The sequence below is a fragment of the Leptonotus elevatus genome, chromosome 3 (assembly GCF_054856555.1).
Source record: "Leptonotus elevatus isolate MCC_2025b chromosome 3, RoL_Lele_1.0, whole genome shotgun sequence".
NCBI lineage: Eukaryota > Metazoa > Chordata > Actinopteri > Syngnathiformes > Syngnathidae > Leptonotus > Leptonotus elevatus.
In genome coordinates, this window is record NC_141241.1 from 12021440 (window position 1) to 12092429 (window position 70990).

General features: G+C 39.2%; 6 protein-coding genes and 1 long non-coding RNA gene across 10 annotated transcripts in view; 4 read left to right on the forward strand and 3 right to left on the reverse strand.

The window, feature by feature from the left end:
* Positions 1-2607: 2607 nt before the first annotated feature.
* Positions 2608-14537, reverse strand: zfand3 (zinc finger, AN1-type domain 3). 2 transcript variants are annotated; one of them, XM_086071918.1, is made up of 6 exons: positions 14176-14537; positions 11218-11258; positions 10304-10498; positions 8992-9057; positions 6266-6490; positions 2608-4371 (listed from the first exon to the last, which is right to left on the reverse strand). In XM_086071918.1, exons 1-6 carry the CDS (start codon positions 14256-14258, stop codon positions 4217-4219), a joined length of 765 nt encoding a protein of 254 aa, XP_085928044.1. In that variant the 5' UTR covers positions 14259-14537; the 3' UTR covers positions 2608-4216. The 2 variants fall into 2 exon arrangements, with proteins under 2 accessions (XP_085928044.1, XP_085928046.1); XM_086071920.1 differs by lacking the exon at positions 14176-14537 and adding an exon at positions 13871-14141.
* On the forward strand, positions 14071-16266 carry LOC147176953 (uncharacterized). The gene is made up of 2 exons (XR_015094420.1): positions 14071-14293; positions 14411-16266. It is a non-coding gene; the product is annotated as an uncharacterized LOC147176953 (long non-coding RNA).
* An 8243-nt stretch (positions 16267-24509) lies between these two features.
* On the reverse strand, positions 24510-30836 carry slc7a9 (solute carrier family 7 member 9). The gene is made up of 12 exons (XM_086071755.1): positions 30795-30836; positions 30008-30155; positions 27797-28039; positions 27598-27723; positions 27413-27512; positions 27259-27303; positions 26205-26328; positions 25674-25777; positions 25475-25571; positions 25221-25370; positions 24966-25140; positions 24510-24659 (listed from the first exon to the last, which is right to left on the reverse strand). Exons 1-12 carry the CDS (start codon positions 30834-30836, stop codon positions 24598-24600), a joined length of 1416 nt encoding a protein of 471 aa, XP_085927881.1. The 3' UTR covers positions 24510-24597.
* A 1395-nt stretch (positions 30837-32231) lies between these two features.
* nudt19 (nudix (nucleoside diphosphate linked moiety X)-type motif 19) lies at positions 32232-34562 on the forward strand. 2 transcript variants are annotated; one of them, XM_086070894.1, is made up of 3 exons: positions 32232-33098; positions 33651-33885; positions 33958-34562. In XM_086070894.1, the coding sequence occupies exons 1-3, from the start codon at positions 32322-32324 to the stop codon at positions 34155-34157; spliced, it is 1212 nt and encodes a 403-aa protein (XP_085927020.1). In that variant the 5' UTR covers positions 32232-32321; the 3' UTR covers positions 34158-34562. The 2 variants fall into 2 exon arrangements, with proteins under 2 accessions (XP_085927020.1, XP_085927021.1); XM_086070895.1 differs by having other exon boundaries at positions 33678-33885.
* Positions 34563-37214: 2652 nt separating this feature from the next.
* Positions 37215-41030, reverse strand: LOC147176956 (regulator of G protein signaling 9-binding protein). The gene has a single exon (XM_086070898.1). The coding sequence runs from the start codon at positions 40538-40540 to the stop codon at positions 39800-39802; it is 741 nt and encodes a 246-aa protein (XP_085927024.1). The 5' UTR covers positions 40541-41030; the 3' UTR covers positions 37215-39799.
* Positions 41031-53664: 12634 nt separating this feature from the next.
* zdhhc7 (zDHHC palmitoyltransferase 7) lies at positions 53665-63764 on the forward strand. 2 transcript variants are annotated; one of them, XM_086070896.1, is made up of 8 exons: positions 53665-53828; positions 54699-54805; positions 58460-58810; positions 58920-59044; positions 59123-59219; positions 59337-59418; positions 59708-59838; positions 60891-63764. In XM_086070896.1, exons 3-8 carry the CDS (start codon positions 58466-58468, stop codon positions 61071-61073), a joined length of 963 nt encoding a protein of 320 aa, XP_085927022.1. In that variant the 5' UTR covers positions 53665-53828; positions 54699-54805; positions 58460-58465; the 3' UTR covers positions 61074-63764. The 2 variants fall into 2 exon arrangements, with proteins under 2 accessions (XP_085927022.1, XP_085927023.1); XM_086070897.1 differs by lacking the exon at positions 53665-53828 and adding an exon at positions 54202-54391.
* Positions 63765-64017: 253 nt separating this feature from the next.
* terf2 (telomeric repeat binding factor 2) overlaps positions 64018-70990 on the forward strand; it is a 10209-nt gene continuing 3236 nt past the window's right edge. Inside the window, exons 1-7 of the mRNA XM_086070769.1 lie at positions 64018-64479; positions 64739-64834; positions 65850-65977; positions 67335-67418; positions 67608-67748; positions 69799-69881; positions 70426-70920. Coding sequence (XP_085926895.1) covers positions 64341-64479; positions 64739-64834; positions 65850-65977; positions 67335-67418; positions 67608-67748; positions 69799-69881; positions 70426-70920 — 1166 coding nt within the window. The 5' untranslated portion in view covers positions 64018-64340. The remainder of the gene's footprint in view (positions 64480-64738; positions 64835-65849; positions 65978-67334; positions 67419-67607; positions 67749-69798; positions 69882-70425; positions 70921-70990) is intronic.

Sequence of the window (70990 nt, forward strand, 5' to 3'; positions counted from 1 at the left end):
TAAATTTACAATAAAAAATTATAGGTTTTCATAAAAAAATGAAATGAAATGGATTTTTTTTTAAACTAATAAAATAGTTCACATGAAATGTTGACGTCTATAGTCGTCAATGGCAGTGAATGAGTTAAACACCACTGTAGGTTGTGTTTGCTCTGTATTATGGGAAGAAGAAAAAACAGATAGGCATGATGTTTGCTTGGCAGAAGTTGAGCTGCACTGTGTTGGTTTGCAGCAGTTAAAGATCTTGACCCTTACCTAATATGTTCTTTGTGGAAATCCTAACAATCACCCCATCATATTACAGACAGTAATTGCCCCTATATATATATTTTAAGAATATTGTGTGGCAAGCTTTTCACCGATCTGGATTTTGACACCTGAAAGTGAGTCCAAAATATGCATGAGTTACAGTTTGTGCAGAAAACATCACTATATCATTTTCTATAACCCGTCTCCTCTCTTGTACCGATGTGCCGCCAACAAAACAGCAATGTCAGTATTGGATGTTGCCATCCGATCCTGGTAATTTGTTTCAGGCTCAGAAAAACATAGTGACACACCAACAGGAGTGAAGTCACTGACATTGGAAAGAAGCCAGAAGAGAACCGAAGAATATTCACAAAGTACGAAATGAAACACAGCAACAATAATCTGGATGCCAATCGATTGCTCAGTGCTGAATGAGGTGCCCAGTTTTACATACAAGCAAGGTCAGCATCAGAGTTTAAGCTCCTTTTTTACAACTTTAGATTTAATTTGGCATGACTTAACGCAACCTTCTTCATAAGTAGATGCCAACTTCCAGCAGTTCCATCCCTCTTTAGGTAAAGCAGGACTCCGAGTAGCACTGGCACTGGAATTGGTCCAACTCTAGTCTTAAAAGTTGCCATTTGATCAGGTCGACATTTCCTGTTCCCACCCCCCCCCCCCCCCCCACTACATAAATTAATGCAGCTAGTCCCCCCAAGACTCATTGCTGCTGTCAGAAGACTCTTTAGTTTAAATTCTCCATTAGCAAACACGGATGCGGCTGCATATAAACATATTAGTTAAGTAGATGAGAGCGCCTTTATAGCCGCTCCCTTTGTGAGCTGTAAACACATGCTGACATCACTATAATGAATTGGCCAGGATGCGGCAGATGGCGCGCAGCCATAAGACACATGCGGGGGGAAATGTATCAAAAAACTGTAAATGCTGTTCTATGAGCTCATCAGGTATGCTACTGGAAATTAGTTTATAAGAAAATGATTTATTTACCAGTCATAGGCATAACAATCAATCAACTGCAGAAGGTATACTTACCACGTTTATCCAACCTGTTGCCACTCATACAACTTTCTTGAAACGTTGATAAATACTCAGTATACGTTTAGCATTGGAAAAAAAAACGGGGATGGGGTTGTGGACATTTCCATGAATACGGGAAAAAAACAACCTCCACAACAAATATGCCAAACCGCGAGTATGACTGTAGTGGTTGCAAGTGAGATTTTTAATACTGTGTGCCTTCGCTCCCAGTATTTGTTGTACACAAGCTCATTGCAGGGGGTACATGGGAGGAAACACTTGTCATTTCACTAGCACGTCAATAAAATTGTATTTGTCCACAATAACTTGTACAACAGCCACACGCCAGCTCTGGTCTCATTATGACTGATTAAAACAAAGTAAAAGTGCTTATGGGTCTGAATATTACTTCTTTTTTTTTTTTTAAGTATTTTGTTTCTAATAATTAAAAAGTTTAAATGCCTGTTTAATAGGGATGTATTCAAAGAAGCTCCTTTTTTTTTTTTTTTTAGCTCTGCACAACAAAGGCAGGTTTATATTAGATTTCTCTTTTATGTATATTATATTCAAGGCAACATATTAATGTTTGTTTTATTTGAGTTAGAGTGGAGAATTAAGTGTTCAGAGCTCAATTGGAGCCCCTAAAAGTAAAAAGGTTTTTCAACAAATAATCAAATAGATTAAGTTTCGTTAACAGTCTTTTGAATGGCATTGGATTTATACCCAAATGTTAGAACTTAACTCATTCACTGCCATTGACGGCTATAGACGTCAAAAATTCATTTGAACTATTTCTATTAGTTAAACAAAATATTCTACTTTTGTTAACAAGAGTATGAAAACCTAGAAAAAAAATATTGTTCATTAAGAGCAGATATAAAATGTGTGATTAATCATGAGTTAACTATTGAAGTCATGCGATTAATTACAATTTTAAAAAAAATTATCGCCTGACGCGGCTTAAAGATTATTTAAAATTTGGGGCGTCAGGCGATTATTTTTTTTGAATCGTAATTAATCGCATGACTTCACTAGTTAACTCACAATTAATCACAAATTTTATATATGTTCTAAATGTACAATAAAAAAAAACTAGGTTTTCATACTCTTGTTAACAAAAGTAGAAAAAAATGTTTAACTAATAGTAATAACATTTATTTTTGACGTCTATAGCCGTCAATGGCAGTTTATTAATATCAAAGGACTTATAGTTTTGCCCCTTGTTGAAATATCAAATAGTTACAAGCGTGCAAAATACCCCTGTCTCCAACACTATAGACTCCAATATTGTACAAATCAATTAAGTAGTCCAAGAGACACTTTGTCTGATCTTGATTTATTCTCATTAAAAGGGGGGAAAGCAGGAGGAAAGCAAAATGTAAGTCATGGAAAGAAAAATATATATAACAATTTTGTAATATTTTTTAAACCCCCCAAATACCATATTATAAACAAACAAAAACTCTACACTTAGGTGTAAGTCAACTTGAAAAAGCAAAAGAAAAAAAGGGGTTTCATAAGTTTTCTTCATGGTACACAATATTCAATAAATTTTTGTTCAAATCTTCTAAAGTCAACATTACAATTTTTTCTTTTTTTAACAGGAGGATTTATTATTCGCTGCGCCTCATCTAGTAAGAGGGAGGGAGAGGCAGCAGAGAGCAAAAAGGCAAACAAATATCAGAGTATTGTCAACATGATTAGCTGGAAATCAAAACACTGGCCAATGTCGAGAACTGCTTAAGTACCTGAAGGTGGAAGAATGAAAAACCCAATAACCCTGCTAGTGAAGACCTTTAAAAATATGTATAACCAAAAAAAAATGCTCTGAACCACCACCAACACCTCGAAAAGAGGAACTGCCAAGTCGAAACAGCTCAGCTTTAGTCCACGTAGCGCAAAATCAAACGGCAATGTGTGTATTTACAAAAGTGTCAAAACGCTGGAAGAGGATGTACAATGCAGGCTGTCAAGAAACACACCAACATAAACCCGTGCGTGTCGACATAATGGGTAGGTTTTTACTTCAAAGGAAAAGACTGCAAGGTTAAAAACAAATAAAATAAAATAAAATGATGGGGTAGGGAAATTATTATTGCTGTCCAATGAAAAGCATGCATCATCAATTATTTTGATGTTCCCTCCTTTTTGCCACACACAAAAATGATGCATGATTTTTATTGGACAACAACATATGTTAAGTCTTGGTCAGTCCAAAAAAAAATCCAAAGATGACTTAGATAACTAGTTCAGTTTTCCCCTCGGGACAGCCTGGAGGCATTTGAGTCAAACTCAAGAGTTGAAGATTGGATGTCTTTGACAAAAATCCTGTGTGAAAAAGAAAAAAGAGGGAGGAGCTTGGAGGAAAGAAGCTTCCATATCCTGAGGTGGATAATGGCCAGGTTGATAACGATTAGAGGTGGCTAAGACACTGAGTCCCGTGGTTGCATGTCTTGCTTCGGTCAAAGAAGCCGTTGTGAATGACTTCTTGTTGAGGTAACGAGACTAAAAACTCTCATTGTCCTCTTTATCATCATATTTTCTTTTCTTTGAGGTATCGTCATCAACTGGCTTCCTGGACAAACATTTGTATCAAGCGTGCTTGTCCTCTTAATGCTTTTGCTCATTTGTTAGTCCACTCACACGTGTGAAGTCGGGGAGGGAAAAAAAAAAGGGGAAAAAAAGAAAAGAAAAAAGAATTGGAAAGTCCCAAAGTCCTTTTGCTCTCTCTTGTTCTCGTTTGTGAACTGGGGTTGTGTTTAGTAGCAGGGATACAATCAAGCTGACAGAAGCACAAAAAGTCTGGGATGAGTGTGGATAAATGGGATTTAAAGAGAGCGAGCATCCTTTTAAATGGATAGGCTGTACAAAAAAAAAAGAAATCCCTGCTAGGGCTTTTGTGTAGAGATTCTCTCTTGGGCGGCGCTCAGGAGCACTCCTCTCCGATGCGCTGGCAGGAGCGGCCCACCTTGCGGTCCAGCTTGACCATTTTGAGGACGGCTTCTTGGCGCCCGCTGCCCAGGTGGTCAAACAGACAGTCGTGTTGCTCCGGGAGCCGATGCAGCATACAGAAGACATAACCTGCACATGGGAGGAGGAAAACGGTTGAGATCCTTTGTACAAGTGGTACTGACAAGATTCATGGATCAAACGCCCGTTGCGAATTTGGCTACTCAGCATCATTGCTGGAGAACAGCATGTTCTGAAAAAATATATATTGAAAACTGAACAGTGCAGCATTCAAATGTTTTGAGAAGGTCAAATTAAGTTCGCCAAAGAGACATTTTAGGGTTTGACCGATTAAATGGCCGGCCGATTATTATGGAGGACCAAAAACTGCCAAAATTTAAAATAAATAAATAAATGTAAAAATAAAAACAGATATCAAAAATATAATTAAAAAAGGAAATACAAAAAAATTAATTTAATTTTGTAATCGGCAATCTGTATTTTTTCTACCACAAATAAGTATCAGCATCGACCTAAAAAAATATATATATCAATATCGGTTGGGTCCTAGTACATTATGTTAAAAGAAACTAGTCACTGTTGGTCAGTCACTCATGAAAACGACCCGTTGAGAACATTGAACAGCATGCTTCAAAGGTTCTTCTGTATCCTAAAAAATTCAGTTGGACAAACCCAATGAATCATAATTTTTCTCTTTTCAGTCTGTAAATATACAGGCTGTAGAACTTGTAGCCACTGTTGGGAGTCTTGCCACGCATAACACATCTTATTAGTTGTCATCTTCTTTAAATCCATTCATTAATACACATAATAACACTGCTGGCATTCTATGAGCAGTGATTAAAAAGCCCAGTTTGACAGCTGCTGGATATGCAATTAAAAACATTGTGATTGCACAGCGCACCAATGGAGTGGAAGGGAGAACATTATGCAACATTAAAAGCCTCTCAAATGGAATGAATGTGGAATATTTCACCTCGCCAAAAGACTACAAAATTAATGCACGCACTGTAATACTTTGCATCAAAACATTATCATTTATAAAGTAGTTCACCGGAACCTTTAATGTTCGTCATCTCACGTGTGAATGTATCAACTTTCACAAAGTGAACAGAAGTACCAGCAGAACCATTAGCAAAGCAATTACCTCGATGGTCAGAAATCACTCTAATTGCATCTTTTCAAAGTAAACAACAGACTATTAGGGATGGATGTACCATGCACACACAAAAAAAGTGAGTCAATTTGCAATTAAAAAATGACTCCGGGGGTTTAAACAGATGGTCTTTAAAGCAGTTGAAGCACTGTGACATTTTAAGTACGTTCATTTGTATGCAAACAAGATGATTAGCAAGCACGGTTATTGGTTGCAATTGCATTAGTATTCCTTTTAATTGGCTTATGTTTTACTGTATGTTCAAAGTGAAACATTAAGGCCGTCTACACGCCCCCACCCCCGGGTCACGGATGGGTGAGCGATACCAGCCTTATTTCAAGATATTGAATATCCGTGTAGGCTGCTTATGCCAGAAACCGATACCTAAAGGCAAAAAAAGTTGAATCCTCCTCGCCAATTAGTTATCGCAATTGAATGAAGGGTATGTCAAATGTCTCTCAAACCAAGTTCCCTATGCAGTATGAAAAATGATCTTGTGATTAGCATTGCATTAGACTAACATGACGCTCTACAATATTGTTTGCCTCTACATTTTCTCCACAACAGTTGCTTGTATTTTGTTTTCAACTCTAGTTTGACTTGATTAAACTTTAATATATGTGACATTTATTAGTCATTTATTGAGTTTGTATGTATGTGGCCAGGTCTTTAATTGAGTTCTGCTCTCAGTCTAATGCTGAGACAGCTTTCTGGCAAAAGAGGTGCTGTAAAATCTGTAACATTATTTGTGTTTAAAACGGTGAATTCAAACTAGTAGCTTTAAGCATGTCAACTGAGAGGATAGAGTGAATATTCTAAATGTGTGTTCATGCGCTTGTGTTGTCGTACCGCAGCGACAGGAGCCCAGCTCTTGTTGCACCAGCTCCAGTTTGGTTTGGCAGCGATGGCAACGCTTGCGGCTCCGCTGTTTGGGGCCGCCGCGAGATGACGCGGAGGGTGATGACGACGACGCAGAACAAGATGACAATAACGACGATGATGACTCCTCAGCCCCCGGCACTTCACCCACTCTCGCTCGCTTCTCAGGAGAACTGTCGCTTTCTGACTCGGAGGCTGCAGACACATAAAGAACATAAATAAAGGGATAAAAGAGGCACAAACCATAAAGTAAAGCAATTTGAACATGGAGGGCATGTTGCATCATGACATTACAGACCTAAAATAAAGTTATACACAATATGACATCTTTAGTTATAACAAAAGTGTATATATTTTTTAATACTAAAAAAAATTACAAAAAATGCTATCATCAAATAGTAGTATCAGCTCTTTTAGACACCATTCCTCAATTAATTACCTCCATTTAAATAAATACACACACAAAAATCCTTATGTACAGTAAGCACATGCATCTCTGCTGAGCAGACGGTTTTAAGAGAAAGTGCAGCAGCACAGTGTATTCCAAAGTAAAAGCTGCTTAACATTTCACCATTGATCCAAAAAGAATTGCATTTTGAGAGTGTCTTAACGGAGGATAGAAACAGAACGTCAGCGAGGAGTTGAACAGCTTTAAGAGGGGATTTATTCCATGCAGGACAAACACATTTGTGACAATATGATTTGAAAAAATATTGTCCCAAAGCATTACACACTTTTGCTTTTAACTCATTCACTGCCATTGACGGCTATAAACGTCAAAAATTCATTTTAACTATTTCTATTTAGTTTAACATTTTCTCCCAAATTTTGTTAACGAGAGTATGAAAACCTAGACATTTTGTTTTTAATAATCTTTTTTTTTAAGAAGAGAGTATTAAAATTAGGAGCGTCAGTCGATTAAAATGTTTAATTGTAATTAATCGCATGACTTCAATAGTTAACTCACGCTTAATCACAAATTTTAATCTGTTATAATTGTCCAATATTTTTTTCTTTAGGTTTTCATACTCTTGTTAACAAAAATGGGAAAAAATGGGAAACTAATATGAATAGTTCAAATGAATTTTTTACGTCTATAGCCGTCAATGGCAGTGAATGAGTTAATGTTTAAAAAAAATTCCACTTTTGTTAACAAGAGTATGAAAACCTAGAAGAAGAAAAAAAAAGTACATCTAGAACAGATGTATGATTAATCGGGAGTTAACTATTGAAGTAATTAAAATTTTAAAAATGTAATCGCCTAATGCGATTAAAAAAAGAAAAAAAAGATTAATAAAAATTAGGAGCGTCAGGCGATTACATTTTTTTATCGTAATTAATTGCATGACTTCACGAGTTAACTCACGATTAATCACAAATTTTATATCTGTTCTAAAAGTACAATTAAAAAAATTTATGTTTTCATACTCTTGTTAACAAAAGGGTCAAAAAATGTTAAACTAATAGAAATAGTTCAAATGAATTTTTGATGTCTATAGCCGTCAATGGCAGTGAATGAGTTAACATACTTGGAAAAATGTGTAAAACATTGTCATTTTTTTCATGAAAACAAAAGAAAATATTTTTTTCTTCATTGCTATTTTGTTTGTGCTATTCTAAAATACCTTACAATTTAATTTGAATTCCATTTAAAATAAACTAAATGGGTTTTGCCTGATCACTCATCTTACATAGTATTCTGACATGTTATGTAAACTTATGAGCACAACTGCACAAGTGTAGTATGAGATATAATGCCCAAAACAACGCTTTCTTGCACATTAGTGTCCGAGTCAAAAGAGCTTGAGAGGACACAGGAACAGCATGTACCTGCAGCCAGTTTAACCGGTCAGCACGACTTTTCTCATCAATCCTGGAGACTTTTCCTCTGGCCGGGCCGAATGCAGATCAGCGCTCAATAAATCTCTGGGAACTAGGCCAAGCTGAGCTGCCAGATTCTACCGCTCCACACCATCAATATGAGTGTGTGAACATATTCGAGCGCACCAGTGATTGTGTGCACGTGCGTGTGTGTGCATGTCGTTAGCACATGACCGCTTTCCTCCCTGGCTTTCTTTCATCTATCCTGGCAAAACTCGGTGGCAAATTGAAAGCAACTCAAACTCATATGGAGTACAAGAAAAGGACAATGAAGTTTTAAAATCGAGCATTTTAATCCCAATGTTAAATATTTAGAAAGAAGGCTTAAAAAATTTGTAACCATAATAAATAATGGTCTGTGCCTGGGCTCCCCCTACAGTACAGTAGAGGGGAAAAAATCCCTGTCAAATCAAAAGTTGACATCCACTCAACAACTACGTATAATAAGATTCCACCGTTATTAAATTGGGCGTTCTAGTAGGTGAGCCATGGTTGCCATAGCAATGAAGTCACATGTATGTACAAAAATCCACGTCTCATACATTGTATGCATCACATGACTTACAGGTAAAAAGCAAAATAAAAGGGAATTCAGACCAGTCGAATGTTTCTGCTGTCACTTATAGCAGATCATTTGATCATTCTAGAACATTTTAAGCTGAATTTGCTATAGTTTAATGCCAAAACTTAGCATAATGCTACATACACAACTGCTCTCATCAGCAATACTGTTGCCTATAAGTCTGCAAAACTCCCAAAGTCCATAGCTTAAAATGCAGCAGGGTGAGATGTTTTGCAGTCTAGCAGAGACGTACCTGATTCAAAGGAGCGTTTTGTAGGAGTGGTGAGTGAGCTGAAGGCTGTGTCTGTGCTGCATACTTCTGCAACAGAGATGCAGTTCAATAAGACAGGGAAGAGATGCGTGACAATGACTAAATGGTGTTTACTGCCATATAGGGTTCATTCTCACCGACAGACTTTAATAGTGTATTGAATTTTCTTGTAAAAGGCATCAGAATCATAAATAATTCAACAATAAATACTATAAATATCGAGGAGAGCGGAAAGGATACTTCTGCAACATGCTAAAATAAAATGCGTAATATTGACAATAGGACAGAAAGAATAGATCCTAACATATACTGAATATTTATTGTGGCAGATGAGGCCCAGACTCAATGTAAAAAGGCCAAAAACTGGTTAAAGCTTAAAGGTCCCATAGTATGAAAATGCACTTTAGTAGGGTTTTCTATCAATAATATGCACCCCCGGCCTGTCTACATTCCAACCAGGCATGAAAAAAGTCCGTAACATAATCATGCTTCCAAAGACAATTTTTTGTTGTTTTTTTTTTTTTTAATGCTAGAGCATACAGAAGGCTTTGATACAGCCTCTGAACTGAAGAGAATGCTTGAAGCAATGGTAGTTATTACAAAAACGGCCAGCCGAGTAAAAGAGATTACTAGGGCCATGTTGCAAAAAGTTCTTTCCCCACTGTTTTAAACAGATTTGTGAATAATGATGAAACTTAGCAATATACTAATGCTAATTGCTGCAAAACGGAAACAGATAGAAATATACTTCTTTCCTGATTAAAGAAGAGACCCTAATCTTTCTTTTGGTAGGTTCCATGTTTTTATAGCAATACAACACAATATTCTGTGGGCCTTGCAAAATCAGTCAAAATCCAGTTAACCAGCCGGGAGCGAAGGGGGTTGCTTCAGTGAAAATGGCGTAAATTATTACAAGTACCTGGTAGTATAACAAGGAAGTAGGGTAGAGTGGAAATATTTACTGCTTCAAATGTCTTTTTTTTTTATCATCTCATCCTGGACGGGCCTTAGCGAAATAACCTTGCCACCGTACAGCGGTGACGGATGCCCTGGCAATTGCACGTGTCCTCTTCAAGCCCTCACACTGAATAGATAACCCTGAGCTTTCATCTACACTATCAGAGCCATGGAGGACAAATATAGTCTGGGAAACTGCGGCTTTATCGAGCTGTCTTCTACACACACAAAAATCCCTGAACAAAAAGATATTAATTTATATGTGGTCATTATCATTTTTATGGATCCCTTTTATTTACCATGCACAATATACACCATTATCCATCTATTAACTTACCGTCCTGAGCAGGTAGAGAGGTCACTGCTGCATCTCCTGGCAAAGGATCATCTGAGGTGTCTGACATGGCTATGAAGGACTGACTGATGCCTTTATTTGTTTCACTGCAGAATACGTCTGCTTGACTGCTACTGCTGCTACTGCTGGGGCTTGAAGAGGCTTTTGAGGCACCGTCTGGCTGTTTCTTCTGAATGTCTTTGGGAAGGAAAAAGCTTTATGTTAAAGTCAATATCAATATAAAGTCATTATGAGAATGTAGCAGAACTTAAGAATTAAGTCTTATTATAAGTGCTTAAAAAAAACATTTTTAATGTGTTTATTGTCTACAAGTTATTTCATAAAATTATAGTAACTGCATTTGTAGAATATGAAATAAGCACAAAAAATTCCCCATTTTTATCTACTTTAGCGGGCTGATATTTTGCCCCCTGAAAATGACATCACAGTGCCAAAGCTTGTGTACTTCACATGACCAAACCCAGAGAAGGGAGCCATGACGTGGTTAGACTTTATTGTAAAGAAACGTTTTGACTGATCAACAGGGGGTTTTAATGTCTACATAGCAAAAAGTCAGACTGTGTAAAAATCATCAGCAAATTCAACAGTCATTCATTTTCAAGAAAAGTTCAATTTACTTTTAAGTTTTCTGAGCGGGTTAATTTAGTACCTCTCACCATGTTGGAAGAAAAAGGTAGCAACAACAGTATCTGTGGAGCAGTTGTCAGGAGGAATAATGCCAAGTAGTGGTGGGAGACAGCTTAGGTACACAACATTTCTCCCCAAAATAGCACATTCAGCTACTTTCTTTTAAACAGTAGCCAGACTAACTGAAGGGTAAACATAGTTTGGGATAACAGTAAAACGTATTCACAGCAGCGAAGTCTAAACTGAAGATAGAAAAAAGAACAACCAACCTGCAAAACATTTGGAGCACAGATTCATTGTTTTGCTGGACCTGAGAAAAAGAGCAAAAGTTTTCACTAAAATGTCACTTGTTCAATTTTTTTCATATGATAACATCAGGTTGACATGCAAGGGAGAAGACTATCTTCAGGTTTTCAACCATGATCCAAAATCCCAGGCTGAAAATTACTTATTTGGGAACCCTGCACAGACAAAAACATCATTACCTTGACCGTAGAAGCGGATTCATCCCTGTCTGCACTTCAGTAGAAAATGTCTTACTGTTTGTTAACCCTCTCGATTCTTTGATGAAAAGTATGGGTCGCTGAAGCTTTGCTGATTTCAGCGACAACACACACACAACAGTTGATTCTGGCTGTCCACTGAGAGATAACTCATTTCTTGTCCAGCCTCCCTCCTTACCATCAGTGCACCGAGCGTCACGTGACGGTCAGTCACATTCTATATTATTCGGAGCACACCTTTGTATCCGTTTCTGAAGAAGGGGTCAGTTGCGGCAAACCTGAGGTATTTCTGTCATGCTTGCGATTGATATGACACAGAATGGAAGTCTAGGTGGAGATCGGAGAAGCAACCTTATCATTGGGACCACAATATTGAAAAAAGTAAAAACTGCATTATTTTTTCTAGTATGACAAAGCACTTTTCTATTCTGTTCTAAGCAAATTAACAGTTGATCTTCTGTTGACAATGATACTAAGCCAGAATGGATAGCAAAGATCATGGGATCATTAGCACAAAACCACAAGTCGACTGATAAAGTCAAACATAACTGATTCTGGAACAGAACAATTTAAAATTCCACCAGTTAAGTCACACAAAATGTCTGAACTTGAACCGTTGTTATGGTGGACCTGGCATTTGATTTTGATCTTGACTTTTTGTGTACAATGAACCCCTGCTATGCTGCCGCAGTTAGCAAGGAATCTACAATTGGCGCCCACCCAAAATGGTTTCTCCTGCCTATAAAAGCCACAAGATGACAACGAAGCACTATTTTTCTATGAGACAAGGTTGTGGCCTGGAAAAAAATGGAATTGCTCCTCTCACTTCAACATATTGCCTTGGCCCCAAGATAATACGAGTTGGCACAAAAGCAATCAAGTTACATCCTTGTTACAAAAAAATAAAACCCAGATTCAGATACCAAAGCTACTTATTCATTGAATTGTGTACACTAGCTTTTCTGCAACACTACTAGCAAATAAATGCATACATTGTCCAGCTAAAAATTAAAACTCCTTTACTGGTGGAGGTAATCAAATGAGATTTATCACAGTGGCAGGATCAGAAACATAAGCAGGAAGGTAATGACAACATGCTTGTTAAGACAAAGGAAGTTGGAGCACAGCACGACCAATCAGTCCCATAGGTGGTCCACCGCTGCTACTAATGAAAATGATTGGAAGAGACAAGACGGCAAGCTCTACCACCTGCAAAACTGCATTTAATAGGCACAAACAAAATTAGCTGTTAAATTTACTCCCCTGTTTGTGAAGGACTGTACTAGTCTAGAGTAAAAAGTTACAAAGGTTTAACTTTGTTCACAAATGGCGACATATGGCAACATAGTCTTATGGCTTTGATAATGACTTATTAAAGCAAAACCATGAAGCTTTCAGTTTTCATTGATTATGGCAGCACCATAAGGACAATAGCGGTAGTGTTTTTCCTTTAGGAAGACCACATTTCCCATGAGGACCAGCACATAGTGTCTGTCGTCTTTGAGCTCATGCCAGTGAGTAAAAGCCAGACTGTCTCCTTTGTTCCGGAAAGCCTCCCTTTTTCTTTTTTCTTTTTTTGTCTCCTCAGACAAAACTTTTTGGTTGTTTTGCAGCTTCTGCAATGACAGCCGCAATCACACACGTAGATGTTCGAATCGACTTCTGTCTTTGTAACAAATGGAGAAAGGGGGACGTATGACGTAAAGCAGTCCATATTTGTATTTTTTTTTTTAATGTGGCAGCGTTCCTACCACCCTCCTCAAAGTTGCTTAGTGCCAGCAAAAGCGATACAGGCCCCCTTCATGACAAACGTGTAGCTGTAAGACGATATTTCTTTAGCAGTCTTATGAAAATATTTGTTGACGGTTGAAAATGTCCTTTGTATTGCTTCGGCTTTACTGCGGGTACCGTCTTCGCAGCCATTCTTTTAGATAAATGCATCAAGTCTCTGTGTTTGTTTCTCCAATATTTGCATTCATTTCAATTAATGCAACCCACCACTGCTGTAGGTGTATGTTAATATCATATGCAATTAACTTAGCAACATTAAAATCCTATTTCAGTTTTTTTTAATGCAATTGTTCCGTTTTTCTCCCTTTGAAAACGTGCTTGTGAACTAACTGTACATGTCTCTTGAGTCAATAATGTACTTTGTAATTGTGTGTGAAATTGCCACTGTCAAGTCAACACATTCACAATAGGATACAATGTGGTCTATTATTGGTGAAACAAAAAAGACAAATAGTGTACAGATATGTGTCTTAACACAATATGTACTGTATACAAAACTAAACGTGTACATGGCCCATTCAAATACTTCCAAATGTTAGGATGCCGCACTTCCGCGGTGCAGGAAGACAAAACAGTCGGTGAAAGAGGGGGGTTATAACAATAACATGCCTAGAGAAACAAACCTTACCCCAAAGTTTGTTTGTCCGTGTATTTGGACTTATACTACACTGTGTTACGAATCCTGTCACACCTGTGACACGAGCTGGATTATCCATCTTGGTCTCTCGGTGGGAAGTGAACGAGGCCAGCTGGGGTTAGCTCGCAGCTAATGCTACAAAACAATGGGGAAGGGAGGGGAGGAGGAGGAGGGGGCTCATAACAAGCTCATCCCCGCTTGAGCTGCTAGTGCTAATGGCTAAACGGCTAAGCTAACCGTCGACAGTGAAGCTAAAGCGACACAAACAAGATGTTCAAAGAGGTTCCCGGTCTTACCCCCAGAAGCCGCATGGACAGCGCGGCGGCACGACGTTGACGTTACTCGGGGGCTTGCTGCCCTCGCTCCCGGTGTCCCCCATGTCGGTCTTCCGTGTTGAAGCTCTCCGTGTAGCAGGTGAATCCGGGGATGGAGCGAGGGCCTTTCAATTCGTCTATAGATCCCTCCCGTCTGGTTTCGTTCAAAACGCGATGGCCCGACGAGTAATCCCCTTTTTTTTTCAAATTTCCACAGGAGTGGAGCAGTTTGCCGACACGAGCGGCCACAAAGTCCGGTAGATTAAAACAGCCTTAAACGAGAGTAAAACATGGGAGCCGTCAAAGCCGATGACGGACGGAACCACCGGGGATTCCTGGGCCGATCAGCTGGAGAGCGGAACAAACCACTGACACAAAGATAGGGGTGTACCGGCAAACGGGGCAGCAAGATGTTCTACGGGTGGCATTATTCTGGACAGGGAAGCTGGAAGTTTACTCACTAATTAAATTATGCCAACAACATATGTCAATATTCGCAGCATTAAAATGCCGAATGATAAATAATTGTCTGAGGGAGCTCCTGTGTTACAATCGACATGGTAGGTTCCATGAACAACTCATAAGTAGGAAGCTCACGTTGTAAAAGTATTTTCTAGTTCAGAATCAGATCACCATTTCTACTTTGTTTCATTGTTCGTGTCGACTGTACTCCAAAAACGGTATTATTATATATTATTGTGCCAATTTTCAATGTTCTACACCTTTCACATGTATCCACTGATTCAAACCATTCTCACTTACAATAGAATATAAATTTTCCAATAAAATTCCCAAATTTAATTACCTCATTCTTCAAGCAATTACAATGCAAGAATATTCCGCTAGCTCTGGACATTTTAGGAACTATTTATCACATTAACAAAATCCCCAAATTTTCACAATGAAAATCCTAATTTAAGAGATGTTTTGCAAATTTGACTCCTCCTTCCATTTTTTCAATCCAAATCCAATTTAAGGACTCATATTCTGCATTTCAACAATTCAATTTACAGTATTTCACACAAATTCGCAGCATTTAGGGCACTTCAACTTTTGAGCATTTACATGCCATTGCGGAAATTGCATCGTGTAGTTAAGAAATATGTTCATATGTACTGTCCCGTGTGATTCTTAGGAAAACAATGCAATGCAAATTAAGCAACGACATCTTACAGTTGTGTCTATAACACTAAGTTGCTTTGTCTGCAACATTAACTTATGTGCTTGTCGATGTGGGTCAGTCACAATGACACAGCCTGAATTATTACACCAACTTACTGTACTGTACTCTCTTTTTCTTTCTAGAGTCCCAATAGACACTGTATACAGTCACACCCAACCACACTGCATATGTATCACGACCCTTGCCCTATCCTGTTCTGCCTAGTACCCACCATCCTGTCCTTTTGGTTAGTCGTTATGACACTTCCTCATATGGTGTACCTTCCTTCACAGATAAGAACATTTATCCTATGTAATGTTAAAGTAGCTCTATACCATTCACTGCTGTAGTTCTCTCTCTCTTCCCTCAGTCTGTCCCTTCATGAACCTTGTTCTTTCCGGCTGTTCTTCCAATAAATATCACAATATAAACAACCAAGGGGGCATATTTTAAACGAGTTCAAGTTCTAGGATAAAAAGACATACAGACTCACCAGAGCAGAACAATTAAAAAAAAAAAAAGGTGATTTAAAAAGTGACCAACATTTGTTTTCAGTTTTGTGCGTGGGTCCTTGATCATTTTTTAAACATCCTCTTATAATAGACACGTTCACCAAATTCATTTTAACTTATATCTGTGACTAACCCAACCTTTCCCCCCAATTTCCCGGGGTGCGCTATTGTGATTTTAGGGGGTTTGTGCTGATCCATATGCTTTTCAAAACCGATGAGTTTCGAGCCATGTCCAAAAGTTACATCGCTCCTTTTTCTAAATTGTTCTTATTGTTGTCATCCAGATAATCACCCACAAGTTATTACCATTAAAAACAAAATGTTAATGACTGTAAATCTCTGAAGTCTTCGCAAGTCTAAAATTAAATATGACTCTGCAGCAGCAGTTATTTCCCCATCCATGAATGTGATGTTTTTAGTTTTTGTTCACCCTCAACTTTGAGCAAAATTCCCTTTGGAGCCAGAGTGGTTTCATCCAACAGGATAGGCCAGGAAGTTCTTTCTGTCTGCAGGGGAGAACATGTGGGCTGTGGATCTACTTGAAGAGCGATAGATAGCTGCATGTTCGTTTGCTACAAGGAGATACCACAGAGGATTGATTGCACAATCACATTTTCAGTGTCGCTAAGGGCCATAATCCAATACAGCTCCCGACAATGCATGCTAAAGTCCTGTTTGCCTCTCTGATGCCAAACTTTTAAACTCCCCTAAAACTTTTCTGCTTAGCTATTTGTTGTGCTGTCTAAAATAAACAAATGGTAATGGTCAGTTCGTGGAGCACGCAGGGACACAGTTAATTATTACAATCCTCATTTTGGGCCTCTCTGTGGAAAAGTGCTTTACTGCTTTTTCGGCCTCATAGCCTGAGTCCAGCCTGGGGCTCGGTGGTCCTCTAGAGACGTGCTCAACACAACTTCAAAGACAAATTCCCTCTTACATACTGTATACCCCTCTCTCTCTTCCACCACACTAATAAACACTACAACTTTAAGAATTAATTAGACACTGGATGAAACACAGGCTAGACGTCTTGCTCCTTTAAAAAAAAGTTCCAAGTGTTGAAATATCTTCGTATTGATTAATGAATGATTGAAATGTGTAGCTAGCCCCTTTAGTTTCCCTAGTTCAAAAAGCAAGATCCATAATGATTAGGGGGAGTTTAGTTTGAAAGAACTTGGGACCCCAAACACCTATGGTGTGAATTACAACAGTGTATGACAAATACAACTTTGTAAATTCGGCACTGTCCCTCAATTCCCCAGATCGGAATCCAATCGAGCACGTCTGGGATGTCATGTATCCGCATAGCACCGCAGACTACTCTAACTCCCAGGAGACTAAGTGCAATTTCATTACAAGCCTGCCCAGACCTTATAGGGAGTGCATACAGGCATGGCAATACACACTACAGAGCCGGTGTGGGTTCAACATGTGATTGCGATTTTGAGTAGCCTATGATTCTGATTCCAGTCCCCTATGCTATCTTTCAAATTTGTCCACTGTTCTAGAAAAAATGGGGTCTCCATCCTGACAATATCAAAGGTGTTTGCACAGAAAAAAAAACACTATGCAATGTGTATTTTGTACAGTAGCGCATCTCAACCAATGGAGTAAATACTGATTAGCCAGCGACACATGCCTTAGTCCACGTGTCAATAGATAGTGCCGATTCCCGACCGCTAATGTGAGAGGGAGCCACTCAGAAACATGCTCTAAATGGATTGTATGGGAAATCGATGTCAGCACATATGTACATAAATGAGTCTTTGCTATCTTTTAATGCCATCTGCAGATAGGCAGCCCTGCTTGTTATTGACTGGAGGACAAGCCGAGGGTGTTTATCAGAAAAACGGGATTAACTTGATGTCTGATAACTGTGAAAATGCCAGCGTGGGTTTAAACAAGCGCATTCTATGAATGGCAGATGTTTATTATGGATGCGAACCTTTAGGGATTTTTGCAGGCCTTTTCCAAGCAAGGATTCCTATTTGGGTTGTTCAAATGGACCAGGCAGGTTTCATAATAGAACATAGAACCACACATGTGGACGAAATTGATGGTACCCCAAGAAAAACCCACATAAGTCATAGAAATAACTTGAATCTGATAAAAAATAATAATAATAAATTCAGCTGAATAAAAAAAAAAAAAAACGAAGTCATGAAGCGGGCCTGGACAAAAATGATGGTAACCCACGAAAAGAAGGACATGTTCAACCAAGGTGTGTCCTCGAATTAGCATCACATGTGTCTTCAAACTACATCATGCAGCCCATTTAAATTGTGACATGTTGTCACTGTGCTATTTGGTGACATGATGTGTACCACACTAAACATGTCAGAGGAAGCGAAGGAGCGAGGGGGGGAGTGGGGTGTGTGTGTGTGTGGGGGGGGGGGGATTATAGACCAGCACGTTGGAGGTCAAGGCTATAAGACCATCTCTAAGCAGCTAGAATAGATGTTCCTGTGACTACAGTTGCACATACAGTATTATCCTCTACTACCTCTGACTATCAAAGTGAAATGTGCTCACTCAGGAGTTTGGAGGAATACATTATTTTGTATTGTATTTTACTTTATTTACATTTTCGTAGAGTAACATTTGCTTTTTCTTAAAATAGACTATGTGTATTTTCATTAATTGGATCTATTTTAGCTTTATTTTCTTAGCTGCTAAAAGCTGATTGAATGTGGCGAATGATGTGATCAAGACTCCAATATGGAGGTTTACCGCCCAGCAAATGTCGCTTGACAGATGAAGAGGAATGTCTGACAATGAGCTGCGAGATCATAACCAGCCTGTGAAGCGCTGAGGGCTGCAGGCGGTGTTTAGAAGTGCGCACAGATGGGATAAACATCAGAGAAGATGCTGCCAGACACTCACTAAAAGCTGTTTTGCACTCCTCCATTCGAGACAAAATTCCCCCTCGAACAACATTGTTTCCTTTTTGTTCTTTCTTATTTTCCATGATGTATTTTCCATTTACTTCACCTTTGAACACTCTTCTCTCTTTCACTCCCTATACACACACTTACTGTGTGCGGGATGTGTAGGGAAAAGCGCCCGTGCATCAAGCAGCATCTCCAGCCTGCCCACCATCTCGCTATCTGCTGATCAAAGAACAGCTAAACACGCACCAAGTACAGGAGCGGCCACAGCCGAGCAGCCGCTGCAGCACAATTAGCAGGAGAAATGTACAGACATGCTCCCGAATTCCCTCAGATTGCAACACACTCGTACAGCACAGATACGTAAAGGCAAACAGATGTGCCAAAAGGAAACAAATGCTCAGAAATGTTGCAGGACAAAAACGTGAACAATTAACTAAAATAGCGAAACGATTCATTGGACGATTTTGCTCTTTTAAAATCGTTGTTGCTTTATGCATTAACACAAATATAATGACATTCCCAAAAATTATTTAAAAAATTAAATTAAAATAAACAAATCTGCCAATTTTTGCTTTTGTTGCAAATACTATAGGAGAATGTATTGTAAATCAGTAAAATATTCTTACTGTAATTCATATCTTTATTGATGTGAGCATTAAGTAACAAAAAAAGAAGTTATTTAATGCATTATATTTTTGAATTAATTGGCTAGGAGTTATTATGTACTTTAAATTAATTAGCTACCAGAATTTCATTCAGCCAAATATTGGCTTTTTTAACTTAATTTTAATTTAAAACTTAAATATTGGTATCAACCTCAAACAATCAATTTTGGTTGGGCCCTAGTTTTAACAACCTTAAACAGTTGCTGTGCAAATAGAACAGAAACAAAAAATGACAAAATAGCAGTGCGACGAGCGAATTGCGATTAATAATGTATCAGATGTTGTTTATTGTACAACTTCAACAGCGACAACACCTGCCAACTTGTGTTTATCCAGCGTATCCATACCTGCAGCAAACCATGCTGCGATTTTAAGATTAGTGAGCAGGCCGTCCATGTGCATGTGCGTGCAAGAATGCGTGTGTGTGAGAGAGAGACACTGAGCAGAACAGAAAAGAAAACAGAAACATTGCCAGACAATTTAAAAACAGCCTTCTCGTGAGTGTCTGTGAGTATACGCTCTCTCAATTGTGTTCTCAGTGGAATTTAGATGGAACTCGTTCAAAACATGAAGCAGTTTCACGGGCAGCTTTGGCTCTGTTGGTAAAGCGCGTGGTCCAGTGACCAAATCTCAGCTCCGACCGTACGCTGTCAAAGTGCCCTTGGGCAAGACACTGAACCCTAAATTGCTCCAGGTGGTGCATGAATGGGTGAATGTAAGCTTCACTAAAGTGCTTTGGGCACTGTGATGGTGTAGATAAAGCACTATAAAAGTGCACTCCATTTAAAATTTTACAACCAGGTTTAGTAAAGTGAAGATCAGTGGGTCTGTACGAGCATTGTCTGCATGCACAATCTTTATCAAACATGGCTGACATGTGTTTTCGAGTGTTTAAAAGAATTAGCACAGTGTATAGTGAAGGGATGTTTATATAGTCACTTAACTACTGTGGTGGTGCGTGCATTTAAAAAAAAAATGATATTGAGCAATATTACCACTACAGTGTATTAGAATTTATGCCATGTTAAAATGGAGGTTAATAACAAAATATAAAGCATTATTGTGGATACATTCAGATAATAAGTCACCAACATCCGTGGAACTTATGGGCGCACGCAACATTTCTGAGTCTATTGAAACACCAATTGTCGTTAAAGGTGCCATTTTGATATCGTCTTAAATACTGCATAGGTTAGTCAATGTAACATGCCATACAATTAATCTAATAAACTTTCATGTACTTCAGTGCTGCTGTTTTGGTTAGCAAATGAGTTCAAAGTGGCTTAACATTTATCTTTTTAAAATCCAGCCAAAAATATAAGATTTTTTTTAAAGGCTAATTGCTAATTAGGGTGTGCTGTCTATTAAAGGGAAGGCTACTGTTTGAGGAAATATGGTAATTTAGTCACATTCATTAAATGAACTAGAAACAGACCTCAATGACGGTTGAACAATTCTAAATGTCTGTTGACTTGTTTGGTTGAAAAAAATAAATTATAAAAAGAACATCGCTTATCAAGTGATATTGTTTCACTTCAGTTTTATAGGTGGTAATAAAGCACATTACAAATCTTACGAACTTTTGTTATACCATAGGTCCATTTGCCGCCACCAGGTCCCAGTTTCAAACAAATGTAATAATCCCACTTTTAAATATAGTTTTCAACCGCTTATCTGCAGCATTTGCTTTATTCTGCTGTTTTTCATGAAAGGTCGCTGAATTGATTGCAATGTTCCAATGCAAATCATAATTCAGCATCTGATTAGAGGGGGGGGGGGGATCCTAGTAATGTGATGATAAGGATATGCGGATAAATTCTAATCAGAGCTTTTCACTGTATCCCTTTAATGAGTCCATCTTTGAGTGTCTTTTGTCTGTGTGTGTTGGAGTGCTCAAAGGTTTCATCAGTATATTTAGCATATTCCCTCTCAATCAGTCGAGATTGATTAGGTTACTCTCAGTCAATAACTGAACAGGAGAAACTGCGCTTGATTACATCACAGCGAACACAGCAGGTCTTATTTTATTAAAAGTCGTCGCAACCCTGCAGACAATATAAAATCCTGCGCTGGACTGGATGTTATGTTGAAAAGCAAAAATGTTTTAATTTTTGTGTCTTTTAAATTCAGCGCGCTTTTGTTGGGGGGCTAGTTGTCGTTACCAACCAAGTAGAAATCTGACATTTGATGATCCAGTGAGTGTTCTTTTTAAATTTGAAACAATTTTTAAAAATAATTTTAAATAAAAAGGGTCAACATTTGCCTTCTAAAATGTATTTTCCATGATTGATTAATCTGTACAATACAGTGGTTTCTTTATTTGCACGTTTAATTTATCCTGCAGCCATGCTTGTCATATTTCCCCGTTGAAATGCAATTAATCCGTTACAGCCACCAAATAAAAGAACAACAAACATTTGTATTGTGCAATTTCAATAAATACAGGAAATAGCACTCTACAGTATTGTTCTCCATAGAAACATACAGTCATAATTAAATAGAATGTTAAGATATAGGCAGGTTCGACAGCATTGTGTTGAATTTATTGTGTTGCTCCCTCTGGTGCATGTGCCCTGGCCACTGGGGGCAGTATAATTTATACATACGGATATAAATAAAGAAAATGGTCACTAATACCTCATTAAGCTGTAGTAATATTCTTCATTTTTTGCATAGAATAAATGTATTGTATGTATTGTATTGTTTATATTTTGTCTGTCTATAGGCCTATGCATTTCCGCATCGTTTATGTTCAAATTTCCGTTGGGGTTTATCACACCGCAACACTGATGATGATGCTTTTGTTAGCCCATGTACTCAGCTTTGCATCTTGTGTTAGCATTAATCTAGTGGACTTTCCTAAGGGAAACATAATGTGGGCGTGTCAATAAACATCTTGAAAACAAAACAGTTGTTCACTAGCAGCTAACTATTGCATGATGTGACGTTTGCTGCCACCATCTAGTGCACGTATCTCAAAATTGTGTCCGCAAGTCAAAGCAAAGAATTGGCCAAGAGTCTATTTGAAAGGTCGGGTCATTCATTCATTCATTATGAGTTTCATAACTACTGTCTACTGCAATACATTTTTGTCCTGTGCCGTTTGGCCTTGAAGCCTTGTCCTCAGATCCGGTAAACTGCTCATCATTGTCTACATTTGCAAAGTGTGAGCTTTGAGGGGTTGACTGTGCAGAGCAGAAGCAGTGTTTGACAAAAATCAAACAGTGTTCACAGCCAAACACAACAGCCTGAGGTTTTTCTTGACACTTCCACCCTAATTTGGCAGAACGCAGGAGGGATGTTTTGGTTTTCGGTTTCGGCCGTGAATTCTCATTATGATGCATTCCTAGTAAAACAAAAAGAAAATGTCTGCCGCATGCCCTCCTTGTGTTTGTGATATTTGCATATGGTCAACCAACATTTCACAGATGTTCTACCGTGTATTAGCACCCCCTTTTCCTCTCACATTACAAAAACATAGGCTGCATGTTCATTTCATTAAAGACTCAAAATTGTCCATCGGTGTATGAATGGTTTTCTATTTGTATAGGCCCTGTGATTGACTGCCAACCACTGCAGAGTGTACTGCAAAGCTAATGAGACTTTTCCTTGAATATATATATAAAAGTAAAAAATAATAATAATTAATTATAAATAAAAAAAAAATAATAATAATAATAATAACAGCCTCCCACTCATGATTATTATCTGTTGTGCTGTGCAGCACACTGTGTTATGTCAAGCTGGGCACGATGATCTCAAAATCTGCAGGGGAGTAGTCCTATCTGATGGAGGCTTTCTTCTCTTGCACCTCCCCTCTTGGTCTTGCCTTCACTTGTGGACCACCGTGATTGTGTCCAGTCCTCAGCCTTTTCCCCCCATCATGCTGAGTGTACCTTGACTCCTTTCTTTCCTGAATGCAACACTTCTATCTTTGTCACCAAGTGTCTTTAGCCACTGTACATATACTAGTACAAATAGTGTTAGTAACTACTGCACAAAAAAAACTACAAGTTAGTAAGTAGTCTCTGTAACTCCTTAAAAGTACATTCATCCATTCATTTTGCAGCGGAGCTAACATCACCATTCTGATGTGTGTGAAGTTTTTGTTGTGAATTTTTATTATATGACCCAAAATGTTTTATTTCAAGACAAGGTGTTATAACGTAGACAATCTTAGAATTTCTCTTTAATGAGAGATGTAGTAAATAAATATAACCAGCAAAAAATACACACTGATCTTTGTCAAATTGTGTTTTTAGCATTTTTCAGGGTCTGGACCCATGGACAACATGGAGTTATTGCAACAAGTCTGGTCGAATCTTGCATACAATTGTAAATATTATATGGAAAATATTGAATATGCTATTTCTTAATTTATAATTTTGACAATGATGACTAAAATGTAATTTCTTATGTGTGTCTGATAGAGTGTTCCTGTGTTAGGTATAAATGACCTGTCATGTGTTGTTCTTAATTTTCATTGTGACCATCAACTGCTTCAGTGTCAAAATAGCGTCAGCAATGCGGGCCAAACTTCAAGCATAAAACACATTACACATTAAAGCGCATAGGAAGTGAAGGAACCATCATTCCTGTGTTAAACAATGCACTACTGACATCTAGTGGTATACTGTATATAAAAAAAAGGTCAATTAAAGCACATATCTGGTCATATAATCCTTTATTTCAAAACAATAAAACAAATAAAAAAAAGTTTATCATCTGAATGGCATCATTTTATAAACAATAAAATACCACAAAGTCCTAAAAAATTGTACAGTTGTAAATAATAATGCCTCATTTTAATTTAAGTTTTGGTCAAATGAGGGGGGAAATATTAGAAATGTTCAACAAAAATGAACTTGATGCCTCTCTGACAGTGTCAATAAAATTGAGCATGATTAAAAAAAAAAAATTGTAAAGGCTCAATTGAGCATACTGCTCAAATTGCGCAGATGCACCTAATGTTGCAACCCTGAATAAGAAGACTTTTTTTTTTTTTGGTACATTTGAACCCACATGTCAATGTCACGCGGTCTGCAGCTATTTAAAAAAAGGTGACCCTGTAATTGTGGCTCGGACCCAGTCAGGTATTCCAAGTTTTCAGAAAATGAGCCTGGCACATTTCCCGCGACAGGAGCCAAATGGAAGTTGACCTGGTTGTCACTTCGTCACTCACATTTCTCAGGAGGAACGACTTCCAACAGGAGTTGCAGATGCATGGTGATGGGCTCTATATGGGGGTTAAAGGTCAAAGGAGCAAAGGAGTCAATTCTGTATTAACACAGATGACAATCTCTTCAAAGATCACAGTAGGTTACAGGTTCTTTCTATAGATAAATAAATAGGTAAATGTAAAGGTGAGGTGGATAAAATATGAAATATATGTTTGCACTTTAAGCCACATTACTGCCATTTAACATGTAGGAGGAGGCCTACATCTAAACAAGTAGAAAGCCTTCACACTTTATTTACTTTATTAATTTTCAACAGCCGCCTTGTTTTTTTTTCTTCACTTTTCGGTTGTAAATGTGCTTACTCATGAGTTTGCGTGCCCACCCGACCTTCAGGTGGACAAAGGGGTAATACAGGAGGAGCCCGCTGAGGATGAAGATGGCACAGTAGAGGTACTCCATTTCGGGATTGTCAACGATGGGGGCCAGGACCAGGTAGAAAGAGATGACCACCATTAGGACAGCAATTATAATGGGAACCTTTGAAGAAATGCAAACACTTGAGCTTTTGTTGCAGCTAAAACAAACAAACAAAACAAAATATGCATGCCAGACTGCACCTTGACTGGTCTTTTCAATTCCTTCCTCGTGAACCGCATGACGATAACAGAAAACATGGTCAGGCCGTAAAAGAACCACTGAGCAAAGCTGAAGTAATTGATGAGGGTGTTGATGTCTGCCGGGATTGTGTATAAAATAGCCAGAAAACCCTGTAAAATAAAATGGGGGGAAAAAACACCTCAGTAGCATTATTAAAGCATTAAAAGCTTTAATAAAGTAATACAATAACAATATGAAAGTTCTTAAAACTCACATTGAACATTAGAGCTGGGGATGGGGTGAAACGCCTCAGACTAATAAAAGATAAAATTTCCACCATGTGACCTTCTCTGCCACTTACATAGGCCAGCCTGAGAACCAAAGCATACATTTAAATCATTTGTCATGACTTTGCGTTTTCTTAATCTGTCACCTGAACATAACCAACTCTTGTTTCGGCATGTTTTTTTTACCTGCCTGCAGTGAAGCAGCTTCCATTGGCCGAGCCAAAAGTGGAAAAGACGACAAAAAGCGGAACAATCCAAGACATAGGGTAAAGAACTTTGTCTCCAAATGTCTAAAACATGAACGAAAAAAACAGAAAGCTAAGGAGCATGGCTCAATTTATCTGTAATTAAATATAAATACCGACATTAATAATATGGTTAGCCGGGATAAGATCCATTTCACCGGTGAGGATAAGCGACAAAAATTGACAGGATAGCGAGACAATATGATGTAGAGAAAAAAAATTCAGACAAAAATCATTTCAAAACTGTGTTAAGCAATAAGACTTGATGTGAAGGACCGTTATGGTCAGTATCAAACTATCGTTTGAGGATTTGTATTTATAATAAATACAACAACATGCTTTTTGGTTATTGTGTCATCAAATGAGGGCACAATAATGACATAACTGGGAAGACCTTTCATGTATGTATCCAAGTGTTATATTATATGTTACATAATGAACATTAAGGCTCTACTCTGACTTTTCCTCTTACCACAGCTACAGCTGAGGATGACAGCAGTTCATTGGTGGTCATTACAGTGAAATAAGCGACGTTGACCATCACATAACACACAGCCACCAAGGGGATCCCAATGAGGATGGCTAATGGCAGGTTCCTGTGGGAAAATTACATTACAACAGTATCCGTATTGATTACAACAGTATCTGCTGCTGTTACGTATAGAGCAGCCACAACATTAGGTGCACCTGTACAATCTATTACTCATTCACTGCCGTTGACGGCTAAAAACGTAAAAAAAAAATCATTAACTATTTCTATTAGTTAAACATTTTTTCCACTTTTGTTAACGATTGTATGAAAACCTAGATTTTTTTATTGTACATTTAGAACAGATATGAAATTTGTGATTAATTGGGAGTTAACTAGTGAAGTCATGCAATTAATTACGATTAAAAACATGAATCGCCTGATGCCCCGAATTTTGTAATAATCTTTTCTTCTTCTTTTTTTAATTGATTCACTGCCATTGACGGCTATAAACGTCAAAAATTCATTTGAACTATTTCTATTAGTTAACATTTTTCCCCCTTTTGTTAACAAGACTATGAAAACCTAGATTTTTTTATTGTACATTCAGAACACATGTAAACTTTGTGATTAATCGTGAGTTAACTAGTGAAGCCATGCGATTAATTACAATTAATCATTTTAATCGCCTCTTGCCCCTAACTTTTTGATCATCTTTTTAAAAAATGTATTTATGGCAGTGAATGAGTTAATGATAAATTTGTCATATATGGCACATTTACAGTATGTTCATGTACGAGCAGTACATGAACATACTGTAAATATCCTAATAAGGCATACTTATACACTCAAATATTTACTGACCACACCAAATAAATGATATAAATATGGAATATCAGATCTAAAATAAAGTCACTGAAATATTAGAAATGTTTCGATGCTGTCCACTACAAGCACAATAATAAATACTGTTACATTAGTATTTACATTAGCTAACCTATCTGAATAGAGTATATTGTGACTTTAGACTGAAGGATGGAATTTGTATGTTTCCTACCTGAAAGGGTTTTTGAGCTCCTCTGTGATGAAATTCAGTTGACTCCTGAAATGCAAACAAATGATATTGGCACACTTTATAAAAGAGTACCCCGTCATATTTTAATACATATGTATTGGTTCATTGCATCACTTTCGAGATGCTGAATATTTACCATCCATCATAGGCCCAGAGCCCATTATAAAAGGCAAGTCCAATTCCTCCAGCAGACACTGATTTGCTGACAAATGCATTTGAAAAGTTCTCAGTTTTTCCTGGACACAAAAATATAAACACCAAAATGAGATAAAAATGGCACAGATCTAATCTATTATGAAGACAACATTTTTGTAGTCCCACCTTGCGCCAACAGAACAATGCCAGCTCCCACGATGATGACAATGATTAAAAGTTTAGCCCCAGTGAAGAAGTTTTGCACGTAACTCGCCAATTTGACACTGAAGCAGTTGATGGTCACAATGAAAACTAAAAACCAAAACAAAATATCATTACCATTGTTTGTGTAGTCATGTAAAGTAATGGTAGTGGTTGATGTCACCTATGGCTGCAGTCGCCAGACCCTTTGTGACAATAACAGGAGGGCTGCATTCAGGAAAGAAAGGAGCTGAGGCGTACTCGGCAAAGCTCAGCGTGATGATGGAAAGGGCCGAGGGCTTGGACACCATCACGGTGGTCCACGAGTAAAGGTAGGCCACCGGGGAGCCGAAAGCTTCCATCAAATAGAAATACTCTCCTCCGGATTTTGGGATCATGGTGCCCAGCTCGGCGTAGCACAGCGCTCCTGTAAAGCACAAGATAACAGATAAGACAAATTAGTGGGAGGCTTTTTTTCTGATAGCAAGTTCAACAAAACACCTTATTATGCGTCCGTTTGGCAAAACCGTCTGTTGACTTTATCAAAAAGCACCATGACCCAAGGTGTTAAGAGCAGGTCACAAAGAACCGAATAATTTCTCCACCACCATAACAGATTAATAAGATTTAAAATATATTTTGTTCACGGAGTTTCACTTTTTCCACTTACATTTTTTTTTATGCACAGCACTATGTATGCAGCTATAAATGTTTTTAAAGTGATCTATTAATAAAGTTGAGTTGAGTCAAAAATGCTAAGATTTTTCATAAATAACACATTATGACTTCCAAACACACAGAACTGACTCAACCAATAGCAGCACCCTATAGTACATGTCTTTTTTTCACTGTGCTGTAAATGATTTAGTTGTTTCTCTAGTATGTGTAAATGTGACAATGTGTAGCCGTTTTAAATAAAAGTGCTCTAAAACGTGCCCTACTTTTTTGTACTAAGTCATCAAAAAAAAAAAACATAAACTTGTCCTTTTTAAATTACATCCCATTATAAAATTGGTTTAGTGAACACTAACTGCCATGTAGTGATTGATGTAGGGCTGAACAATTTAGAAAAATAATCCAATTGGGATTTAATTTGATTAAATGTGCAGCCCTGCTCACTTTTTTGTGTACATACAGTATGTTCCAGTTCATCCGCTCTTTAAAACAAAACAAAAAACACTGAGAGTAGTCCCTCTTATGTGAACGACCCTGAAGACGAGGGTGGTTATCTTTATCGGCATTCCCATGCTTTGATACTGTATGTTTTCTACAGCGTCTGTGTCGTATCTTTGATGCCACCTGCACTAAGCCGGACAAAATTGAAAAGCAGCTCCCACAATCAGTGAGGTTACAGTGGCCTGCTTTGCTGGAAGACAACATTTGAGTGAATTTGACAGTAAGTTTCTGCACTTTTAGCCATCTGAGATACTGTTTAGTAATTTGGCGGCTGCTGCTGTTTTGATTATCAAGAGAGTTGAATGGGTTCATAATAACACCTCTGAGCTGATTCATTATTTTTTTAATGGGAAAGGGGAGGCACGTCTATTACAGAGACAACAGTTATTGAAGGAAATACGGTATGCCTTATATCAATTTAGCATGGGAAGCACTAGTCTGTATAACATTTAAATTGTATATTGGGTAGAAAGATAAACAGTAGCATAAATGTACAGTTGCCAATTGTAATTAAGACTTCAGTCCAATGTGAAATCAAATTATATTCTACTTTAAGTTTCCAATGTTAAAACATGATGAACCATACTTCTAATTAAAATACCGATAATGTCCTTTTAGGTCTAAGTTGTCAGTAGCCCGTCATGCATATATGGTAGGGGTGGGAATCTTTGAATGTCTCACGATTCGATTCGATTTTGATTTTTGGGTCTGCGATTCGATTCAGAATCAATTTTTGATTAAGAAAGATTTTTGATTCAAAATGATTTGATTGACAATGATTTTTACTTCAATTTATAGATGTTTAAGGAATCGTAATGATCTACTCCAGTCTGACTCGCTAATGCTAATTAGTACGCTACTCGCGGCACTTTCATCACTCAAAAGATGAAACTGCAAAAAAACAACTTTTATTTGAATAACTTGATCGTGACTTTTTCCTTCTACTCTCTAATGTGGCTACAACCTAACAGTGTATCAGTCCGCGTGGAACCACACTGCCCCTAAGTGGCCAAATCAGGTACAACATGAACAGCGCTCCCAATAAAGGCACACACAAACAAAGGGAAGACAGTATAAAATAATTTCAATAAAATAGATTTTGGGACATTTAAAATAGATTCTGAATCGTACTAAATGAGAATCGCGATTCTTATGAGAATCGATTTTTGGGCACACCCCTAATATATGGAGTCAATAGCAGATTGTTTTGGTCTCTCACCCAGCATGGCTAACACCCCACAAGCAGCCCAGATGAGGAGGCAGGGCCCCACACCTCCAGAATAGAGCAGGACTGCTTTGGGAGAGATGAAGATGCCTGAGCCGATCATGGTGCCCACAATCAGACAGATGGCGCTAAACAGGCCCACCTGAGTTCACACACAAACACATGTACAAGCACTGTGCAGAAATGATCCAATTGCATTTAATTGGATGGGGGAAAATATTATTTACCGGTACTAAAAATAATGTATCATGGTTTCTCTATCTATGCCAGTGACGTTTGTTATAATGACAGTTAACAGGCAAATCAATTAAATGCTCTTCCACTATATGGCAAAAGGCACAATTAACATTTTTCCACATGTTTGAGAGATGTTAAGGTCCGATAAAATCAAGGTCGGCATACTTGAAATTTCCATGGTGAATGTTGCGGAGAATTATTAATTGTAATAATCGCTCACACACATACAGTATAGTATTTGTATGTTGCTTATGTCCTCATGCACTTGGACCATTGTGAAGCAAAGTAAAACTAAATCCTGGCGTACCTGGCTTTAGAGGCTACTTTTCCCAACCCCTAGTTAAATTGGCCTGAACCGGCTTAAAGAGGTTCATGGGACCCAAAGAGTAACAATGGGTGACTGTGAAGTTAATTTGTGGAGACCGAAGCTGGGGCACTACCTGGCACTTGGGTCCAGACACCTCCACTCTAATTACTCACTCTGTGAATAACTTCTCGGAAATTGAATACAAACACATTAAAAATCAATAAATGACACGCTCACCTCTTTATGAAGGACAGTGGCCTTCTCTGGATGTTTGTCCATCCTTGTTGAGTTCCTGCCTATGCTAGTGTAGCTTTTTTGATTCTCCATACTCTTGCTTGTGTTTCTGTCTTCCATTGTGGTGTCTTGGTACATGGGAAGGACACAAAATACATAGCTCAACACCACACACACAAAAAAAAGAGTTCATGGTTAACTTCAGGAAACAAAGATAATTTCTATAAAATTATATTGCGTATTGTAAAGCCGGCGTATTAAAAGCTACACACAAAGCATATTTCCCCATACAACCTTCAGTTAGGAAAAAAAGAGAGTTAATCCACCATAAATTGAAAGTGTTTAAAGTCAGCTCCAGTACGTCCAAATGCAAGCAAGAATGCAATGCAAATGAAGACTAGTGGCTCGTGCACTGGGAGATTTTCCTCTGATTTGAATGGATGTAAGTGCCCGGCGATGACCCTGAAAGTGTGGCACTCACACAATGATTCATCAAGTTGGTAATAAAAGCCACTCGTAAAAAATCTAAAGGAAATGCTCATCAAAATTTGGTTATGGAAATCAATCTAAAGACTGAAAGCCTTATACCGTAGTCATATTTATTATTATTATTATTAATGCAGATTACATACCAGTGGCGAAATTATTTTAGGGCATTCTGAAAAACAGTGTGTGTGTGTTTATTTTAATATTATTACATTACAGCCATCATTCCATTTTTTATAGCACGTCATTCGAGGTGAGCAGAAGCCCATCCTAGCTGACCTTGAGCTAGAGGCGGGGCAGGCATACTGAATTGCCAGCCAATTGCAGGGAACATTTAAGCAGTCCATCGTGTTGCCCTACCAGGTGTTAAACACTATTTAATTCAACCACTTTCAACAGTTAAAATTACTTGTTCCTTGCTGTGACTATACAGTACCTGTTCTTGTCAAGCCATCATGTATATGTGTTTATCGATTTGGGATATAAAGATAACTTGTTGTCATGTTAAAAAAATAATAATAATAATGTATCATAATCGTTTGTGGACTTGTAAATTAGAACATGGTAAATCAGTTCAGGAATTTTTTAGTGCAGTACAGTAATTAATTCCAAAAAGTGAAATGTATGCATTATATTCTTTGAATTAATTCAACGCATAGCAAAAATATACTTTTTAGAAAGCTGATCAATTTGGTTTCTGAACTACTAAAATACGGTTTTCACCATGGTATTGTAATTCATTGAGATGTAGCTGTACATTGTCGATTTTTATTTATACGTTATTGTTTTACGGTAATTCAATCAGTATTGTTTGAAAATCTAATTGGAACAAACATTCGCCTGTAGGTGGCAGCAGCTGCTTAAAAATCATCCAGCCTGTAGAGGGCAGCAGTGAGACCTGCAGTCCTTCAGCCTTTTGCTGGCCGGAAATAGTTCTGATAGTAAGCAGGAGTACTTCCGGGTTTCACCTACCAAACAACTTTTCCACTTTATTCAGTGACTTACCGATGAATTTGACTAGAATTTAATATTTTACGTTTTAAAATGAACACTGGACTGAAACACTGGAAGGAGGCGGCCACTCTCATTTTAGTCGCGGGTCACAAGCTCGGCGCGGACAGTTTATCCACGCCGGGATTGGCATGTTCTCAGTCGCCAGCTAAAACCGAAGGACGATCTCGGGTTCCTCGCGTCTTCGACTACGACGTTTTACTCCTTAAACGAAGCAGTAAAAGCGGATTCATGCCTAACGCCTATGTGTTCCCCGGAGGTATGGTGGACTCTTCCGATTTTTCCAGCGAGTGGTTGGACGTTTTCAAAGCTTTTACGAACTCTCCCAACTTTGGCTTAAGGGGCGTCCAGCAAACACCGGAGACCAGACCGCCGATATTTGCTACGGACAGGCTCAAACTGGGCTCGCCTATCCCGGGAGAGGTCGCTTTTCGGATTTGCGCCTTGAGGGAGACATTTGAGGAGTCTGGCGTGCTGCTTTTTGTGTCCAAAAAGGAGGAATCGGGTCTGTTAAAGAGCATTAAAAACAGACGCGCCACCGATGAAGTCAAGCATTACAAAGTAAACGAGCTTTGCAGCAATGAACTGAGCAAGTGGAGGACTTTGGTGATCCAGAACCCGTCAAACTTTGTCAGGATGTGCAGGGAGTTAGAGGTGCTGCCCAATATCTGGGCCCTCCACGAGTGGTCTAATTGGCTGACCCCTGTGGGAAAATACGGCGTGAAGAGGTTTGACACGGCCTTCTTCATGTGCTGCATGGAGGACAGACCACATGCCTTCCAAGACCAGAAGGAAATTCAACACTTACAGGTGTCTTTTAACATTACACAAGCCGTGTTAAAAGTTTCACCTGCCATGTCAATGGCTGAACATAATCTTACAACCGTTGAGTTGTTCAGATTTGGAAGCAAACTTTCCCATGAATAATTTAATTAATCTTTACTAACAGTATCGGGGGTCCATGGTTTATGAGGTAATTCCAACATAACACCAATTTGTATGCTCGAGCCTGGAATGTAAAACATGTCTTCAGAGTCTGAGTAGAACATTTCAACTTTATTTGGGATTAATCAGGCAGTTTAAATAGCGGCAGGTGTGTGCTACCTCCCATTTAACACGAGTTTGAATGGGATTGGTGAATTCTGAACACAGCCACGAGAGGGTGTTCACACTTGTGCAACCACATTATCCCAGTCGTTTATTTGTATTTTCCCTTAAAAAAGATTTCAGTGTGGCACAACCAGTTGTACACGTTTTACTTATTTTATTTACTTTATTAATTATGATCTCATGCTTAACATCACCATCACCATAAGCATGCATTTGAATAGGGGTGTGTAGACTTTTTTATATCCACCGTAGCTCACCCCGTGTGTCGATGCATCCCAGTGGTCGACGCCCTCGGACATCCTGCGGAGCTTCCGGGCTCACGATTTATGGATCGCACCCCCGCAGTTCTACGAGTTGAGTCGCATGTGTCGCTTCCCCTCGCTGAGCGACCTCCACGCGTTTGCAAGTAGGCGCGGCACCGACGGCTGCGAGCAGTGGCTGCCTGTCATCTTCTTGCAGGATGACAGCTATATATCAGTACTGCCAGGTGCTTGATGAATCTTTTTTTTCCCCCTTGACCGATTGTTCCAGTGTTGAGATTTGACCACTCTTCTCGCAGGAGACCGGCTGTACCCGTCTAACGACTCAAAAGCGGCTAAGGTGAAGACAGATGTGGAGCCTCAAGAAGGTTCTGAATCTGCACTACATCGCTTCTTGATCTCAGACCCCTACAGTCCAGAAATACAGGTCAACATTACACCCAAGTACAACCACACGCTGCCTCTCATTGGACCAGTGGACTTCACAACCCTTGTGTGAACACAGTAGGAACAAATCACAAACAAGAACACACAGAGGGAAAATACACAAAGTTTTAGGGCGTACTCGCATAAAGACATTTGAGTTGTGTAGGACTTCGGAACGATTCCTGCATGCCATTCAGTGTTCCCTTGTTATATGGTTCACTTTTTGCGGCATCGTTGTGTCGCGGATTATTTTTTTCTCAGAAGTGTGGCATCGTGTCGCGGATAATTTTTTTCTCAGAAGTGTACTTTTTTTTTTTTTTTATAAATCAGCAAAGGTTTGCACTCTGGGAGTGTTTAAACAAGAGAGAAATGTGATAAAATGTTAATAATGCCTGCTGAAATAAGTATATAAAGTGTGTGGTGAGGTGTTTTACAGCCTTAAAACAAATAAAGAAAAATAAATGACTACTTCACCGATTTTATCTATTGCAGGCATTTTTGGGAACATAACCTAAGTGATATGCGAGGGTGCCCTGTCTGTTGGTCAACACTAGATTATGGCAATTCAGTATTATTTACATGCCTGTAAAATAGAATTTATATATATATATATATAGCGTAACGGGGGGGGACATAAAAAAACTATATGTACATATGTGAAATTTTCATAAACACTTTAACTCCAATATTATACCGATTCACCACATAGAATGACACATTTCATTAACTTATTTTTTGTAAGTTTCATGATTATTGATTACTGCTAACGAAAACCACAAATTCACCATATCAAGAAATTACATATGAAACAATCAATGCCATTTTTGAAACAAAAGTAGGGCTTTCCCTACTGAAAAAAAATATTTTACTGCATTTAAGAAATCATGAGTGTCATGTATTTTTTTTATTGAACTACTGATGTGAAAAAAGAAAAGTTGACTCTTGCACAGGCAACATTTATGTGTGAAATCGAATTGTGTGACTGTTGACAAATAGCAATAAATTATAATGCCTCCTGTACTGTGGCTGTTAATATAAAGTTAGGATCTTGTATTATTGTTGTAATTGTTATATTATCAAATTATGTTATTATAATAAGAAGCACAATTTATTATAAAGCTTGTATTTTATGAAAGAAAATGATATCTATATATATAAACATACAAATTAAATGCATCTAATTTATGTGGATGAAAATGGAAAAATAATTTAACGTCACGTAACGTGTGGCTGCTTTCCTTGTGCGTGTGCATGTGCGAGTGCGTGCATGTATGACAGGCTAAGTTGAAATAGCAACACTCAACATTTGTGCTGTTTGCCTTAGAGACTCAGTTGAGAGTTGCCATGGCAACTCCACAGCCTTGGAAACCCACTATCTTTGTCAGCGGCGCTGCGTGTGGCTCGCGTCGCTGTTGTGCACACACTCACCTTTTAACGACCCTGCTCATATGATTCAAGTTTAGTGCATCTTTTTGGAGGAAGTTCTGGAATTTGAAAGCATGCAAAAATATGTTGCGATAGTTCCTGAGCTGTCCGAAATAGTCTCCAGAGTCAGCATCCCTCACGCTTCAGAAACTTCAAGGCCAGCATTTTAGTCCCCTCGCTCGGCCATGTTTAATTGATCACCTTTGTATTTTTGGATCTTTTGGAATTTCTTGAAATGACAGAAAATAGAAAAAAGATGCAAAATGGTTTTCATGAAGCACAAAGTACTTTTGGGCTTTTTGCCATCAGTCAGCTGTACTATTTAGTACACCATATCCTAGTTAGTGTTTAATTGCTTCAACAAAAATGATTGAGATTACAGACAATAGTAAGAATGGGCATTTGAAATGAAACCAGAAAGTATAAAAACACATAATGAATGTTCTTAAGTTATTTTTCAATGCCAGTTTTGTTTGAGCTAGTAATGCACTTTTCGTAGCTGACATTGTTCTTCTTGAGACCGCAAACTAGAACTGAATCAACAGCGCCTCTGCTGGTTGTAGTCGAGTATTGCACTGAATTTTGCCTCCATTCCTGGTAATATCTCACATAACAGGAATTCTAATTTGTTATGGTTAATATGTTTTGCTGAAATTCAATATGAAAAGAGTGGGTTTTTTTGTGAATGATGTGATATAAATGCAATTCACTTTTCAAAGATTGGATTTGGACTGTGCACTTTCAATCAAGCGTAAACAAAAAGCACCGCAGCACAATCCTAAACTATTTTATCTTGTTTTTACATAATATCTCAGGAAAAAAAAGCAGCACTTAATTATTTCTTGTCCCTTATAGAAAGAAATTCACTTTTCAAATGATGGGTTTGCACTAGGGCATATCAGCCTTTTTAAAAAAATCTGATGGCCGATAAAATCAATCTAAAACCATTTTAATCTCAGGGAACTTTTAAACTATAGAGAACTATGGTATTGTTCCATTCAATTTTTTAGGGCGTACTGATAATCTTGGGAGCTCATTTTGTTAGAAATTAAAAAGGATGTCTATTGTCTAAGATAAATAAAATAATAATAATCAAAATTGTTCAATAAACATGCTTTAAGACATTACAACAAAGATTAGCATTTGTATTTAAAAAAAAATTACGCCAATATTTGTTCCCACTTTTTTTTACTGAAAATTATTATTGGCTCCAAATATCGGTTATCGGCCTCCTTGACTACTAATAATCGCCATCAGTATCGCATATAAAAAAAAACATATCGCTCTATCTCTAGTTTGTACTGCAGCCTTTGTGCAGCCCAGTGTAAATAAAAAGTCTCCTTGTCCGTTTTTCCATGCATCCAGTTTCAGCTTCCTAACCAACCTTAAGCGGTTATATGTTAATGCCTTGGCATCCCAGTGCGCGACTTACACCAAACCCCTCCTTCAAACCTCAGAGCTTTAACTTCTGCTGTGCTATTCCAGGAATACACAAATACTCTTAAAAGTAAAACCATTAGCCAGGCAGATCAAGCATCTCCATTGGAAAATTGAACAGCATTTAACCTTAAGGTGGTTATGTCCAAAGTAATAATCGTCTGCTTAAAATCCCTTCAGAACGTCGACGCTTGACATTTGGCTCTTTTAAAACCAAGATGATTATATCAAATGAAAAAAATACATACAATGATTTCTACACTGTATGTGCATTTTTATTATTTTTATTATAATAAATATACCTGATTGTATGTACATTATCTGACACAGATGACTTGTTTGTACAAAACCTCTAATCATACATACCGTACTGTATATGCATACACGTTGCAATATATACATTCAACCCTGAAAAGAAGCACAAGCTTAACAGTGAACTGGTGCATTATTTAATAACTATGGTTGTCTGGTAAAGATCCCAAGAAAACTCTGATAGCATTAGCATAGCATTGTGATTTGATGCACGACAATCTGGCGTCATGGATTATATGACAACTATAAATCACATCCAGCCTGTGTAGAACTAACTGCTGCCTTTCATGCTTTCCCCTCTTTTCAGATGGCCGCATTTGCTTTAAGAAGTGCAAATGTAAAAACATCATTTAGCGTCAAGAGGAATACTTTAGTCGTCAGGCTACGTTCCTGCATGAGCTCTCTCGCTAATCCACTTGGATTACGTGTTGCTGACGGCCAGATACCGCCTTACATTACAGCATTGAACACATTTATGAAGACGGACTGGCGAGAAAGGCAAATTTGTGTGCGCTATACACAACAGCTGACATCCAATTTTAAACTACCGCCACCTCGTCGTTGCTTCTGACCACGAGGAGATTCAAATTCTCTTTTGTACCATGAAAGCCTTACATCAGTTGGGAAAAGAAAATCAACCAAGTGTGCACAGTGTATTGTAGTATGTGAGGTATGTTCTTCAGATGTATGTTTGTCATGTGTTTAATGTTCCGCCAGTGAAATGCCTTGCTCAACTCAACTGCCCCACAGGGACAATAAATGTACGTACAACTCTTCACTACACATATATTTTTTTTCTCTTCCATCCCTTTACCAAAAATAAACAACCACCTGGACCCTAAAAACAGGCCTACTTTACCTCCAATTAGATAATCTCGCCACTTGTTGTTTTTCTACTTCTTTTTTTTTTTTTTATCTAGTGCAAATACATTGACAATTCAAATGTACTTAGTGTTCCAAATCCAGTTTAGCTTGCATGACCACCCCAAAAAAAATATCTTGTGGTGCTTTTTTGGATGCCCTCACTTTCCCCCAGTGATGATTAGGGGCAAAGGGACCAGTGCCCTACAAGGTCCAGCAGATGGCCTATTGTATATTTAATACAGAGGAATGATCCAAAAGTAAAATAGTCTCCTAATAAATCCTTCTTCTGCTGTTTTTTTTTTTAGTCTTTTCTACAAAGTGTCTGTTTGCCATGAGGATTATTATTATTGATATACTTGTGCCCCATAATTTCTGCCTAGGAACAAGATGGCTGTGATGAGGCAAACAAATCCACACAATTCTTTTGGCAATGCTTGTAAGGCGTTTAGGGCCCACACGGGATTACAGTCCAATTGTTACAAGAAAAAAGTAAAATATTGTAATTTTATGAGAATATATTGGTAAAGTAAAAAAAAAAAAAATCCTAACATTGCTACCATCTGTTTTTACAAAAACAGACTGTTAAACTGAACAGTATTGTTCTCGTTTAAAAAAAAAAAGCTTTTTCTCAGAATATTACTACTTTTGGGATAAAGAAAATTGTGTCTTGACTTTTGTAACATCATGACTTGTGTCTCCGATATTATGGGTTTACTCATACATTGTAATTCTTTTCAAATTATTAATAAGTATGTTTACTGTCGTAACATTGTTTAGTACATTTACTACATTTTATTTGTACTAAAAAGTTATGCTAGCAATAAAACCTTTTTTTGTCATAATGCTATGCTACATACATAAAATTTAAAATCAATTTAAAATCACTTTTTTCATAATAATACGAACTTTATTCTTGTAATCAAACTCGGAAAATATACGTTCATCACGTAACATTAGAAATTTTAACCCCAATGACTTTAGTAGTATTATGACCTTTTCCCCTAAAAATAAATAAATAAAATACTTTATTCACTTTAAAGGGACAGTGTGTAGATTTTTTTCAATATTCATTTTAGAAACCAACTATTAATTTCATTAATACTGTATGCAAAAAGATGTGTTTTATCACATCAACGTACATTTAAAAAAAAAAAAAGGTCTACTAATCGCTAATTATATTACATTGATCGCGCCGCGCCTTACAGGAAGCTAACATGTTTTGCCGCCATTTTTTTGCTATGGATACCCGAAGTAGTAAAACTTTGCAAATGTAGTAACTGGTGGAAACCGTAGCGCGTATGCTTCAAAATGTACACAAATTTAGGTCGTTGCATTTTAATAGTTCACCACTAAATTCTGCACACTGTCACTTTAACAATACGATTTTTGTCGACTTTATTCTCATAACACGTCAACTGCGATAATTTTTTCCTCGCTTCAGTTCAACTTTAGCCTTGTAAGCATTATGACCATTTTCTCTTAACCGTGCGACTTTATTTTTATTGTGGCCCCATTTTGCTCCTACGTTGCTGATTGTGAATCACAAATAATTGTTTTGGTATTTTGGAAGAAAATCTGACTTTTTAAAACAGCACAGTAAGAGGGAGTACTGTACTGTAGTGAAGTGGCGATATGGTTCGAGTGCCCCACTTCGTGCCCCCCCAACCCCTCCAGGTTTCAGGACATGTTGATGACCAGATATCCAAGCACCACCGCCACAGTCACGATGACAAAGAAGACCACCACTGCGCAGATGGACGCGAAGCCCGCGTCCCCACCGCCTCCCCCCTCTTCATCCTTGGGTTCCTCCTCGCAGATGGAGATGACGCCCACGGAGGAATTTCCCACGCTCATATTGGACTTGAGCTCGGCGCCCGCCTCCTGCTTGGCTTCCACGGCCCACGGCGCCACCTGCACCTTCATCTCCATCTCCTCCATCATCTGGCTCACCTGACCGATCTCGGCCTGCAAGTCCCGCAGGTCCGCCGTGTCGATGTTGCTGTCCGCTTCGTATTTCATGTTCTGCACGCTCATGGCGCGAGCGGCCACCGTGCTGGTGCTGCCCGTCATGCCGGTCTGGATCAGGTGCCTGGTGGGCACCTTGAGCGGGAAGTCCTGACCTATCTCCAGGGAGCGCTTCATGTCCACCTCCAGCAGGTCCATGCTGCTGGAGAAGAGCACCCATAGCCGCTCGTACTCGGCGCGGTCCTCCTTGCTGATGCTCTTGTCTTTGAGCAGAGAGGTCAGCTTAGTCCGGTTGGCCACGGCCAGCTCCTGCGCCTTTTTTCGGGTCCGCTTCAGCTCCTCGCGCAAGTTCTGCGAGTCCGACGTGCTGCCCAGGGCCACGACCAGGTGCCTGTAGCACGCCGTCACTTTATTCAGGGCGTCCAGCATAGTTTTACACTCCTCTTTGCCCATGGCTGCTCACGGACACGCGCTCTCTCTCTCTCCTCCTCCTCCTCCTCTTCCTCCTCCACAGAAATATGACAAACAAGAGAGAAATGGCGATCTGCGTCGATCACCTCTCTCCTATGTGAGTGCACATTCCTTTCTATCCTGCATGCCGATTCTTTTCCTGGAGGCTTACGCGCCCTTAAATGGGATTTAGCCTTTTTCCGCTCCTTTACGCACGGATGCGCAATAATCCCGCAATGTGTTTCTAAAAAATATCCACACTTGGCTACAGGTGGCAAAAATAATGCAGGGGGTTAAAAATAAATCAGTAAATTCAACAGTAACGATGGAGCGCGTCTATTGGCGTTGAAAGGGGAAAACTGAATCCCGGAGACGTTCGCCGCTTGATTCCGTTTGGCTTCGTGCGTCTATTTTGGTGGCGGAAAGCGCAATGGATGATGTTTAAATGCCACTAAGCACCTTCTGTGGTCACGTGTGCGCGCAAAAAGCGATGTCCACCGTGACGGCTGCAGAGGAGGGACGGCCCACAGACGAGGGTGGGAGGGGGGGTCCGACCTCTATGATTGGCTCGTGAGGGTGCTTGTCACGTGGGGCACGCACGCAGGCGTCATTGGGTTATAGGCCAGTACAGTACCGGCGATCCCATTTAGAGAGAGCGACTGTCACCTTCTTCGGTTTGGACGGCCGGTTCGAATTCACTGCTCTTCGCACGCTGCATTTTATTTGCTGCAACACATATTGCAAAAGTACGCATACTCTGTGAAGTCTGAAGTAGGTTACAGATGTTATATATACAAACTGTGCTAAAAGTGACGTGCAGTGAAGTTCATGACTGATGAGGCACTGAGTTGGAGAAAACTATATGAACCCAAAACTGAAGATTGTCCTTTTTTTTTCTCAAAGCTTTTGAGTATGCTTCAATCATCTCCACACTATTCAACAATGTGATTTAAGAAAACTAAAGAATGTTTAATCAATACAAGGTCAAGTTTATTGTTGTAGTTTGTATAGTTGTTTTTCCTGATCTTTCTCTTGAAAACAAACAAACATTTGGTATACGCCATTCCTGCAGTGAGATGCATGCCCAATTGCCCACACAGGTGGAGGAGTTGGGTTGTTGCTGCTTACTACACTGCTTGGATAATGTGTTGTTTACCTGCGCGAGTCCCGCTGTGTTAAGAGGTGGCAGCGGCAGTGCTTGCCTCCTTTGCCCGCTTTGCTCTTTTTGAATTATTGAAGCGGATGGTGCCTAATGATCCAGTGACAGCGGTGTAACGCTAATGGACTTCGGCACACACAGAGGGAGAGGGGAAATGAAGGAAGCTGAGGTTGTTGTCCGCGTGACGTCACGTGTCACATATTGACAGGTTATGAATAGCGCTTTCGTTTGGCTGGAGGCTTACAGCATTTATTTTAAACATTTAATACGGTACACAATATGAGAGCCGAAGTATACGTGAGCAATTTAAGAAAGAAAAAAAATTGTATTAGATATGCTCAATTTTGATTTACGCCTAAGTCCAAAGTTGTTCACCATATTCAAATGTATTGCAATGATAGAGCAGGAAAGTCAAACTTGTTTTCCTCACAGACGGTTATAATAGTGTTGTATTTTTCATTTTTCATTTCATTTCATTTCATTTTTTTCATTTCATTTTGACTTTTTGTATTTGTTATTTTTAATTCGTTTTTAGAACATATTTGTTGGTTTTTATTAGTTCTTATCTTATTGAAAATGCGTTGTTGTAGTTAAGTTTTTATTAGTTTTTGTAATAGTTTTAGATTGCTGTTTTTTTAGAGTACCGGTATTTGTCCAGTGCAAGATAAACCAAAAAAGATCACTGAGTATTATCTGAAATATAAATACCAAAATAAATACTTTAAAAGAAACCCCGACTGTAATGACTAGTTTGCTCTATATTATTTATTTGGTTGTTACTAACATAACCATGACATACATTTTTCAAAAATCATTTCCAGTTTAATACAATTTGTAAAAACTTTATTTGGACGTACGCCGCCATTGTTATTTATGTCGCAACGCATTCAGTGCGTATGACATAGAATGGCGACAGGCTCTCTGCCGAGCAATGTGAAACGCCCATAAAGAAAGCAAAGTAAGCCTCTGTAGCGTTCCTAAAGGGATGATCAAAACTCTTGAATGTGTCTGGTGAATGACAACAGCACGGCGTAGGGGAGGGTGAACTCGTTTCTTTAGGAATGCTACGAGGCTAAACTTGCTTTCTTAATAAACGTTTCACATTGCTCGGCAGAGAGCCAGCCGCCTTTCTAGTCACTGCGCACTGAATGCGTTGCGACGAAAATGACAATTTTCTACAAAATGTATTAAACTGTAAATGATTTTTGAAAAATGAATCTCATAGTTATGTTAATAACAACCAAATAAATAATATAAAGCAAACTTGTCATTACAGTCGGGTTTTCTGTTAAATGAACCCTGATCATCCTTGACAAAGACTAAAGCAAAGCACTTTTTCCCTTTATGGTTCATTTTATAAACATAACATGTTTGTAGTTTTGTAATTTTGTTAGTTTTCATAAGCCCGCAACCCACTTAGCGTCAAACGTTTGCGAGGGTAGCGGATGTTGATTTTTCGTCAGGGTTCGTTCAAGGACGTAAGGCGTTTACCTGACGAGAAATCAGCATCCGCTACACTCGGAACCTTCGCTGCTCGGTAGGATGCGGGTTTAACTATATATCAAGTAACCTTGCTTCTGACACCAAAGGTCATGTCAGTTTTTCTCTATATTACTGTAACAACCACTTGGGTTATTTGATGTATATAAGCATGTCTCTTGGACTGCCAATCCAATTGTAGCATTATTATCTGTTGATGCAGCTCTTGTACAGCTCACTGTATAATGAGGTGGCTAATGAATGTAAATCTGACTGCGTCTGAGATGTTTTTGCTTCCGACTCAACAAATACCTGCGTCCAATTGTTTTGTTTTGTTTTTCCTGTTTGGATCGTGGCAACTGCAGTCCTGTGAATGTGTCTCCATAGCAACCTGTAACCTCTTGCTGTGGTGGCTTCAGTTCTTTTTCCCAAGGTAATCAACACATCAGCGCGGTAGATGTTATATTGAAAGGCACATTTTCTTACAGGGGAATGGGACACTTTCAGATTATATTATTCCCATGTTTGTGTGTTCCAATCCTAAACCCCACCCTCACCTGGCCCTGCCACGCAAAGTCAATTGTTGGCGTTGATCAAATGAGACGGCGTTTCAGATTGAAGAGTGTGGGGGATGAGTCAGATGTGCCCTGGTCGATTGCTCTCAGACTGATCGCATCAGTGTGATTTCCTGCGCAGAGCCTCCTTATGGTTTGCTGTTACATAGGCAGGAAGTGCTTGACGGCAAGGCTTCCCATTATAATACAAAGGGTCAAATGCCTGCAGTGTGCTAATAATGTGAGCAGTTTTCCAGGAGTATTCAGGGCTGGATTAAGACGATAATGTGGCCCTAAGGGCACATTCTGTTGTTGTGGTGCCTTAAAATAGTCTCATTGAAGATGTCTGTCTTTTTGTAACCTTCAAAACAATCAGCATCATTACAGAAGATACACTTGACTAACTTTTAAAGTCACATTTTCCCATTGTTTTAACGGCCAAATAAATTAATAAATGAAAAATGACATCAGGGACAAAATTCCGGTTTACCTCTTATCTCACACAAACTACTGAAACACTGAACAATTAACACGGTACACAATATAAGAGCCGATATATACATATATACGGACTAAATTACTCTCGTGAAAATTTCTGAAAGTGTATCCCCCTCACACACAACTGAAATGCTCTCACACATAAGACGGCAGCATTCTCACACACATTACTATATAATTCTCTCACACATATTAAAACGCTGTCACATCGCGGTCTAAAATACTCTCATGCAAATTCCTGAAAGTGTATCCCCCTCACACACTACTGAGACTCTCTCATATGCACTACTGAAACACTCACACGCTTTTGGAACAAGTATTGGGGGAAAGCCTAAGAAAAATCACAACACACTCGCACGATTACATTTTCGATGTTTGTTCAATTGGCTGTCGCTGCAGAATTTCTACCAAATTCTGGATTATCAAAGAGTAACACAGTTCATTTTTGAGACTGAGACCAAAATAAAATGTCCCCTGTCTCTCTACAGTGTCATGAGAGACATGTTTCCCATCAGGAGCGCCATTATTATAAGGTCATCTGCATATGCCACAGGGCGGATACAACCTGTCCTCAGGGGCCATGAGAATGATCACTCACATAAGAACCCCCACATCTACTTCACTGCAGCTCCTCATGAGACACACACACACACACACAGCTACATACACACCATATACACGCCACACAAAATCCATTTTCCCCTCCTTGAACCAAATGTCCTACATGTCCAAACCTTTTAAACACGCGTGATGTTTTTACCGTATTTGAGCAGCACTTTTAGTGGCGATGATATCAACATTTGTGTTTGACATCTGCCTGCCACACCCTTTTAAGCTTCCCGTCTTGTGTGTGACCTTTCAAAATGGCACCAGATTTGTTTAAGCACATAAAAAAATAAGCGCCCGAGCTTGCTGCATTTTAAAGCTGATTAGGAAGTCAGTGCGCCTTTATTATTTGTATACTGTGTATACTGAGCCCACTGCTAACTGAACTTGGCAGCAAATTCATTTTCACACCTCCTGTGTGAAGATTTTAATTTATGTATTCATGATAATGGCCTTACGGTGGCAGCAATTTATGAATCCATCCTAAAATAGCTTTATTTGATATGTATGCCCCCCCCCCCCCCCCAAGCTCAAGGGTGTAAAATGAACTTTTACATACTGACACTGATGCTGTAAATGATCAACCCTCTGTAATCCAGATTAGCGGGCGGGTAAACATCTTGGGATTAGTAATATAATGCGCACTAATGCATTTTTTTGATGGAGGCTGTCAGCCCTTGCATGCTTCCTTATCAGATGAAATCGGAGGTTTTAGGAGGGAATACTGGCAAATGGCAATTTAGTCAACTTGGTGTGAGATGTGCTGGTCAAAAGAGGACAGAACAGGCCATGACATGACACAAATTTACATCCATGAAGAATCCAAGCATCCATAAGGAAACAAAGGTGGTTGCCCTCCTCCCCACTCCCCAAGCCTTTGGCAGGACTCCATGACTATGGACACGCTGCCCGGTGATTCCCAGAATCAAGTCTCAAGTAGCAATACGTGCGTCCAACAGAAATAAGATCATGTTGTTTTTAATGATTGACCTCTAACCCAAAGTCAGCTGGGATAGATTCCACTACACATGCAAATCTAATGCAGACAAGTGCTGCAGAAAATGAACAGATTGATGGATTCATATTTGGGCTGTAAAAAAACAAAACATGCATACAGTATTTTGACCTTGGGGTGTCCGTAATGCTTAACTCATTCACTGCCATTGACGACTATAGACGTCAAAAATTCATTTGAACTATTTCTATTAGATTAAAAAAAATTCTACTTTTGTTAACAAGAGTATGAAAACCTAGATGTTTTATTGTACATTTAGAACAGATAAAAAATTTGTAAAATTAATTATGAGTTAACTAGTGAAGTCATGCGATTAATTACGATAAAAAAATGGTATCCCAAATTTTTAATAATCTAGATGATTAAAAATTTTTATTGTAATTAATCGCATGATTTCAAAAGTGAACTCATGATTAATCTCACATTTTATATCTGCTCTAAATGTACAATATTTTTTTCTAGGTTTTCATACTCTTGTTAAGAAAAGTGGAAAAAAATGTTAAACTAATAGAAATAGTTCAAATGAATTTTTGACGTCTAAAGCCGTCAATGGCAGTGAATTACTTAATTTCCATTGTGGCCTCTCGGCGAAACAACAAGCCTTCCCATCTGAATACTCCATTATTTGCAGGTGGATTAATGCCATGTAACCAAAAACTGTCAAAACAAAGCAGGATTTAACAGATTAGGATCCAAGTTGTTTATGTGGTTTTGGAGCTTTTTGGTTAAATAGAGACAGACATCCGAGGAGCTCAGATGATGGAGGCTATTTGTGGTAATATGAGGAAGATTCAGGCCGGTTGGTGCAGCGGTTATGGAGAAAGAGCAAGTCTGTCTTTGTTGAATTATTGATGGAGGGAGCTCTTCCTCTGTGTGGTCTCTTACATGGCGCAGCACGAAAGAGCGACTTGAACTGTGAGTTACGTGTCAACGTTGGGAAGGATTGCTCCTTGCTCGATGACACACTCTCTGGCGCGCACACACACATACTCATACAGATATGCGCACACAAATGGGTTCGTGTCTCATCTCTCAGCTCCAAAGCAAGCAACGCTGACCTTAAAAGCCCTCCGATGCTGTTATAACTTTTTATTGATTGAGGCACAACTGCATGAGCTGCATATATGCGGCCAACTACACCTTGTGGACAAAAGTATTAGAACATGGAGTAAAAAAAGGAAGAAAATCTAGAGTTTAGATCTACAGTATCCATCCACCCATCCATCCCCTGATATAAACCAAACCCAATCGATCTATATCATAGAATGATAAGACTCTTCGGAGTACAAAAGTGATCCCGGCAAAGCAAATTGAGCCTGAAGGATCTGTGGCATCTGCTGGGTCAAGGCTTACCATTAATCCTATCACCGCAAGGTAAACTTTAGAAAAGCCAAGAGAGGTTTGCAGACAGTGGAAAGTGATGGGGGAATACAACGTGTTTGTCGTCATTGTCGGACTTGTGTCAGTCCCTTCATTGAGTCTTCTAAGCCAAATACAGTCGCCTACTAACTTTATGAAAACATGCAACAGTGTATATATAGACTGGGTAGTTTGTCTAGAAGTGGTTGATTTATGACCCACTCTATGATCTTTTCGCAAGTAGACGTAGCAAAATACCACTCACCGCTGATGACACCCGACACCCATACACATACACAACTGTCAACGATGAAATGATAGAATGGTTTATGACTATCCGCAGGAAACCATCAAGGGAATGTACTGTGCCTGAATTTTAAGGCCTGTCCACAAAAGATCAAAGTGGTAGAAAGGGGACACACGATAACGTGCATGCGGTGCCCACCCACTTAGTTTGCTGAAAGTAGATGAATAGTGCAGGAAATTGGTATCGGGTGTGTGTATGCGCGTGCATGTAGATATGTGCGTGCGTACGTGTGTGTGAATATATACATTTGTGTATGAAGAATCAATTATGAACAACAAATTTATACCAATAAAAATGATTACGTAAAATGTACATGAAATTTACATTTTAAGCAACACAATTCGGATTTTTCTGTAGTGCATGAAACAAAAATGTCTTATTTTACATTTAGCTTGATTCAGGTAAGAGCAAATGCCTTTTATTATTTTGGTGTAGATGTTGATATTTTAGTATTGGGACTGTACTACAACAATTAACTGCCACATCTTGGCAAGCTACATTAGTTTTGATTAAAAAAAATTATTATAATTTTTTGGGGGGTTCTTCATTGTCCCTCTAATTCCTGAAAGCACTGCTAATTGTTTCTTATTAGGACCTCACTCTGACCGCAAACCCCCCAAAAAACAAGCTGTTAAAATAAAACAAAGATCATGTAGCAATTTCCACATATATTTTAAAGTATATTTCAATTCAGCCATCATTGAGTACATAAAACACTATAAAACGAGTTGGGAATAAGTCACCGCTGACACTGATCTTAACACCAGCCAGCCCTTATAACAAAACATGTAACGATAGTGTTTACATGATTAGCTGATAGCAACAATTCTATGTCTGCCTTGATGAGTTGGAGTCATCAGGAAGGGGTTTTATTAAAATTCTGAGCCAGAGATACAAATTCCGACATATTCTGTGTACCTTAAACGCATCAGTAGTTGCAGCAGAAGCAGTACGCCGGAGATTTTTGCTGTGGCGAATGAGGGTGGGAAGGATCGTGGTCTTTGTGAAACTGTGGGGGACATGTTCCCCACGTCCTCAGAGGCCACTGTATGGCGACCAACTTACCGACAGCGGGTGAAGCGACTTAATGAGAGCGCGTCTCGTAGTATGACGTCAACCATGAATAGCGTAATAATAATCATTTGTTTTATGTAAATTATGTTGCTGAATTTAAGTTTTGAAAGACAACAAAATTTATTTCACAAACAAAAAATAATAATATAAATAATAATAATAAATGGACTAAAGGGCACTTTGGACATCAGTGCCAGAAAGGGCCTGTGCCTTGGCACCCGTAGTCTCCCCCCTCCCCCCCCCCCTCCCCCACCCCCACCCCACCCAATGCACGTGCCTGATTGGGTAGGAGTAGGATGTCATGTCATAAATCAATACATTGTCATAAATCAATTAAGTTTGACATATGCTCCACTGGGCATCTGCAGTTTTGCAATCCAACTGATGTTTATTATTATAATCATATTGTGAAGGTTAGATGCTTGAGGCTTTATTTGTTTTTTAGAATTTCATGGCAGAAAAGATTCAATAGAGCCCCACACCTGATGTAGTCCTGACTACCTTTTCATATCTGCAGAAAACAGAACAAAACAGTGAAACAAAAAGTGCGTTCTTCAGCAGGCTGTCAAGGCACATTGGCTTCACTGATGTGACTGCACTATATTTAATAAGAGCGCAGCTGTACTGGACTTTTATCAGCCTATATTCTTCAGAGCTTATTGTGCTTTCACCAAGAGTTTTTTGCATCCAAACATGTGGCGAGAGATGATGGTGTTGAGGGCTAAAAGGTCTTTGGCCCTTGCACTCTCTGTTTGCCTCCCGCTCTTTTAGCAAAGCAAGGAGATTGAGTGTGGCAGAAAATCCCCTCTAAAAGGCTTCTAGCTTGGATTTGTGCCTGCTAGGCGAAGGTGGATGCAGCACAGATAAGCCTGTGCGAAGTCAGAGGTTGCTCCATTGTGGTGTGGGGGGCTATGTCGTCCTTGCTGCCGCTGTGGACAACACTTCCAGTGCTCCAGAAAGGAAATATTAATAAATGCATGATATGGAAATATTCATAGACATGCTTGTCTGTCTGGGGGGAGTTAGGGTCTGGAATTTCTTGGAAATTTACAGCAAGTATGCTTTAAATGTGACATCAATGCGACTGTATTTGCATTCAGATATTAGGTTTCATTCATACATTATGAATTAAATATTTAAATGATTTGCAAATACAAGAAAACGAAAGCCTCTTTTCAAATGTTATTTAAAAAAAACAGTTTTTTTGTTTGTTTTCTTTTTAGACATATGATTTAGATGGGTAGGCGGGTAGGTAACTAGTTAGCGAGGTACAAGGCCGATAAGTAGGTAGGTATAGTTAGATGACACCAAGGAGCCTCCATTCCTCCTCTTCTCCCAACATTTGTTTCCGTTTTACCGCAGTGGACATGATGCCTGCCCCAAAATCTGAAGGCAGCTTCTGTTTTGGGCACATTGACTGTTTAAAAATTCATGAGGACAACCCTGCTTTCTCGTTTATTTTTCAACAGACATCCCCCTCAAGTTACACGCCTGTTGTAATTGCAATGAGGCCTGGCATAGTACGATTTGCCTGATGAACATGCCATTTAATTGATAGCAATCCATTTTGCGTTCTTCCCAATGATTACACTGCACAGCTCAGTTGAGAGGCATACAGTAATTACGTAATTCAATAGAATGTAAAGAATTTTGCCACATCTTTTGCTTATGTGCGTGCCTTGGCCACGAGGGGGCAGTATAATACAGACATGGGTTCGTTCTTTGCAGAGGATAAAGAACACTTGCCTGTAAATATTTTTATATGATCTGTTTACATATTTCTCCATGTTGGCCTGTCTCTGGCGTTTTGAATTTGAGTTTGTTAACATTAAGCTGTGTAAAGCTATGCGATTGCTTTAAATACGCATCGTATTGTTTTATGTTTAGTTTGGTCTTTTGTGCCTGCCCTGCAGTCTCATTCCCCAAATGTGTTTTTGCTGTCCCCCCTCTCCGATGATGTAACTCTTGTCCTTTTTTTTTGTTCATTATTGCAGGAACATGCATGCCGACGAGAGGAGCACGTCACAGCACTCCCCTCCCCGCTACCACTTTGCGTTCACTTCATTACACTCCACAAGCCAGAATGTCAACAAAAGGGTGCGCCGAAATAGCAATGCACATGCACAGAGCCCCGTGAGAGTGATTTCATTTGTTACACGAGCACTTAGCATTTATTATTTAATCACACGCAAAGCTTCTGATTGCATCGAGATGTGGAATCAAAAATCTGCTGCTTTCCGCTGATTCCAATGCTAGTTTATAGCTACACAAGCCACGGAGTTATTATGACCAATTTCGTATATTCCCATGAGATCCAATATAAGTGTCCAATCAGCTTTTACAAAGCTAACAATGTTTATAACGGAACAGCTCGCTAGGGCTAGACTGTCCTTCTGGCATACAGGGCAGATGCCCAGTGGGCTGCTATCTTTAGAGACCGATGCTGTACTATTTCATTATTATTTTCTTCCATTTTACCCCAAAAGACCAGCCCACACATTAGAGGGAGTAGCCCATTAATCAATTTACAATATATGTGTGCATGTGTACAGTGTAACCACAATGATAAACATAGTTTTTGTTATACGGAAGAGGATTAGGGCCAGTGGAGTAGAGAGAAAAAAGTTTGGCAGCATTCTCACTTTAGCGTCAGAATTCTGACTTTAAAGTGAGAATTCCCACTTTAATCACAGAATTCTGACTTTGAAGTGAGAATTGTCACAATTCTCACTTCAAAGTGAGAATTCTGACTTTTTTCTCAAAATGTTCACTTTAAAGTGAGAATTCTGAGATTAAAGTCAGAATCATGAGATTAAAGTGAGAATTCTCACTTTAAAGTCAGGATTCTGAGATTAAAGTCAGAATTCTCACTTTAAAATAAAGAATAAAGTGAGAATCCTGCCAAACTTTTTTTCTCTCTCTTTTCACTGGCCCTGATCCTCTTCTGTATTGTTATATTCTATTGTTAAAAAAAAACAATAATAAAAAATTAAAATAATAATTATAAGATATTATTTAAATACTACTTTATTTTTTGTGTGCTTGTAATTGTTGTATGTTTTTGTATTTTGGTCCCTCATACTTTTTCTTACATTTGAATGTTTAACATGTACAAATTCTTTGAAATAACCAATGTTTTAGCTTTTTCATTATAGTGTGCACTGTACTTGGAAACGAACAATGTAAATCGACCAATAAAGATTATATCTTGAATATGGCTTGTGAAAGCGTGTTTCAGGAAGTCAATCTGTGCACATTTGAGGCGAGGGAAGTTCATTTATAGTAGCTTGTCACTTCTCCTTTGACTTGCCTGTCAGGTGCTCATTTAGCAGAGAGAGAGAGAGAGAGAGAGAGAGAGAGAGAGAGAGAGAGAGAGAGAGAGAGAGAGAGAGAGAGAGAGAGAGAGAGAGAGAGAGAGAGAGAGAGAGAGAGAGAGACTCCTGGAAATGGAAAGGGCTTCAGTCTCTTGATTCAGCCTTTAATCTGCTTTAGAGGATTGCTGGGGTATTTCTCTGTGCCTCTCTCTAAAACTAGATAGCTGATATTGGCTCTGGATCAGAGCCAGTGAAGTCGCAGGTCGCCAATGCGCAGCGGCAGACGGACCTATGAAGGGGGACAAGCCGCTTTGTCTTGTTTGGCCTCATAATCCACTCCTGGGAAACACGTGACGGCGGAGGCGGCTGCCAGGAAGGTCCTGACGCTCCCTGCCTGCCGGGGAGGTGCAGCTGCAGGTCATCTATTCTGTCCCCATGACCATGCGTGCAAAAGGTCTGCTTCAGGTCAATATTGTTGCATCACTGACTGAACAGGGTGGCACATTGACAGTTAATGCACTCAAGCTTCATTTTGATGACATTTAACTTTGTTATGAGCTACAAGTGTTGACATGTAGTAGTGATGCCAGGAAAGATTGGCTAAAATTGTCAAAATGATCCATTATGTGCTTGACCTGATAAATTGTATCCTCCTTTATAAACATCATTATGGTCATATAGACTATTTCAGTCATAATAATACAAAACATATTGACATATCTTTCTACAACCCCCCCCCCCCCCCCCCCACAGTAACAGGAATAAAGTCTAAATATTAATAATATATGGCAGAACAAAAGTCATAATTTGTGAGAATACCTATTTTTTACCAATGTGTAATGTTACAAGGAAATGTTAGATCATTTTATGTGAGTGTAGTTGTAGATGTACAAGAATTTAAGTAGAAAAAAAGCTGATTTGCTACATAAGGAAAAAGTCATTAAGAGAAAACAGTTTTAAGAGAAATGTCAATTCATGAGCATGATGTAGTGTTACAATAAAGTTGGAATGTTACGAAAATACATAGTGTGATGAGTAAGTTTTTATTTTTGTAAAGATAGAATTACTGGAATGAAGTCAACATATCACAATATATTTTTTTATGAGAATACAATATGGCTGTATACATTATTCGCAATATTACGGGGGGGGGGCTGGGGGGCGGGACTATGACAATAAATTACGAGATTATTTTATCTGACTAAAGGTGCAAATTTACAAGAATTCAAGAAGAAATTACTATGATACACTACATCATAAAATGTCTCAAGAAAAAGTCATTTTATTTAAAAAAAAAAGTCTGAATTTATTAGAAAGAAGTTGTAATTCATGAAAGTAATTTAGTGTTAAAATAATTCTAATGAAAATATTATTTTGTATTTTCATTATTACAGATGGCAATTTTCACGTGGTTCACCTTGTAATAATAATAATAATAATAATTAAATTCTGTTCATGTAATTTTTAGTAACTGTATTATTATTATTATTATTAATTAGTACGGTATACATAATTATTTTGTAACTTTTTAAAATTATATTATTACAAACTATAACGATGACTATAATATATTTTTTAATTTTAAATATATTATCATAATTTTTTTAAATATTCTAAAAATGTTGTTTTGTTAAGATTCTCAAACTCATTCACTAACCAACAGCACTCTCTATCGGAGATTTATCACTTGCAGTTGCCTCACATTCCTTTGGATGGCGGTGTTGGGCCAAATATTGGTCCCCTCCTTTCAGCCATTCACGAAGAGGAACTGAATCCCGGAAGCTCCGACAATGGTTGATGGGATGTGTCGCTGCTGCCCCCCTCCGCGGCTCCTGTAGTCGTCCCCGAGCTGTACCCCACCCATTGTGAAGCGCTCAAAAATGAATTTAGAAGACGTTCCCGCAGGACTATGCCAGCAATATTAAGGTATGTCGTCGGAAAAATGTCTGTTTTTCGTACTCGTCGCGCGCATGCGGAGGTAGCGAAGCTAGCAAGTCAGCTTGCTCTTGAGCTAGCAAAATGTAGCCACCTGCCCGGTAGCATATGGAATGTCAAGCTACTATCACATTCGTGGTGGATGTTTGTTTACGTTCTGATACTTAACACTTGCCAATTATGCAAGTATGAAAACTCAGCAACTGTGTAGTACCGTGGTAGGTCAACACGTGTCATAATAATTGCTCAGACAAGATGGTAAATGAGAAGATGGTGATTTACTCGCTGGTCGATGAGGGGAGGGAGGGGCTACAATCTCTAGTGTTGCTTTTGCTGTAGTGTTATGGAAGGTATGGTGTGATGATGTGATGTGGGCGTCCAAAGCAGAAAGGCGGAAGTTGGTCAGTGTCAAAAGAGTTACAAATAGTCATCGTTGGCGTGGAAAAACACTCCATTTCAAACACAACGCGACACATAAGTACAGTTTCCTTGTCGAACTTGAGTGATCTGCTTGCGAGGAAAAGGACATCTGACGTGAATTGAGCGTTGAACAGGTATGCTGGGCACCCAACATACATTTCTACTCTGTATTGCCTTTGTTTTATCCATGACAGCATTGTGGAGCCGTCAAGTGTGTATACATACAGTGTTAGTTTGTTTTCTGCCAGTCCTCCAATTTCGTCCCACATTCCTTGTCTGTGAATGCCCTGTGAGTGACTGGTGACAAATTCAGGATATAAACCTGCCTCTCGCCCAAAGCAACTAGGATAGGCCACAGCTGATCTGCGACCCAAATGAAGCAAGTGCTCAAGAAAATAGATGGACAGCTGTTTTAACCCATTCTGTGTGTATATCTTTCAGGTGTCTCCTTTTCCACCTTCAAACCAATCGGCACACCCAATCTAAATCACATGCTGGTCCTGAAGTCATAAATCAAAGCATGTTTTTGTGAAGAAGAAACATACTAGGTAGGTAACTATTCAATTTTGTCATTGCTAGTCACCCTGTCGTCAGCGTATCTGCTCTGTCAAACCTTGAAGAGTGACATTCCATGTATTTGACAGTCAGCGCCAAACAGGAGGAGCTTGAGTGGAAATGATGATGACAAAACATTTTCTCAACATGATATTCTTTCATTCATTCATTTTGCTGTACACTTTATTATATTATGGGTGGAGGATTAGTGTACGTCGTAGTTGAGTTGAGTGGGTGAGAGTTTATTAGATGCTACTACAATCAATTTAATAATAATATTTTGTAAAGTCTTAAAACATTTGCCACCGCAAAACCTTTATTATTTGGTAAGTTCGATTCCACTTCAATGGACTTTAATAATCGATAGCTGCAGCTCTGCATAGCTGTGGATATTCTTGTGTTATTGATGTTGACTTATCTTATGGTCGCTCAAGCCGTAAGGATACTGAGCAATAGAGTTGTCCTGAACTGATCACATTAACTGAAATTGGGCTGATCACATGATTTTCAGCTGAGCAGTATTGCCGGGAAATGATCAAATCTATAGATTTTAGATTTTTCTTAAATTTTAACGGTCACAAAATGGAAAATGTTGTTTTGTATAGTGCAATGTTAAGTTTCAGGCTTGTGTGATGGCGTGATAAAGACAAGAGGCCAAAGTAAGTCCATATTTGCATGATTGCTGAGATTAAACAAAAACACTTGTCTACTGAACTGAACCCCCGAAAAAGAAGACCACACGTGAGTCGTTACCTCGCGGTACGGGATGTCTTTTTTGACAAAAAGGACGTTTGGCGGTGAGTTGGCAACCAAAACAAAGTTGCTGCACGATGACGTCGCTTCGAGGAAACACACATAAGACCATGTCTGCACGATATATTTCGTTTTCGTTTTTAAAAAAAGAATAAGAAGCCCGTGCAATTTAAACATACAACACTAACAACAATGGTGCGGAAACATTGTAGGATTGCCTTTTCAACGTCAGCTTTATTTTCAAAGATAAAAACGTGTATCAACAGGCGCTTGACTTCACCATGCCTCGGCTGTGCGTGCTTAGACTCGTATTGTGTTTAAAGCACGCACACCAAAAACTAGTTTTAATATTTTTATTTTCATGAAGTCTCATAAAGATAACTTCATGTAAGGTGACATTTCAAACTCAAAAATCGTTGTGCTACTTTCAAGACATTTGGTGTGTTTCCAATTATTGCTCTGTGTTGTGTGGTGCCCTCTTGACTGAGAGCAGTGAACAGCTGCTGTTACTTTAATGGCGCGCCCCCCTCTTATTGACCACAGGAAGAATCAATACCATGAAGTAGTGGAGTGTATCCTGCCCCTCCTTTAATCCTCTACTTTGTCTTGTTCAACAATAAAACATTATGCTTCAACACCTGAGATGTGTTGTCGTAGTATTCTTATATTAAAGCTGTTTGGTCCCGTGTATTACAGCCTTTAAAAGTCCTAATGCACTGTATCAATCTGGACACTGAAGAAGTAGCCCACTTCTTTCTTTATGTATGCAATAAGTCATGTCTCCTGCACTCTCTGGCCAGCCTAAACATTAGGTGCTTTGGAAATACAAAATGTCTAATTTAAGTGAATTATATTCTGGATCATTAGTTGTAGGATTGGGTTCCAGTTCCACTGTCATCATCCTAAACCCTGAGACAGTATTTAAGTTTTTTTTTTTTTACATTAACTGTCATTTATTAATATAGCATTCTAATATTAAAACTGTACTTTATAGACTTTAAACACTATCTTAACTGGAATGATGACATATAATGAACATTGTTTTGCTGATGCACTTCACATCTTTTTTTTTAAACGGTAACTCGCACAACAATAACATGAAATTTATGCGGGGGTCCGGGTGATTCCAAGGGATTTAGATGCTTTTTCTTCCATCAATATACATTAGCCAAACCCAATGTTTTTGTCATCTCTCTGATGGGTTTGTTTTGATTTTTAATCGTAATGATGACTTCACTGATAGTCACAGCTCTTTGGCTCTCATATTGAGAGTTGGCAGCAACAGCTTCCAAATGCAAATAGCACACTTGGAAAAAACTCCAGACCTTTTATTTGCTCCTTGTAAATGAGATACTGAGGGAATAACACAAAGCTGTCTTATTACTTCCGTTCACCTGTTCAGTTAAAGATGAAGTCTGCAGTTAAAGCACATCTTGTTTAGTTGTTTGCTTCATTTGGAATCCATCGCAATGGTGTAAAGATGAGAATAATGTTAATGTCCCAATATTTATGAATCTGACTGTATGCTTACTTCACTGTATCTTAAAGGCTTGACTTTGGAGTTTCTACTCCACTGTATTGAATCTCTTTTTCCCCAGCACCATGTGCAGTGATTGGACGAGTATCAGATTAAAGTGGGTGTGATATGGAAAGAAGCTGTATTGGTATTGATATAAGGTGAAAGCAAAGAAGGGCTTAAAAGCGGCATATAGCTGTAACCTAATAAGCCCTTTGAGAAATTGGGGATAGACGGATAAATGTATTTTGCTGATCTGCAGGTTGAATACTAAATTGTCAGAAAATGCTTCAGGTTATGTGCTCTGCATATGATGGGTTTGCTTCATTGGCTTTGTCTTTGCGAATCTCAAGTGAATGCTGGAAGGCGGCAGACAGTAACAAGGTGCTGCGGGATCACTTCCAAAGGGGGACATTGATTTGTCTTGAAGCTGCCAACATAGTTTGTGGAGTTTGACCGAATGTTCTGTTCCAACCTATGATATTCTTTTGTACACAAAGGAGCTTTCTCTGTCCACTGTACAAACAGCAACAAGTCAACTGGGAGGCTTTGGAGAATCGGCTATAAGATTGTGACAGATGAGTCTATGGGCGGTGGTATCAATTGGTCCATATTTTAGCAAGATGTCTGACCGACGCCAGTTTTGAGTGATGAATCCCCAGACACGTGTTGAATTGTGTTCATCAATCATTGCACCCGAGGATGACAACCCAACCAAAGAAGACTCTTATGTTACAATTTCAAATTCATCACAGACTGAGTACATTGAGGGAAGTCCCTCTGCTGCCACCCACTCACCTTCCCTCACACATTTGTACAAGGTAGCCAAACAAACAGGACCTGAGCAGCACTTCGTCATTGTGTGTTTTGAAGATAGTGTGGGTGTTGAAATTTCATCGATGAAAGTATGTGATCACAGAAATGTTGTTGTCACTTTGCCCGCACCGACAACTTAAAAAATGCTCCTACTACTTGATGGAATGTTTAATAATAATGATGATAATAATAATAATTTATTATTATTTTTAAATAGATAAATACCTAGAAACTGGTAACCACCAGCATGTTAGCCCCAAAACAATTTGGGTTGGCCTGACACTATTTTGACCTGACACTATTTTGACACTGGAGAGGCAAAATGACAAACTGTGCTCAATTTGGGCATTTTCACTTAGGGGTGTACTCACTTTTGTTGCCAGGGATTTAGCTATTAAAGGCTGTAATTGGAGTTATTTTGCGGGAGGATTTTATAAGATCTTAACTGACTACTTTTCATTGTGTCAAAGTGTAATTTCTTCTGTGTTGTGACTGTCCCTTCCCTTGCAAATATATCATTAAATTTCTGGAGAAACGAAATGAAATGTGTTGCCCTCCACAGGCCAGGATGCACTCTTCAAACCACCGACTTCGAGAGATGGAGCAGCATCACCCGCTGCTTTCAGCAAGTAGCGATGTCGAGTCAGGCAGCCTGGCGGCCGGAGTGATTGTCGGCGGCGCTAACGCGGACCACACAGCCGTCAACCGCACGCTGTGGTTCATCCAGGACAGCTGCGGTATGGTGTGCGCCGGCATGACCTGGTTCCTGGTGCTGTATGCCGATTTTGTCGTCAACTTTGTCATGCTGCTGCCCGCCAAGAACTTCTGGTATTCTTTGCTGAATGGCGCTACCTTCAACGCCCTCGCCGTGCTCGCTCTAGCGTCACATATGCGCACTATGTTGTCAGATCCGGTAAGTAGACTGTAGAAACCACAACAATTATTTTCTCACTCTTTTGCTAACTTGGCCTTCTACTGAGTACTATTCTAGTTTGTGATCCATCTGCACGCTGATTCTTTAGGGTGCAGTTCCGAAAGGCAACGCAACCAAGGAGTACATGGAGAGTTTGCAGCTGAAACCCGGTGAGGTCATCTACAAGTGTCCAAAGTGCTGCAGTATCAAGCCTGAGAGAGCGCACCACTGCAGGTCCATCAAGTATAACAATTAAACTGTACATCAGCATCACTGCATCGTTCATAAATATTTTTTGTCACCGGCTTGCAGTATTTGTAAAAGATGCATCCGGAAGATGGATCATCACTGTCCCTGGGTCAATAACTGCGTGGGTGAAAAGAATCAGAGATTCTTTGTCCTTTTCACTGTAAGTGCACGGACTCTCTCAAGGGTTTTCATTCAATGGCAATTGTGTATTACTTTTAAAAACTTGTATTTAAAATGTTCAAATTGTTCAAATAATAAATGTTTTCTTTCTCCTCAGATGTACATAGCATTGATTTCCGCTCATGCGCTTGGCCTCAGTGGCATGCACTTTTTCACGTGTATGAAACTGCAGTGGAATGGTGAGTCAACCGATCCCCACCCACCCCAATCTGTCATTGAAATAGCAAAAAAAAAAAATCCAAAATGTAAACACATTAGATTACATCACGATTTTGATTAGACTACATTAAATTACGATATATTACTGAATATTGTATCTGTTCTATTTCTGTTGATGTTGTGCAACATAATGATCCCAAAATGGCGCCACTATCTTTGAAGGAAAACAGGGGGGGAAAAGCCTTGAAGATCTGAATCTCGTTGAATGTCGTTGTTGGATCATAACATGTTCTGTCTCTACTGTTGCAGAGTGCAGCGAATTCTCTCCCGGGGTCTCTGTGCTACTACTGATCTTCCTCTGTCTCGAAGCCATCCTCTTCCTCACTTTCACTGCTGTCATGTTCGGGACGCAGATCCACTCCATCTGCAACGACGAGACGGTCGGTATCCACCGCGTACCGTGTGATCACTTGTTGGATTGCTGGATAGTTCATTTCGGAGCTACAAGCATTATTTTGCCATTTTCATTCTTCAGGCTGCCCAAATATCCTCCCTGTACCATGTAACACTCTCTGTAGTGCTGTCGGGGTTTGTTTGTGTAGGCTGCTGTTCAATGATTGGTCGACAGAGAATGAACATGTTAGAATGGAATAAAAGGAAACTAAAAGCATTCACGACATGGAAAGGTATTTATGCTGTTTGCAATCAAACAGCACTGTTTCTTGTTCGTTTTGTTTGTAAAATTGGCATTTTAAATTGAATTCCAATTTACAGAGTTGTCATGAAAACCTGATAAGGGAATAAATAGTATGGCGAATTGAACTGCACCAGTGGATGGAAACCTGACTAGGGATAGGCATTTGATTAAACGATTCTAGAGAACATTCATGATCAATTAACTGTTCTGGTTTTTGTTTTTATACTTGCTTTATGCAGAAGTACCCCATATAGAATTTTTTTTTTGTAGAACATTAATTTATTTTGGCAGTTCAATTCAAAAAGTCAAACTTTATTATATAGACTAAATGCATACTGTATCTTTTATAAGGCCTATTCCTATTTAATTTCTCTAATTAAACATCTTTTGATTTTTTATGTAATGTTATATTTACATTAGATGTAAGATATAATACAATTATGAAATGCTTAATATATCATTAGTGAAGCTAGAGTTGAGTTTCACTTTTTAATTGTGCTACTGAAATCGAATACATTTTTCACAATATTATGTCATACTAAACTTTCAATAGTGGACATTAACATGCTACTTGTGATTTTATTTTATTTTTTTAATGCAGTGTCCCCAGGGTAATTGTATTCTTGAAGTGCACTCCATTCGCCTCCATTTCTTCAACAATCAATTCCACGCAATCATCCAAATGCTTAACAATTGTTATGGCCATCCCTAGTGTCATCATGATCCATGTATCTTACCGTTTAATGACTTCCCAAGGAGCATTTGATTGACAAAGTGTGTGTGGATGCCTTGCAGGAGATTGAACGTCTTAAAAACGAGAAGCCCACTTGGGAGCGCCGCACCCGATGGGACGGAATGAAAGCCGTGTTCGGCAGCCCACCCTCCCTTCTGTGGTGCAACCCGTTCACGGGGCTGCGTCTGCGTCGCCTGAAGTGCCTGTCCCAAGCTCGGCGCCCCGGGTCCGAGTTTTCCGTCTGACGGCAAGGCGCGCCTCTGCTGAGACTCTAAAGATGGTGATGGGATGGACATGAGCTCACCTGGGACTGGTCTTCCTGTGTGGGTCACAAAGTGCTCCGGTGGGACTGCAGGACTTCAGCGACCGCCACTGCCTGTCCATACTCTTCACCGCCGACTGGAAAATTTTGGGTTTGTGTGTTGACGCATGCAGTATATAACTCTTAGTGAGTGTTTTTACTTTTGAGGCCATCAACTCCTGCTCCTGTCGCACACAGCTTCCTGTTTCTGTTGCTTTTTTTTTTTTGCCATATTGATGAGATTCAAAAGTAAATATTTGACATTGGGGGCAAGCAGCATAATTGCATATCTTAATGGAGGCGCCACACAAAGGACACGCACTACTCGTACGACACTTGAACACAGCGAGTGGAAGTGTGCGGCTTTGATTTGCATGTGTGCAATCAGCCTCAGCCGCTCCAGGATGATGAGGCTTTTTCACTGTCTGCAAAAGGAGGACCAGATTGTCAATAACAAGCCTCTTTCTTCTTCCACAGGGATGCCATGTTTTATGTTCAGTGTCATTATTATTTATCTCTGGATTGTTGCTTGAGCCAGTCAACAATGAGTTTTATTTTTTATCAATATCTATCATAGATATGACTCACTGAGACAATTTATGGGGGAGTTTCATCTTATCTGGGTTTGACATAAGATGACAATGGCTCAGAGGATCAGCATCCCCTGCTGCTGTCAAAATGTGGCTCCCTGTTCTGGAAACTAGAAAAAAACAACTTCTGGAACCAGGTGGCTTTGCATGCTACTCGCCTATCATGCGTTGTGATATCACAGAGGAGGACCCACAAGCACAGAATTGTTATCAAGAGCCACACTGTTTAATTGCAAACTGCTTATGCTTCGCACGTTCAACAACTCTCCTCGAACATAAGTCCCGAAATATCAGGCCTGAAAACAAGCAAACCTTTTCCAGTGTTTTTTAAAACACTTAATGCCTTTCAACATCTTCCTGACAGGTGAATTCCACTACATGAAGGATGGTTTCTCTTATGTTATTTGTTTCTACATTATCTAGTAGGAGTTTTTTTTTTTTTTTAATGCACTGGATAACTATGGCTTGAGTTCAGATTTTAGTGTCACTCATTAAAGTATTGTCATACCCAGAAGTCACTTTCTCCATGTGCTGGACTTGTTCTTGTCTGTGGTTGGCAGGAGAAGGTCTTTTCTTCCTCACTGTTTACGCTATATGGATGCTATGTGACGAATGTAAACCACTTTAGCACACACGACAAACTGCTATCAGGGGAGTTTTTTCTTCTTTTCCCCTTTTTTTTGCAGACCTCATTTCTCTTAGTGCTGGCAACCATTCTGTTCTGATTTGATGCAGTCATATATTTTCTTGAAAGTGGTGTAATTTTAATTTAAAATAGGAATGAAGGCCAGCTGAGCTTGAGTCGAGTCAATGACTCCACTATCACTTTTGGAGTAGGGTGGAGGGCCCACCATTCAATTGTGAAGACAAATATGACCTCAGAAGAACTGTTACTAAAAATCTCAAAACATTCAGCGCATTAATGCTCATAATAAAGTACATACAGGAAAAATGTTTCCCCTCTTTGAACAGCTTTGTTAAATTACACAATGTTCAATGAAACGATCGCAACAGACGTGGATATGGAAACATGTTGTCTAGTAGTATGTTATATTGAGTTTGTCAAGTAATTGATGGTCAAATAGTTTTGGCTGGAAATAAACATACGGCTGTATACAGTAGGACAGTGTGTTGTGTGATGACTGCTGATGTAAATACTGTATATCGTCACCTTAGATTAATGGTCTAAAAAGTCATTTTGACACAAAATTGTTTTTGCCTTAAATATCTTTCTGCTAAAATCGGCTACATTCTTTAACACATCATTCAGTTCTACCCCTGAAATGAAATTATAAATAAATCACTATTTGGTTCAGTTTTTCATATTTCAGGGGGAAAAAATACATGTTATTTAATTATTTTAGCAAGGTGACGATATCATGGATTAATTTACAGCACGTGTCAAACTCAAGGCCCGTGGACCAGATTTGGCCCGCCACATCATTTTATGTGGCCGGCAAATCATGTTGTGCATGTTTGCTTCAGGTTTCTTGCTAAAACATCACAATTGCAAATTGTCTTCACTTATGTTGATATAAAGCAAAAACATTTTTAAACTTTACAATCTCCCTTTTAAAATCAAGTAGCGGTTTTATTTTATTTTTAACTGGCATATTTTTCTTTTAAGACCTAGTTATCTATCAAAATGTGTACATAGTATTTAGTAATATGAAGTGATCATACATTTGTATGGGTTCACAGTCATAACCCCTTATGAGGAAAAAAAATAATTACGATGTTGCCTGTGCGTGACAAAAATGAGTTTGACATAGAATCCACAAGGTGAGAATCTTTTTTTAATTGTATTTTTAATCGGCATCAGTGGATTGTGTCACCTGGACACTGCCGAATAAAGTTTATTCTACTGAGAGAATGTGTCAAGTGTAAAGGTCTCCATGATCATGGTATAAATGGAATGTTGTGAGGTTGTTTCTTTTCTTTGTTTCTTTTTTTTTTTTGCTTAGTTTTTTAAAATTAAAAATATGTTTCAATGTTATGTCATGTTAAATGTTATTTTAAATAAATATACTGTATTTAAATGAGGACACCCATTATGTCAAGAGTATTTTCTTTTTATATATATGACAAAGGCTAAGAACAAATAAGGGATTTACATATAGTATTTTGGCAAAAACACCAATCGTCTACCTGCCAAATCCGTTCACACTATGGCCTATGAATTTGAAATACAGTTGTAAACAATCGCTTATTTGAGTAGCCTGACGGGCCCTCCAAGACAGTGGGGGCGCTCTACCGGATCGTGTACCCTTAAAAAAACCGGCCTACGTTCTCCCGGAAATAGAAATGTTTGGATCTTATCCCTAATTACAGATCTGTCAGGCAGATTTAAGTTCTTCATTTTCATTGTTTGCCTGTAACAGTACATGTCAAATATTCTCCTAGTTGGCGGTGTTATCTACGTTTGAGAGTTTATCTTTTTATCGTTGTTTAAACTTTATAGTTTAGATGATATTCGAGTTACCTGGCAAACTAACAGAGAATATAGTTTGTTAGCAGAGACAACACTTTTCCCGCCTTGGCTCTAAAACAAGCGCGCGCACGCGCGCACATACACGCGCCGACAGACAACTCCTCGCGAGCAACGTAGCGGTGGGAAGAGTATGGCGGAAGACGTCCTATCTACCGTAACAGAGCCAACTGTGAACCGATGGATTATGGATTATTACATGTCGTTGGCGTTAGAATTGTTTAAAAAAGATCAATATCAAGATTTCTGTGATGTGGCTAACGTGATTAGCAGTAAGTTTGAATTTACTTCCTCTGCGTCGTTGCTTGGCCGCCAAACTTAATTTAGATTAGCTAGCTGACGTTTCTTGTGTTAACCTCTTTGAAGATGTGGCGTGTTGAATGACGTTAGAAGTTTGCTCGTTGGCGTCATTTTTAAAAGTATGCACTAGTTCAGTGCTGCTAATGTTTACGTTTGTTTTGGATGATGGGGAGAAGCGTGTTTTTGTAGGTGCTATTTGAATTCACCTTTCTTTTTATTTATCTTTTGCAGGTATCATGGTCCGTCAGGTGAAAGCAACTGATGCGATGACAAAAAAAATTACTGTCATACAGTTACTCTCCCGGGTAAATGAGGGCGAAAGACTTGGTGAGCCTGCAGGATACACACTTACCAAGTTGAACAATGGGGAATTTTTTCGTGTATTTTACCTCCCTTTGCGTTCAAAGTAAAGGCCCAATGATGACATGTCTCGCTGCTGCACACTGAGTGACACTGAATGCAACTGGATTGTACCATAACGACAAAGTGCAAACATTACAGTTGGCAACTCTTTTCTGCACACCAAGCAGTTCAGCACCATACATTTACCAGCACTATGCAATGGAAAAACTGCGACCCTGTATTCGATTTTGAGGGTCACATATATACTGTGCTTTACTGTATTTTGTTATTGAGCGACAAAAACTGTCAAGTGGTGGCAGGAAAGTGAGGAGATGGTGAGATTAAAGGACAAAGTGTGAATATTTTGAGAGGCTCCATTTATTGACAGCACCTGTGCACACAATACATGGTTGGGGCCCGTGGCCATCAAATCTGCTGGGTAACTTTTTGGATGGAGGGTGCGGTGTAAGATCATGTGCGTTATTGATTGGCTGTTGCACTGAAATTGCCACACTGATCACATTTTGAATTGCAACAAAACCACAGGGTGGCCGTTGGTCTTATGGAAACTAGTTGCACAGTCTTGACTCTTAAGTCAGTTTAGGCCGTGTCACTCTGTATGCAGCATCCATCAAATATATAAAATCCAAATTTTCCTAGTTGGTATATAACCTGTGCTGATTATATAAACTAAAAGTAGTACTAGCTTTTATTTCATAATTCTACTGCTGCTATTTCTTCTTTGTATTGGCCAGCGGCCCGGATGCCCTTTGGCACTGTGCTGCCTCTCGCATTTAAGTCTTGATACTACGAGAAATATTGTCATGTGTAAGATGTGGTGTGCTGTGTGCGCGTCACCTCGAGTACATCGCACAATAGGCAAAAGAATCGTGAGAACATGGCAATTTTTCCTCATCTGTAGGGTCTTCATTTAAAAAATCGTTAAGAGGTTAACAATTGGTATGTTAGTCTACCCCAATTATTATATTTGTCATTACAGATGTGAGTTTTGAGAGAAATTACTTAACCCCTTTGGAATCGGCCCTTAAGCTGCTGGAATCCATGCGTGGGAGAAGAGATGTTTCACAAAACAACTTAAAAAAAGTTTGCATGTTGGTGAAGGAGATGGTATGTGCACACAAAATATGAATATGTGTATTGTGTACGTAACAAATGCTAGTTGATACTAGTATATTTGTACATCCAAAGTTCAACAGAATGGCCATTGGTCCAATTTGTTTGTTATTAACAGATTATCCCATAGGAAATAATGGAGGTAGAAAATAAATCTCTTCCAGGGTCAAATTGGCGTCATCAAAACGATATATACAAAAAAAGGATACATAGGCTCGCATTGCATTAGTTTTCTAAATTCCTTCAGCCTTAGTTTTAGGTAATATTATAACATCATTAACTCTCAATTTCAACCTTTCAACTAGTGATGCACCGAATATTCGGCCACCGAAATAAAATTCAAGCCGAAAAGTGGATGTTGTGGTGACACTAGCAAAACACACCAAAAAAAACGCTGCAAGCAAGTGTCTGTTTGAATTAAACAACAAATACGGGAGTGAGTGTTCGCCTTGCTGCTCGCTGGCGTTTGTGAGTACCGGCAGCTTCATTGTACACACCGGAGAAGGACAGGGTCGCTTGGTAAACTATGTCAAAAAAGAGAGCGCTGCCGAGTACTGCACTATGAGCCACTCTTTCTCCTGCAGCTCCATCCTTCCTTTTTCTTTTTTTTTTTGATGAGAACCCTTCGAGCGCTTCCACTTTTTCACTTGCATCCTGGTGGCCGTGCTAAATACTTTAGCTAATGTTAGCATTATTGCTATCAACAGTTTTAAACAAGTAAACACTTAACCACTATCTGCGGGTGACTACAGGACGCCGTGTGTGACTTTGCAGGCCATTCCCAATGCTGATTGGCTGGTGCAAAGAAATGTATTTATTTTTAAACGTTGGTGAATGTGCCGCACCGTTTCCCGCTCCAAATAGCCTAAAAATGCGTCATCCGCACCGCACGCACCCGTGCCCGCCAGTGCGGTAAAGTACATTGACTATAAAGTGCATTTGCACCGCCAGAAAATGCTCAGTTGCTCACCCCGCGTTTGGTGTTTATTGTACCTTTCGCCAACATGTCTCTGTTGTCTGTGGTGTGGCCGCATTTCAATTTACATTGTGTTTTGTTAAAATGCCCGTGCTAAATAGGCCTAAATATTTTACAATAATATTATAATTTTAATTATAATAAATGCAATGATAATTAAAAATTGGCATAGCCTTTTTCGGTGTTTTGGTTTTCGGCCAAGCATTTCTCGTTTTCGGTTTCGGCCCAGACATTTCATTTCGGTGCATCCCTACTTTCAACCTTTAAATTTCACAATGTAAAAACTAAACAGGTAGTCTCAATTTGATTGACAAAGCCAGATTGCTTTTAACATTTAGATGTCAGATAAAACGTGTGTTTTGTCTCTGTCTTCAGATTGTGAAGGTTTTCATTAAGAACGAAAAGTTTGACAGAGCAGAAGAGGTGCTCCGCCATTTTCCTAAATCAGAGGTTGCCAAGGTGAGTTCTCTTTCAAAATTGCAATGTTAGTAGTAGAACTCCTACTTTATTTTCTTTTTTAACATCATAGGAGAGAAAACAGAACCGCTAATTAGGGGCAAGGGTGTTGTAATTTGAAAAGTTCCATTAATTTGGTAATGACACCCTCACTGAGCCTATCATTTAAACTTTTTTTTTTGTGCCCCTTAGAAAGATATTTTCATGCATCTCATCAGCCAGAGAAGCAACAAGCATAAAATCATTGAGGAAATGGACTTCAAACAATTTAAAGACCAGATTGTGGCCTTTTGCCTGGAATTCTGCCAATTTTCTGCTCCCTTTCTTCACCAGGTATGTGGTCAAGACATGTCTGTGTGAATGTGAATGTCAGTATTCCCTTTTCTATCGCAGGGACTTTGGGGGGTAAATTTACGAGGCCAGCCCTGTTTGTGCGTGTCCCCATTGCAGGAGTTTTCCCAACTGGGCCACTTAAGTCTTGTTTCCACCGCCAGTATCTACTCTACTCTACTCAGCATTTAGCCCCGTCTCCACCAACAAATCCACCCGGCTCTACTCCACTCGCTTTTTCTGGTACTTACTCTTTTGCGGTTCTAAAAAAAAAAGTAGCCCAGTTCCAAAACGTGACACATTTATTTTTGGAGGCCAATGATTGGTGCAAGACATGTCTTCATCAATATGCTGCTCCGCAAACCACCACCCTGGGAAAAACAGCTGCCATTAACGATGAAGGGAGGACAACAATGGCTTCCAAACAGATCAATGCTTAGACTTTTGAGGAGGTGCAAAAAAAATTGACATTATTGAATGCAGTCTTCTGGTTGCTGCGATATTCATTCGATGTCTTCTAGCTGAAATAAACAGCCACAAACCTAGCACCAAATATCCGCGCTCTCCATTGATTTTGCCTGTGTGTGCAGTGCACGCTAGCCGAGGTCGCTTAAGCATGACGGCACTGGCGAGGTGAGGAGGGGCTCCCGGGTGGTGGCCGTGGCAGTGGAGATGCACTGCTTTTTGGTGTAGAGCCACGTAAAGCAGAGCAGAGTAGGGTAGATACCGTCGGTGGAAACGAGGCTATACGGGGACGAACGGAGGTCCTACTCGAGGGTAGGCACTCCGGTAACCCCGAAAAGCTCCTGGTCGGGCTCCAGCAATGATTGGCTAAACATTTTTTACTATAAAAACATCTTTCCTTCATGTGCGATGACCATGCATTCTTGGCTAAGAACTCTTTCATCAAAATAATTCTCCTAATAATCCTTTGCCTATTTTCTTTCCACTCATTGTTAGCCTTTTTTAATTCTCCATCTAGACAACCATCCATCCACGCCATGTGCACAAACATAAAAAGCAGAAAAGCGGCAATGGCCTCACTTTTTCCTCTTTTCTCGTTAATGTGCTTGGGTGACGTGACGGGAGAAACAGCGATTACGTGTCGTCCGAAAAGCATGAAGTCGCGAACCTGTACTCTGCTGTGGAGACACGGCTCAGAGGACGTTTGCTGTGCAAGTTCCTAGCCCCCAAAAGACTCGAAAGATGTTTTTTTCACTGCTTGGCAGTGTAGTCTAATATTCTGATATAGAGGCCATGTCCGCCCGAAAATGAGTTTAAGTGTATCGTTCCTACCTTTCATCCACAAGAAACTGGTGGTGTGGAAGCAGGCACACAATCACTTTTTAAATAAGGTCCCAGAGAGAATTGAATGTAAACGCTGCCTTTGCATTTATGTGTTTCCAATTCTCACATAGCCATGCGTGAACACCACCAGTAACAAAAATGGTGGCGCACCTTGTTATATTTATGCTGCAAGAAGCTCCCAAGTATACTATGACGTTTTCAGCCAAATCTTCTGGTCCTCTACTACCACCATCAGCAACAAGTGGGGATGGAGAGCACTGTTCTTAAATCCAGCGTGGGTAACAACCAGAAGGGCAACCGCTTTGTATTCAACACTTTAATGTTTTGCATTGCACAGGCTATATAATTCCTGTTTTTGGTGACAGTGTTTTTGTGTGAACATACCGATTTCTCTGTGTTTACAGGAAACTTAATAATAATTTTAAAAAACATTTTAAAAAAAGTAGGTCACTTGTGATTCCAAGGTATGGGCATGGCCTTAATTTGGCCAGCTGTACCTCATCTGTTGGTTGAAATCTTGACCCCCCCCCCCCCTAAAAAAAGGCCACGCATTTTTAGAGAGATGATATCTGCTGAGTATTGTCGAGGTCCCCTTGAGCAACACTCCTCTCTGCATGCTCACTTGATGTGTAGTTCTCCTTCAAAATATACTGAAGAGGACATTTAATTTTCCCTCCAGGGATGAAAATACAGTATTCACGATGATAAAGTACTGAATGTGGAGTTTTATTTTTCTTTGTGCCAGGAAGCAAAGAAGCTTATTGACAAGCAAAGGCATTGGCACCCAACAACCGATGAGCCAAATAATGGTAGCCCCACCACGAATTGGTAATTAACAGCTTTTTTTTCACTGCACACTTCACATATAGAATATTTGTTAAATTAACATAGGTATAATAGTATGATGTTAAAACAAAGGAAGTTAACCTGAAGCGGGCTCATTATACTAGTCAGGCATCTTATATGCCTACATACACACTGCAGTATTTAGACACACTAACTCTCAGCTGGTTGCAAGCATTCACCCCAAGATGGCGTTCTTGTGAGAGAAAAAAAACCTCATAATAATGACTAAATATTTGAGTGGTTATAGAACTGTGACTTTTTCAAACAATACTAGTATACTGTACCTTGAAACTTGTAACAGACTCATGCCTACCCAAAAGTGGAACAACAAATAATGCTCTAGAATAGGGAAGTGAGAACATTTCTATGCATTTATTAGTTAGTGAGGGCATTGTCTTTATAATAGTGTTTGCATACAATATTAAGCACAATAGTTAACTATTTACTTAATGATTAGGCAATGTGTTATAGGCTGACATTTTCCAATTTTTTCACTAACTCCACATTTTTCTCCTCCAACTTCTAGTAACCTAATCAAATCGAAAGAAAGATTGGAGCTTGCCTACAGGGCTTTGGCTGCAGGTGGGGACATCTTACCATTTTCTCAGCTAGAGGATGAGAATGAAAATGAAGCCATTTGTGCAATTCCTGACAACATTGACCAAAGTGAAAACTCTGATAGCGAGGAGCTTTTTCAGAGAAACTCTGGCAGCCCCCTTGAGGCTGCTCCGGCTGCCCCTCCCACTCAAACAGATGCCCCTTCGCAGTCCAGGACCGGGTCAGTGCAAAACATAGCCCGGAAACGAATGGGGGTCTCGGCGAACAAAAGGCAACTTCACAACTTGGCAAAGATGGTGACGGATCCGGACAGTCAGACGAGCTCATTGCCTGCTTCCTCTCAGGAGCAGGAGGCTGCGGTCAGAGCCGATGAGTCACAAACTGTAGCTTGTCAGACCTCTGAAACTGGCTTGGAGGTAGTCCCGTCACCTCAATCAGCCACATATGCATTGACAAAGAGCAGGTACATTTGTTTCGCCCACTCTCATGGCTATATTAAGTTATGAAAACCAGGATTTAGTGGTATGTCTGCA

Excerpts from the sequence above, each read along its gene's own strand:
- nudt19 (XM_086070894.1), top strand. The coding sequence starts at position 32,322 with ATGAACACTGGACTGAAACACTGGAAGGAGGCGGCCACTCTCATTTTA. Across the intron at positions 33,099-33,650 it reads AGGAAATTCAACACTTACAG|CTCACCCCGTGTGTCGATGC; the intron begins GTGTCTTTTAAC and ends TATCCACCGTAG. Across the intron at positions 33,886-33,957 it reads CTATATATCAGTACTGCCAG|GAGACCGGCTGTACCCGTCT; the intron begins GTGCTTGATGAA and ends CTCTTCTCGCAG.
- zdhhc7 (XM_086070896.1), top strand. The coding sequence starts at position 58,466 with ATGCACTCTTCAAACCACCGACTTCGAGAGATGGAGCAGCATCACCCG. Across the intron at positions 59,220-59,336 it reads GATTCTTTGTCCTTTTCACT|ATGTACATAGCATTGATTTC; the intron begins GTAAGTGCACGG and ends CTTTCTCCTCAG. Across the intron at positions 59,419-59,707 it reads TATGAAACTGCAGTGGAATG|AGTGCAGCGAATTCTCTCCC; the intron begins GTGAGTCAACCG and ends CTACTGTTGCAG.
- slc7a9 (XM_086071755.1), bottom strand. The coding sequence starts at position 30,836 with ATGGACAAACATCCAGAGAAGGCCACTGTCCTTCATAAAGAG. Across the intron at positions 25,371-25,474 it reads CCCCAGCTCTAATGTTCAAT|GGTTTTCTGGCTATTTTATA; the intron begins GTGAGTTTTAAG and ends TTTATTTTACAG. Across the intron at positions 24,660-24,965 it reads GTGGGCACGCAAACTCATGA|AGCCCATCACCATGCATCTG; the intron begins GTAAGCACATTT and ends ACCCCCATATAG.
- zfand3 (XM_086071918.1), bottom strand. The coding sequence starts at position 14,258 with ATGGGGGACACCGGGAGCGAGGGCAGCAAGCCCCCGAGTAACGTCAAC. Across the intron at positions 6,491-8,991 it reads AAAACGCTCCTTTGAATCAG|CCTCCGAGTCAGAAAGCGAC; the intron begins GTACGTCTCTGC and ends ATGTGTCTGCAG. Across the intron at positions 4,372-6,265 it reads GCTGGGCTCCTGTCGCTGCG|GTTATGTCTTCTGTATGCTG; the intron begins GTACGACAACAC and ends TCCCATGTGCAG.
- LOC147176956 (XM_086070898.1), bottom strand. The coding sequence starts at position 40,540 with ATGGGCAAAGAGGAGTGTAAAACTATGCTGGACGCCCTGAATAAAGTG.